Raw genomic sequence first — 72,089 nt, 5'->3', positions numbered from 1 at the left:
AGTCCATTTAAGCTCACGCCTACTGCTTCAGTGACTCCATCCAGCCACCTCATTCTCTGTCGTCCCCTTCTTCTATTGCCCTCGATCTTTCCCAGCATCAGGCTCTTCTCCAGTGAGTCCTTCCTTCTCATTAGGTGGCCAAAGTATTTGAGTTTTAGCTTCAGGATCTGGCCTTCTAAAGAGCAGTCAGGGTTGATCTCCTCTAGGACTGACTGGTTTGATCGCCTTGCAGTCCAAGGGACTCGCAGGAGTCTTCTCCAGCACCATAGTTCAAAGGCCTCAATTCTTTGGCGCTCAGCCTTTCTTATGGTCCAACTTTCACTGCCATACATTGCAACTGGGAAGACCATAGCCTTGACTATACGCACTTTTGTTGATAGGGTGATGTCTCTGCTTTTTAGTGTGCTGTCTAGATTTGCCATGGCTTTTCTCCCCAGGAGCAAGCGTCTTTTAATTTCTTGGCTACAGTCCCCATCTTCAGTGATCTTGGAGCCCAGGAAAATAAAATCTGTCACTACCTCCATTTCTTCCCCATCTATTTGCCAGGAATTGAGAGGGCCAGATGCCATGATCTTGGTTTTCTTAATGTTAAGTTTCAACCCAAGTTTTGCACTCTCCTTCTTCACCCGCAACAAGAGGCTCTTTAGTTCTTCTTCACTTTCTGCCATTAGAGTGGTATCATCTGCATATCTTAGGTTGTTGATATTTCTTCCGGCAATCTTAATTCCAACTTTTGATTCATCTAGCCCTGCCTTTCTCATGATGTGCTCTGCATATAAGTTAAATAGGCAGGGCGACAGTATACAGCCTTGCCGGACTCCTTTCCCAATTTTGAACCAATCAGTGGTTCCGTATCCAGTTCTCACTGTTGCTTCTTGGCGCGCATATAGGTTTCTCAAGAGACAAATAAGATGGTCTGGTACTCCCATCTCTTTAAGAACTTGCCACAGTTTGTTATGATCCACACAATCAAAGGCTTTAGCATAGTCAATGAAGCAGAAGTAGATGTTTTTCTGGAACTCCCTAGCTTTCTCCATGATCCAGCGTATGTTGGCAATTTGATCTCTAGTTCCTCTGCCTCTTCAAAATCCTGCCTGTACTTCTGGTAGTTCTCGATCCACATACTGCTGAAGTCTAGCTTGTAGGATTTTAAGCATGACTTTACTAGCATGAGAAATGAGTGCAATGGTGCGATAGTTTGAACATTCTTTGGCACTGCCTTTCTTTGGAATTGGAATGTAAACTGATCTTTTCCAATCCTGTGGCCACTGTTGAGTTTTCCAAATTTGCTGGCAAATTGAGTGTAGCACTTTTACTGCACTGTCTTTTAAGATTTTGAATAGCTCAGCTGGAATACTGTCACCTCCACTAGCTTTGTTGTTGCTCAGCTTTTCTAAGGCCCATTTCACTTCACATTCTAGGATGTCTGGCTCGAGGTCAGTGACCACCTCATTGTGATTATCAGGGACGTTAAGCTCATTCTTGTATAGTTCTTCTGTGTAATTTTGCCACCTCTTCTTAATCTCTTCTGCCTCTGTTAGGTCCCTGCCATTTTGGTCCTTTATCATGCCCATTTTTGCATTAAACGTTCCCTTCATCTCTCCAATTTTCTTGAAAAGATCTCTGGTCCTCCCTATTCTATTGTTTTCTTCTATTTCTTTGCATTGTTCATTTAAGAAGGCATTCTTATCTCTTCTAGCTATTCTCTGGAATTCTGCATTCAGTTGGGCGTATCTTTCTTTTTCTCCCTTGCCTTTCGCTTCCCTCCTTTCCTCAGCTATTTGCAAAGCTTCCTCAGACAGCCATTTTGCTTTCTTGCATTTCTTTTTCTTTGGGATGGTTTTGGTTGCTACCTGTTGTACAATGTCACAAACCTCTGTCCATAGTTCTTCAGGCACTCTGTCTATCAGATCTAATTCCTTAAATCTATTTGTCACCTCTACTGTATATTCAACAGGGATATGATTTAATTCATACCTGAGTGGCCTAGTGCTTTTCCCTACTTTCTTCAGTTTAAGCCTAAACTTTGCAAGGAGAAGCTCATGGTCTGAGCCACAGTCAGCTCCTGGTCTTGTTTTTACTGATTGTATAGAGCTTCTCCATCTTTGGCTGCAGAGCATATAGTCAATCTGATTTCTGTGTTGACCATCTGGTGATGTCCATGTGTAGAGCCGTCTCTTGGGTTGTTGGAAAAGAGTGTTTGCTATGACCATCGTATTCTCTTGACAGAATTCTATCAGCCTGTGCCCTGCTTCATTTTGCACTCCAAGGCCAAACTTGCCTGTTATTCCGGTTATCTTTTGGCTTCCTACTTTAGAATTCCAATCCCCCATGATGATAAGAACATCATTTTTTGGTGTTAGTTCTATAAGGTGCTGTAGGGCTTCATAGAACCGGTCAATTTCATCCTCTTCAGCACTGGTGGTTGGGGCATAGACTTGGACTACTGTGATATTGAATGGTTTGTCTTGGATTCGAACTGAGATCATTCTTTCATTTTGAGGATTGTATCCCAGTATTGCTTTTCCTACTCTTTTATTGACTATGAAGGCTACTCCATTTCTTCTGAGAGATTCTTGCCCGCAGTAGTATACCTGATGGTCATCTGAATTAAATTCACCCATTCTTGTCCATTTTAGTTCACTGATTCCTAAGATGTCGATGTTCAGTCTTGTCATCTCTTGTTTGACCACGTCCAGCTTTCCTTGATTCATGGATCTTACATTCCAGGTTCCTATGGAGAAAAAATCTTTACAGCATCGGACTTTCCTTTCACCACCAGACACATCCACAGCTGAGCGTCCTTTCGGCTTTGGCCCAGTCGCTTCATTCTTTCTGGCGCTACTAGTACTAGCCCTCTGCTCTTCCCCAGTAGCATATTGGACGCCTTCCGACCTGAGGGGCTCATCTTCCAGTGTCATATTGTTTTGCCTTTTGGTACTGTCCATAGGGTTTTCATGGCAAAGATACTGGAGTGGGTTGCCATTTCCTTCTCCAGTGGATCACGTTTTGTCAGAACTCTCGGCTATGACCTGTCCGTCTTGGGTGGCCTGCACGGCATAGCTCATAGCTTCATTGAATTACGCAAGCCCCTTCGCCACGACAAAGCCAAGGCTTTTCACTTGTTTCAAATGGTTTTTAATCTATATCCTCAAAGTCTCCTGATGTGGACCATATTTTGGGAGGTCTGTGATGACTGACATGATCCTGCACCTGATTTAACCAATTATCAACCATTGATATGTTATAGTCCTGCAACAAATCTTTTTGATCACAAAAGTGGGAAATGGGAAATCAATTACAGCACACCTTCCTCTTTAATTGTGAAATAATTTTAGGAAGTCCATTTATTTATAAATGTTAAATCCTTTCCTTCCTTCCTTCCTTCCTTCCTTCCTTCCTTCCTTCCTTCCTTCCTTCCTTCCTTCCTTCCTTCCTCATCTCCTCATCTCCTCCTCACTGTAGAATTGAAATGCAGAACCCAAAGCAAATAATCAAGGATCATTGCAGGATTTATTATTAACAGTGTGCACTGGAGAAATTCCATCCAGAAATTAGTGGAGGGAATTGCTGCAGAGAAACGATATTTATACAGTATATTTCAAAAAGGAGAGCAAAATGATGCATGCATACCTATTCAAAAGTAATTGCATAATAGATCTCAAGTTACTTCCATCCCTTCTGTTATTTATAGAGATCAATGATCTTAGTTAGAAGAAACATTTGCATCATAAGATGCAAGGGTTGCTAGGGGAGTGTTCTTATAGAACTATCACAAACCACTGTAAGCTACAAGGACAAATTCCTTATGTTTCTGTTTATTTACCCTACACACTACCCTTGTCTTCCTTCTAAAACTCCCCTTGAATTAACATTTGATACTGTATTCTTCTCAGCATTGTTGCATGCCATGTTTATCGTGAATTATTAAGGCAAACACTATCCCTTTTTGAAGTTCTGACATATCACTTAAGAATTAGTTCAGCTTCAGAATATTCTTAATAGCTATACATAGTGCTTTTTTTGGTAAAAAAAAAAAAGGTGCCGGAACTCACACACGTCATACAACCCGTCTTGCCTACCCTACAAGGTTCCATTCAAAAAAGGTGATGAATTGAACATTTGTTTTCCTGGCCCTTATATAAAGGGATATTTACATTCATTTCAATTTACCTGCCTTGACTGTTGACTTAGAATCCTGAGTTGTAGTTTGTAATTGTAGTTTGGAATGAACCTTCCCTTTGTAGAGAGAAGCTCTATAGAAGCCACATAAATCCATCTTGCCAGGACATTGCTATTGGAGATATGGATACCCAGGGTCATATTAGGCAAGATCCTACAATTTTCATTGATTTATTTGACTGCAAATTCCAAAGCCAAGATGTACTGGAAGTTATGCATATACAACCTGAAATGAGTATTAGAGCATCTGTTCCCCAATTTAGCAATTGGCTGCATCCTAATTTATGTCTTCTGTTCACAAGTATATTATGCAGACCACAAGCACTGAAAGGAGGGGATACATTAGCATGGAACTACTGCTGTCTCAGACAGCTAGTCTCAAGACAAAGGACAAAGTTAAATAACAATAGATATAAAAGTCTCCCTGAAATACCTGGGCTGTAACACTCCACTTCTTTTCACCCATTTGAGATAGCCCTAAATAGTGGGATACATTTAGAAGGCTGAATTGCAAAATGGAATAATTGTTAATAGTTAAAGAATGTTTCTTTAATTTAAGGATCCAATTTCATTACTATCTCCTACCCTAATATTCTACTACTCCTCCTGCTCCTCTTTCTCTTCCTGGTTCTTCAATGAGACACCAGTGCTGACATTTATTTATTTATTTATTTATTTATTTATTTATTTATTTATTTATTTATTTATTTATTACTTGCTTACGGTACTTACTTACTTACTTACTTACCTAGCTGTATCGCCATATGAAAAATGAATGAACTGAAATTAAATTATTATCTACCCAAATGATAACAAGGATGCTGTTGTAAGCAGTCACAATAAAAATGCATTGGAAAATATTTTTGTAATAAAAATCAGACAATAATTGAGTATAATATGATTATTAAGGAGAGAGAAATAATCATGCAGCAAAGGCAATCCAGAATTTATCCCTCACTCTAATTAAATCATGCTACAAATTTTAACTATTTTTGAATTGCATTGCTTAAAACTAAGAATTACATACATGAAATCATCAACTAGTTCATTTGATGGATTTCTTGTGAATGTTACTTTTCCAGACAACATGTAAATTAGACAGGAAATGCCAGCAATGACCAAATTTTCTGAATTATATTGCTTGTGCTTAATAAGAGGGTGGTTCATCTTCTACACACAAGTACAATATTGCTACAGATGAAAAGAATAATGTCACCTTGCAGACCAGTTTATCTCTTAGTCATCCAGCCACTCCATTAGGGATATGAAGTAGGACAACGTAATGTACATTATTATATGAGGCTACTTTAAAGTCAGATGGTAAATGTTTTAAAAATCCAGAATCAAAGGTCTTTAGCCTCCAGCTGTACCCTTGGGGAAAAAAGAATGTTACATTTTTATTACATTACTTTTAATATTTTCTGTAACTTCAAGATTGCAAATAATAGTGTATAATTGATAATAATTGTACAGATCTAGACATGCTCAGATGTATAATCCAATTGGTGACAAACAGGGAATTGTATTGTATGGAATTCAGGACAAAATAACAATGACAGAAGGACAAAAAGAACTAAATGATAAAAATAAAAAGTGTTCTTCTCCAGTATCTGTAGTTGGTTTTCCAAGTGAGAAAACAGTTGAATTTAAATTTCAGTCATGATTAATTAAACAACAAATCAAATTAAATTGTTTCAAATGAAATTTAGATCTCACTTTTAAGGAGTATCTTTTTCTTCAGATATTCTACAATAAAATAATCAATGTATTGGTATTGTCTACATTTTGTATGATATACCTATTGATCACCAATGTGCTTATTTGGGGCACACCCAAAGGCATTTTTCCAAATGGCAACTGGAATGGAAACTTTCTTGTTTCTTTCTTTGAAAATATTTCACTTCTCATCCAAGAAGCTTCTTCAGTTCAGAAGTCTTGGTAGTTCCATGATTGGTCTTGGTGGTTCCTTAATTAGTCTGTTAGCTTGTTGGTCTGCATTAGTAATTTCTTGATGGGTGTATTGTTTAATACAAGGGTATCAAACTGCCAACCCATGGACCGGATGCATCATAGCAAAACTGTGCCCACCCCATGGCCGGCAATGGTAGAAAAGTTGTGATACATCATGACACATCACACAATGTTGCAAGTTTGACACCCCTGGTTTAATTGATTGTTGGTCTAGTGTTAATCCTGCGGTTAAGTTTTCCTCATCTGGATGTTGTTTGCTGGTGATGAGGTGTTTTGGTATTTTTGTTTCTTTTTTTACTTTTTGATTATCTCTTTTAAATGGCTTGATCTCTGATGCTGATAGTTTCTCAACTGAAACTATGATTAAATCTCTCCATGTATTACAAAATCAAAGAATTTTCATTATATCTTCGGCTAGTTGGTGTTTGGCGGGTCGAATCCCGAGTGCCACGTAATAGAGTGAGTGCCTGTTACTCGTCCCAGCTTCTGCCAACCTAGCAGTTCGAAAGCACGTAAAAATGCAAGTAGAAAAATAGGGACCACTCCAGTGGGAAGGTAACAGCGTTCTGTGTGCCTTTGGCGTCTAGTCATGCCGGCCACATGACCACGGAGACATCCTCGGACAAGCGCTGGCTCTTCGGCTTTAAAACGGAGATGAGCACTGGCCCCTAGAGTCGGAAATGACTAGCATGCATGTGCGGGGAACCTTTACCTTTACCTTATAGTTGATGTTCATAGATGCGTTCTGCTAATCTTCTCCCTGTTTGTTCAAAATAGTGGTTGTTACAGTCCTTAAATCCTATGTTGTGGATGATTTCTGTTTCTTCTTCTAGGGCTATTGGATTGTTTATTTAATCAGGCTGTTTTTAAGGGCTTTAGTTGGTTTAATGCTATGGTTTGTGCTTTGTTGTTTGTTATTTAATATAGGTTAATCAGTAGCATTACTTATTCATTTTATAAAATTTGCATTGACAAGGAGATTTTTTTGTATATATTTTATTGGTTTTTTAACAGAACATAAATCATTCAGTAATTTGTAAACAGTATGTTGTCTGGGTAACATTTATAAGACAGTCTTTAACAATTGATTTCTATAATCTATATTCCATATGTTAATTTCAGTTGATTTTCCCTCTCCCCAAAGTATCCTTCTTTGCAAACATTAGATTAAAACAATTCTCATTATTTTGATGAACAACAATTAAGTGTATAGTTTTTTCCAATATTCCTATTTGTCATTTTAATTGCTTATTGTAAATCCTGTTATTGTGCTTATTTCAGTTTATTTCTCCCCCCAAATTCTAAATATTCTTGCTAGTGACAGTTTTCTCAACAATTAATTACATTTACATTGGTGAATTTAATTCTATTTTTTCCATATAAGCACTCTCATACTTTTATATTTCTTAAGCAATAGATAAAAAATTAAAAAGAGAAAAGAAAAGAGGAGAGAGTCGAAAAAGAGGAGAAAAGAAGAAATAGAAAAAAGACAAAAGCACTGAGATACAAAAGATAATATACTACTTAAAATATGTATCCCTCCTAATTTAATATATATTTATTCCCTCAATTTCTTATTCTTTTAACCATAGCTGAGAATATATTTAATCTATTTAAACTTTAAGCATTCCATTCAATAGGTCTAATCATCTAATCCTTTAACTCTAATTCAAAACACATTTTTATGCTTTTCTTATCATCACATTTAAATAACTAAAATGTTTGCTTTGTTTAAATCATTTCAACTTTTTTTATACAGAAAGGAAAAAGGAAAAAGAAACATATTGTATTAGTTAAAAAAATCATCCCTCTAAGAGTAGTATATTCCAAAGTTTTTCCATTTCTTTAGCCATATTCAAACAAATGTTTCTTTTTTAAATATTCTCTCTGATAAGTCCCATCATCTATTTTCTTGATTTCCATTTTTATCTTTTTTCTCTGGCCATTGTCTTACTTAATCAGTGTATTTTGATGAATCATTTGTTTCTCTGTAAAGTATTTTTTCTCATTCTTTTTCTTATCTTCAAAGTTGCTTGGATGCATTAAAATATCTCCTACTTGAATTAAATCATGATTTTTTATTTTATACGGTTCCATCTTTAAGTTCCTATCCTCAAAATTATGTTCAATCATCTCTATTGTATTTTCCTGGAAAGGTTTTTGGAGTGAAATTAGATTGGAGATAAGTTTATTTATTTATTTATTTATTTATTTATTTATTTATTTAGATTTATATACCGCCCTTTCCCGAAGGACACAGGGCGGTTTACAGGATATTTAAAAGAAAATCAATACAAAAGCTAAAAACAATTTAAAAAGATTACATCATTCCCTGAGAAAAAATAAAAACCCCAGTTAAAGTTAAAAAATTCTCAGCCTGGGCCAGAGAGCTCGAAGAGCCAGGTCTTCAGGTCCCGGCGGAATGAACAGAGGTCAGGGGCAGTCCTAAGCTCCGCGAGCAGCTGGTTCCAAAGGGCAGGCGCGCCCACTGAGAAGGCCCTACCCCTGGGTGTTACCCGTCGGCAATCTTTAACCGCCGGCATCCTGAGAAGACCCTCCCTGTGGGAGCGCACTGGACGAAGGGAGCTTGATGCTGGCAGCAAGTGTTCCCTCAGATATCCTGGACCCTCACCATTTAGGGCTTTATAGGTCATCACCAGCACCTTGAATCTCACCCAAAGGGCAACCGGAAGCCAATGCAGCTCGCACAGTAGAGGTGTTACATGATTTGATTCATACTCTCAAAGTAGTTCGGCATTTCTTTGTAATTTAAAATCATTGTCTTTTGAAATGGTTGCCGCTTATCATATGTTTCCTTTTGTGAACTATTCATTGTTTCAAATTTATTAGTCTCACTTTATTCACACAGCTGTACTTATTAAGAACTTTGAAGGTCAGAGACAAAAATCCTCACCCACCAGTAGGTGTCAGCATTTGCTCATTTTTCAGATCTTTCTAGTCTTTTTTTTTCCCCTCTCTCTAAAGGGTAAGTTTTGCCGCTTCCGGTAGCCAAAAGGAGGGAGTAGAAACCCCCTCCTCTTTTTCCCCCTCAGAGATCTCTTATTTGGGGGACTTTCTTCTTCAGGAAAATAGGTAGGATAGAGTAAATCAATATTCTTACCGAGATTGAAGCATACTGTTTAAAATCCGCTTAATATAAAGCTTGTGACTTCTGTTGTTTTCAGCTATGGCTAGACAATGGACTTAGCTAGCCTTTTCTTCTGTTGGTTTCTGGAAGGCTTCTCCTGGACCGTTCGGGGAGACCACCGTCTCTCCTAAGTCCCTGGGATTTTCTTCCTTCATTCCACCAATTCAGGGTGGGCTCTGGCCCCTTTAGGGTCCCCCACAGAAAGAAATTTCAGCCAAAGGGTTTGGCATTCCAAATCTTCCGACTGCTCCACTGAAAGCAGGAACAGGAAGTCAGAGATATTATGTACATTTCAAAACTGCAATAGGTTTTCACTACAATTCCTAACCCTAATCCTAGCTATACTTACATATGTAGCCTCATTTTGTTCCTCTCAGTTTTCTTTCAGAATTTTACCTATTGCGAAAAGTGTTTCTATCATTTATCTGAATTATTTCTCAACTTTCCTGTCTTTCTTTTATTTTTGGGCTATTTAATTTTTCAAAAGTAGAACAAAATGGCAGAAAGTAGGTACAATTTTTATTTCTCATTCCTCATTTGCTTTATATTTTCATTAGCTTCTCACTCCTGGTTTTCCTATGCCCTCTATTTTCTGTGATAGCCTTCAATAACTCTTATAGCAACTGCAATACATTTCTTTATTTCTTGCAAAAAAGCCCCCAATCTTATATGTAAAGAAACCATTGTATAAAAACTATATTCCATATTTTATGCCTGTACATTTTTGGTGTAAAAAAAATAAAAAAAAACACTAGTCAGCAGTCATTTAATGAGACAAAATAGGTTTCTATCAAAATTTGGAAACTTTATAGCATAATGGATTTAAAGGGTCAGTTTTGTTTCTTTACCAGCTGTTCCTTTCTGTTCAAATCAGGCCTCAGAACAATAATGTAACATTTTGGGGCAAAGATGCAGCACAGTAAACCAGCTGCAGAAGCTAAAATGGAGAAGATCTCCACAGCCACCATGTACTTTCCCTTGGTGCTTAGATAGGTGGGAAAAAATGATATCCAGACACTACAAAAGACCAACATGCTGAAGGTGATAAATTTGGCTTCATTGAAACTATCAGGTAGCTTCCTAGCAAAGAAAGCTACAGTGAAACTGATAGCAGTTAAGAAACCCATAAAACCAAAGACAGTATAAAACATGATGCCTGAACCTTCAATACATTCTAGGACAATTTCTTCAGCTATAGAGTGCTTGTCTGAATGTGGGAATGGGGGAGAAATTGCAAGCCACACACTACTAAAGGTGGCTTGCACTAGGGAGCAAGAAAGAACAATAATATTGGCCAACCTTTTCCCCACCCATTTCCTCATTTTGGAGCCTGGTTTGGTGGCCATGAAAGCAAGAACCACTATGATTGTTTTGCCTAAAATACAAGAAAGGGCTACAGAGAAGATGATGCTAAAAGTAGTTTGTCTCATGAGGCACTTTACTTGGTCGGGTTGCCCAATGAAAAGCAAAATGCAAAGGAAGGAGAGGAAGAGGGACATAAGAAGAATATACGTGAGGTTCCTATTGTTGGCTTTGACAATTGGAGTGTCCTGGTGTCTAATGAAAATATGCAGGACCAAAGCTGTGATGAAAGAAAAGAAGAAAGCCATAGCTGAGAAGCTAATTCCCAGAGATTCTTTATAAGACAAAAATATGATGCACTTTGGAATGCAAAGAGTGTGAGCTTTGTTTGGATATTCATCTTCTGAACATGGGAAACAGTCATCTGCATCTGGAAAAAAATGTTTTCATATTTATAAATTGTATTTGATTGTATGGGAGGAAAGATAGCTAATGTGACTGTTTAAGCTAAATATTTTCAGTTTGTCCTGTAATGATTTAGGCATGTTAGATATCTGGTTGCTCAGATTCTGGTCAAGGAGACTAAACATATCTAACACTGATCAACATTGTTATGATGATCTTTTATTTCTAATAGCTCTACTGCATAAAGCAAAAGGAAATAATAATTGGATTTATGGAACATGTTTATCATCCTGAATACTTTTGGGTAGTTCTGGGACTGCAAAGAAGGACCCAAAGATTCCTGTCCCATATTTAAGGCAGATTTACCATTAAGACACAGCTCTTGACTTTTCTTTATTACTACCCATTCTGTTACCTATTCCAAGAAACCACACAGTACCACTTAAAACCAGGTAGAAAGTTTGTTAAATCTATAATATACTACAATTTAAGATTTTTTTTCTGTCCACATTATTTATTTGTTGATTTGGCTTATTATTTTTCTATTATTAAGGAACCATTACAGTTATAGATTACTTTTAAAATTACTCAAGTTCACCTGAGATACATTGAAGCTTATTTTTTTTTATTCTTCCAAGAATATATTATCATTTTTTTTCCAAGATTAGGGTTAATTAACTGGGACTGAACATTTAGCATTTCTTTCAATCACCTTCTAAACTGGAATTCTCCAAAATGATATAAGGTTCATCCCAGCTAGCATTGATATCTCTTTACTTTCATAGAAGCCATCAGTGAGTAAGTAAAGTAAAAATATGGCTTGAGATTTCAATAGACTGAGTAATCAACATCTCTCCTGAATTATGTACATTTTTTAAAAGAGATGGTAAACTAATTTTTAAGAAATATTGTACAAAATACAAAGCACTGAAATTTGTCCTTTAGTTATCTTACCTGTATTGGCTGAAATTTTCCCTTCTGGACATTTAAGACAATCATAGCAGCAAAAGGGCTTTCCTTCTATTATTATTTTGCTAGACCCTGATAAGCATTGAGGATTGCACTTAGAAAAGGGCTGTGCCTATTGGACATTAAGAAGAAAAAATGAGACATTATCCTTTAACATTCAGAAATGCTTGCATTTGAAGAATTGGGATTTTGATAATAATTTAGGTATATAATATATTTGCATTTATATATGGCATGAGTATTTTTTTTCAACTGAACATGTAACTTATTTAAATTCCTCTAATTATCCATTTAACATCTTTTGGAATAAAAATTATCTACTGTTACACTAAAATAGGCATCCCTTTGTAGTCTTGGACAATTCTGGATACTCTTGCGAATATTTAGAGCTCAGATTGAAGGCCCTTGTGCTATCATGCCAGTACAGGAAATATGACCCTGGAATTGTTGAAGAAACTATCTGACTCTTAATCCAGTAAGTGAAAATAAAAGAAATAATATATCTATTGAGATTCTCAGTCATCCAGGTCATAGTTATCCCAGAGATGCTTTTTCCATGAGGCAACTGAACTTTCTGTTTTTTCTTTGAAGATATTTTGCTTCTCATCTGACTCTTAAACCAGTAAGTGAAAATAAAAGAAATAATATATCCAGGGCTTTTTTCTCATAGAACGCTCAGATTGGAGTTCCAGCACCTTTTTTGGATGGAACCTTGTAGGGTAGGCAAGGCGGGTTGTATGACATGTGTGAGTTCCGGGACCTTTTTCTTTTACAAAAAAACAACAACACTGAATATATCTATTGAGATTCTCAGTCATCCAGGTCATAGTTATTCCAGAGATACTTTTTCCATGAGGCAACTGAACTTTCTTGTTTTTCTTTGAAGATATTTTGCTTCTCATCCAAGAAGCTTCTTCAGCTCTGACTGTCATCCAAAAGCTTTTTGGATGTGAAGTAAAACATTTTCAAAGAAAAACAAGAAAGTACAGTTGCCTTGTGGAAAAGCATATTTGGGAAAAGAAATAATAGAAATTATATCCTATTGAGAAATATTGGAGCCAAAGGTACCTGGTTAAACATGGTGGGCCAGATTATTTCTTCTGCAGAAATAGTAATAAAATTTTTGGAAGGAGCCACTGGAGCTATATTTCCAACTTTGATTCGATGAAATGTTTGGTTGGAGAACGTGACCCAGTTGATAACATCAAATCCTGTTGCTAGCTCTCCTCTTTCATCAAAATAAATCATTTCTCCAACACTGTTGTTAAATGAAATAGTCCTCAGATACCAATGGAACTAAATGGGAAAAAATGAGATAAAGTTTTAACAATTGGAAATAATGAGCAAGTATGAAAGAAGGCACTTTTTAAGCTATATGTGATCCTGTTGAGGTAGACCAATCAGCAAACATAGTACAAAGAAACTATTTTATTGCTATAGGGTACAACAACAGAAACCTGAAAGCCCAATAAACTTTCCCTCTAAACAGAAGTGTCAAATTCCCTTTTTCCAAGAATAAATCATCATTTCATTTTTATTAACATTCCTGCTGACTTTTGAATTCTGTCTCAATGGCATTCCCGAACTCCTCTACATTATTTTTAGAATTCCTTTCACATTCTCATCATGCATAAGGGAATATTATCATGTATCCCATCACATAACCCTTTGTGAAATCTGGGTTCCAGTCTATTGTTCTGGAATTACGCTGTACTAAAAATGCTATTTATGTCCTGCCTATGAGAAACAGACAAACAATAATATTGCTCCTTCTGATCTGCTAATGAATCAGTGCTCAGTGCCCTCCTTTCTTTTTCTTTCTTTCTTTCTTTCTTTCTTTCTTTCTTTCTTTCTTTCTTTCTTTCTTTCTTTCTTTCTTTCTTTCTTTCTTTCTTTCTTCTTTCTTTCTTTCTTTCTTTCTTTCTTTCTTTCTTTCTTTCTTTCTTTCTTTCTTTCTCTCTCTCTCTCTCTCTCTCTCTCTCTCTCTCTCTCTCTTTCTTTCTTTCTTTCTTTCTTTCTTTCTTTCTTTCTTTCTTTCTTTCTTTCTTTCTGCATCGCACACTCTTCTCCTCACTGTGGAATCAAAATACAGAACCCAAAGCACATATTGTATCTTCTATTATGTATACAGTCATGTGAAAAAGTAAATACACCCATTTTGAGTTCTATGGTTTTATGCATCATGATATATTAGAAATTATCTGGTCCTTAACAGTTCTTAAAATTAGGTAAATACAACCCCAGATGAATACCAGCACATGACATATTACAACACAACATAATTTATTTTACAAAAAGAAAGCCAAAATGGAGAAGCCATGTGTGAAGAAGTACACCTTATGATTCAATCACTTGTAGAAGCAACATTAGCAGCAATAACTTGAAGAAATCATTTTCTGTATGACTTTATCAATCTTTGACTTGGTTGTCAAGGAATTTTGAGTTACTCTGGTATGAGATGTTTGTGCTGATATGCTGTGTTTGGTGTTCACCAAATGTGGCATTGGGCATTATGGCCAAACATCTCCCCTTTTATCTTGTCTATCCAAAGGACAGTGTTCCAGAAGCATTGTGTTTTGTTCAGATGCAACTTTGCAAATAGTTCTTATCAGAGAGCAGAGGCTTTCTCCCGGCAACCAAATAATTGCTCAGTGTTTTTTGAATTGTACCATCATGAATTTCAACTGTCATGGTTCCGATAGATGAGACCAGTAGAAATAAGAACTCTGAGGCTATTGTTTTCTTCAAAAAACAATCTTCAATGGCTACATAATATCAGTACAAACATAGGTGAAACCAAGACTGGAAGTCCCCCCCCCCCAAAAAAAAGATTACAAAGTAAAATTTAAACTCCTCACCACCTAAATATGTAATAAATCAAATTCTGCAATTAACACCTTTGGCAGGCTTTCTAACAGTAATTCTAGCCTGCCAAACACTTGATCAATTTATTATTATTATTATTATTATTATTATTATTATTATTATTATTATTATTATTATTATTATTATTATTATTTATTATTATTATTATTATTATTATTATTATTATTATTATTATTATTATTATTATTATTATTATTATTAATATACCGCCCTTCTCCCGAAGGACTCAGGGCAGTGAACAGGGCAAATGTATAAAATACAAAAAATACAAAAGTTAAAAGGGATTAAACATAATGCCCAGGGTAAAAAAACAATAAATACAAATATTAAGAACAATAAAAAATCCAACCCACCCCCCCCCCAATCAGGCCAAGCCAGCTTGTTCAAACAAATGCGTTTTCAGATCGCGTCAGAAGGAGCGAAGGTCGGGCGCCATCCAGAGCTCAACCGGCAACCGATTCCATAGCTCCGGGGCGCCCACAGAGAAGGTCCTCCCCCTGGGGGCCACCAATCAACATTCTCTGATCGGTGGCACCCTGAGGAGGCCCTCTCTGTGGGAATGCACAGGGCGGAGGGAAGTTGATACCGGCAGCAGGTGCTCCCTAAGGTACTCTGGACCCATGCCATGTAGGGCCTTAAACACCATTACCAGTACCTTGAATCTCACTCGGAAGACAACTGGGAGACTCCCAACACGACTCTCGTGGCTGCATTCTGTACCAGTTGGAGCCTCCGAGTGGTCCTCAAGGGCAGCCCCATGTAGAGAGCATTGCAGTAGTCCAAACAAGAGGTCACGAGCGCATGAGTGACCATACATAGGGCATCCCGGTCTAGATAGGGCCACAACTGGCGCACCAGGCGAACCTGGGCGAAGGCCCCCCTAGTCACGGCCACCATGTGATCTTCCAAAGTAAGCCGTGAATCTAGGAGGACTCCCAAGTTGCGAGCCCTATCTACGGGGGGGGGGTAATAGTTCACCCCCCATGGAAAGAGATGGAATGTTCTGAATATCCCGGGATGCCGGTATGCACAGCCACTCAGTCTTGTCGGGGTTGAGTTGAAGTCTGTTCCTCCCCATCCAGACCCGAACCGCCTCCAGGCAACGGGATATCACATCGAGGGCATTCTTGGGGTGGTTTGGGGTCGAAATGAAAAGCTGGGTATCATCGGTGTACTGATGATACCCAACTCCAAAACCACGAATGATCTCACCCAGCGGTTTCATGTAGATGTTGAACAGGAGAGGCGAGAGGACCGACCCCTGAGGAACTCCACAAACGAGAGGCCTCGGGGGTCGACCTCTGCCCCTCTGCCAACACCGACTGCGAATGTCCCAGGAGATAGGAGGAGAACCCCTGGAAAACTGTGCCTCCCACTCCCAATCCCCTGAGACGCCGCAGCAGAATACCATGGTCGATGGTATCGAACGCCGCTTAGAGGTCTAATAGGACTAGGAAAGAGGAATTTCCCCTGTCCCCAGCCCTCCAGAGATCATTCACCAGAGCGACCAATGCCGTCTCTGTGCTGTACCCGGGCCTGAAACCCGATTGGTACGGGTCTAGATAATCCGCTTCATCCAGGACCTGAGGGAGCTGATGTGCCACCACACTCTCAACAACCTTCGCAAGAAAGCGAAGGTTGGAGACCGGACGAATGTTATTTAACACAGCTGGGTCCAAGGCAGGCTTCTTGAGGAGAGGTCTCACCACCGCCTCCTTCAAGACGGCGGGGAAGCTACCCTCACTCAAAGAAGCAGATATGACCGCCTGGAACCAGCCTCGTGTCCCCTCCCGAGCCGCATAAAACAGCCAGGAGGGGCACGGGTCCAATAAACATGTGGTGGAGCTCAGCCTCCCCATAATCCTGTCCACTTCCTCTGGAGTCACAGAATCAAACTCCTCCCAGGTGATATCGACAAGACCGCCCATGTCCTGATCGTCCGACTCTGATCAGTCGGAGTCCAGACCGGTCCGAATCCGAGCGATTTTGTCCGACAGGTGTTGACTAAACTCCTCGGCACAACCCTGCAAAGGTTCCTCCCTCACCTCCTGGTTAAGGAGGGAGCGGGTCACCCTAAACAAGGTGGCCGGGCGGTTATCTGCGGACGCGATAAGGGTAGCAAAGTGATTAGACCTTGCCGCCCTTATCGCTGCAAGATAAGACCTCATATAGGTTCTTAGTCACAATCGGTCAGATTCGGATCGGCTGGACCTCCAACAGCTCTCTAGGCCCCGTCTCCGACGCTTCATCTCCCGAAGCTCCGTGGAAAACCATGAAGCTCACTGGGATCTGCACCGGGTCAGGGGCCGCAAGGGTACAACTCGGTTAAGAGCCTCCGTGGCTGCCCTTTCCCAGGCTTCCACTAAGGCATCTGCCGAGTTGTGAGCAATGGAGGCAGGAGGGGGCCCCAGCGCTGCCTGGAACCTATCAGGGTCCATTAAGCCCCTGGGGCGGTACCATCTAATAGGCTCCACACACCCACGGCGGGGAGTGGCAAAACGGAAGACCATCCGCAGGAGATGATGATCGGTCCATGACAGGGGCATAACAATTGGGGAGCCCCCACCAAGATCATCTAACCACTGACCAGATAAAAAAACCAAGTCAAGGGTGTGGCCTCCCACATGAGTTGGTCCATAAATTACTTGCATCAGGTCCATGGCCGTCATGGAAGCCATGAACTCCCGAGCAAACTCAGATGATCCTCCCAGGGATGGTAGATTGAAGTCACCCAAAACTATAAGTTTGGGGAACTCAATCACCAACCCCGAGAGGATGTCGAGAAGCTCAGGCAGGGCTGCTGCTGCGTGACTAGGTGAAAGGTACACCAGCAGCAAGCCCAACTGTGCCCCAGGATCAAATCTCAGGAAGAGAGACTCACAACGGACAATCTGAGGAATGGTGGCCTCCCGCGGACACAAGGTCTCCCTCAAAACAACCGCCACTCCCCCGCCCCTACCCTGAGCCCGAGGCTGGTGTAGCACCCGGAAACCTGGTGGGCAAAGGTCAACCAGAGGAATGCCGCCCTCTGGGCCCAGCCAGGTCTCCGTGATGCAGGCCAGGTCCGCATGCTCACCCTCGACCAGATCCCGGACAAGAGGAGCCTTATTAACAACGGACCTGGCATTCAAGTACACTAACCGGAGCTCAGGTGGCTGCACATCCTCGCTCCCGGGACCTCAGGGTAGAAGCAGAGGGTCGGAGCGCCTCACCGCTTGTAAACAGTGGAGAGGCCCTCCCAGATATTGATACGGCCCTCTGTTCGTACACCTGCTGCCATTCCCTAACGTCGTGGGAATAGGTAATCCCACGACCCGCTCTGGAGCTCCAGGGGCATCCGACCCCTGTTCCCCCTCCACGCGATCAATCCTGGACCTGGATTGAACAATGGTTGCTGGACTACCCCCCATTGCCAAACAACCATAAGAAATTCCCATCCCCCTCCCTAACCCCACAAAAAATTTAACTAAGAAACTAACCAGGGGCCTCTTATTGAATTTATATCGGAGGCCCCTACTGCTGCCCGGCCATCTCTCATGGTCCCAACAATCGGGCCCTTCATCTAGATTATAGTTGGCTAGAAAGGCGGGTCACACCCAGGAAGGGGGGGGAACCCCTGAGGGCGAACAAGTCTGTGCTAGTATAGCAAAGATGAGGCATAAGGAGCAAATCCAGGGGAAGGCAGTCCCATATTAATTAGTTGATTAGGAGGGTCTAAGCAGAGGTAAGTGGGTGTCCAGACCATCAGCCCAGCTTCACTGCCACTCAAGCTAGGTGAACCCTGAGAACAGGTCAACCACCATCCTCTCACGAAGGTCGCGACTCTGTTCCCAGGGGTGGTCTGGAACACACATGCTGGGTAGGGCATACCCCATAGAGCTCTCACCTCTAGGGGCAGCAGGTGTAAGTTTAAGCCACCCTCTCACCATGGCTTATACCCAGGTCCCTCTGAGTCCTTTGGGGATGATATGCAGGAGAATTAGGCAAATGTTCATGCAAGGGAGATGTGTAATAGGGCATAGTAGTCCTGTCTGCTAATGGCCGGCTGCTCAAGACGCCACCACAGTTCCTCCACTACTCCACCATTCCAGACGTTAGTCCTAGCCGCAACTCCATGGGCCCCCAACTATCCACTAGTTGGGGCCTTCCAGAGCGCGGCCGTCTAAGATGTAACTCAGATCTTCCGGGCTCCTCCAGTCTGACCAAACTCGGCCGGGCTCCACCGGGCTTCATCGGACTTAACCGGCTAACCCGAGCCCCTTCGAAAGCCGCCAAGGTCGCTAAGGACGCCAGGCCATCCGGAACAAATGGGGCAGCCGAGGGACCATAGCGAATCGAGGGCCAAGCTGCCGTCGGAACCGCTGCTGCCACCGGGAAAATGCCGACGCCATCACCACCGCCGCCATCACCGAAAACGCTGCCGCCGCAAATGGCCCAAAAACGGCCCAAAGACGCCGTGGACACCGCCAGAAACGGCCGAAAGTGGCCCAGGAACGCCGCCGCCACCATCGCTGCCACCGCCGAAAACGCCACCGCCGAAAACGGGCCAAAAGCGCCGCCGCCGTCGTCAGAAACGGACCGAGACAGCCATCCATCAAGAACGGCCCAAAACGGCCCAAAAAATGCCGCCGCCGCCAACACCAACGGTCCGAAAGCGGCTGAAAGATGAGAAGGTCGCCGCCGCCGAAGAACGGCCCGAGAGCGGCTCGGAGGCACCGCCGAGAACAGCGAGAATGGCGAGAACGGCGAACCAGGCAACAAGCAGGATGGTAAATCAGCAGCCAACAGCCTCGTTGCCTGATTTGTTGCCAACTGCTACCCCCCAACACAGAGGCACAAATGCACCCCTGAGGGGCTCCTGGGGACGCCTAACTGCTGGAGCTTGCAGAGCTCAGCCCAGCACGTCCGCCATCTTGGGCATGCTCAAGATTGAGTTGACCTTGGTTCCCACAAGAAAGTTATTGTTATGATTGAACTAGAATAATTTATTTTCCCTCCTCCCATAGCTGTAGCAAGCCAAAAAATGAAGAAAGATGGCTCTAACCAAAGTAGTTTTATAGGTTTGACATCAACATTTAACATGCTAACTGAGGCCTGAAAAGTCTGAGATGTAATTCTTGAATTTTTTGCCATTTCTCTGAGAATTGCATGGTCTGGTCATGGGGTGAGTTTGCTGGCTCGGATGACTAGGAAGATGGAAAATTGTTTTGAATGTTATCTGCTTATGAATAATTTTTCTCACTGTAGAATGATAGACTCTAAATTGTTTGGAAATGACCTTATAACACTTCCCAGATTGATGGGCAGTGACAATTACTTCTCAAAGATCATTGCTGATATCTTTCCTCTTTGGCATTGTGACATATCTCAATGCTGCAGACCAATAGATCCTAGATAGATCGTAAATATACTGTCACTATAGAGAAAGTGACACTTGCTGATAATCAATTGATCAAGGGCACCTGATTAGCAGCATTTAGGCTTTTCATACCTATAGAAGTACTTACTTTTTCATAGCTGGCTTCTCCATTTTGGCTTTTTTCTTTTGTAAAATAAATGATGACATGGTGTAATATGGAACATTCTGATAAAGCTACTACAAGCTTATATCCCTATGTATCAATTTGTCTACTAAAGATCCTATCCGTGTGGAAACTGATTTTCCTACATCACTGTCCTCTGCCATCCATCTTGTCTTTCTCCTAAAAATCATTTTACTCTTAAATTAACATTTGTTAATGCCCATTCTCAGCATTGTTGTACACCCTGTTTACTTTAATTTTAATTTAATTTAATAATTTAATAATTTAATTTGTATACCGCCCTTCTCCCGAGGGACTCAGGGCGGTGAACAGGGCAATACATAGTAAAAAACCGAATACAAAAATTAAAAGCGATTAAACCATTATGCCCATAATAATTAATACATCTTAAAATTAGAGCTATTTATAAAAACCCAACCCCATCCCATCAGACCAGGCCAGCTTGTTCAAAAAAGAAGGTTTTAAGATTGCGCCGGAAGGAGCGAAGGTCGGGGGCCATCCGGAGCTCAACCGGTAAGCGGTTCCAAAGGTCTGGCGCGCCCACAGAGAATGCTCTCCCCCTGGGGGCCACCAATTGGCATTCTTTGATCGGCGGCACCCTAAGGAGGCCCTCTCTGTGGGAGCACACTGGACAGAGGGAAGTTGACGCCAGCCACAGGTGTTGCCGTAGGTAATCCGGACCCATGCCATGAAGGGCTTTGTAAGTCATCACTAAGACCTTGAACCTCACCCGGAGAGCAACCGGTAGCCAATGCAGCTCGCGGAGCAAAGGTGTAACATGGGAGTATCGGGAAACCCCCAAGACAACTCGCGCGGCTGCATTCTGCACCAGCTGAAGTCTCCGGGTGGACCTCAAGGGCAGCCCCATGTAGAGAGCCTGAATTATTAAGGCAAAATCTACCCCTCTTTGAAAGTCTGATATATCATTTTGTTTTTATTAGCTATACATTCCAAAATACTAGCTGAACACATTTATATGGTTGTCATTTGGATAAAGGGATATTTACATTCATTTAGTTTTTACCTGCCATGACTGTTGACTTAGACTCCTGAGTTCCCAAGGAGTTCCTCTCTTTCTGCATTTAGATGAAAGCATGGCTTGCAGAGCATGGGCTATTGCATAGACAGCATGGTAAATGCTATAACTTTGTCCACTTATACTAGTTTCAAACAGACATTTGGGAAGGGTCTCCAGTGACTCCTCACCAGTACATTTATTGCCACGGTCCTCATCTAACCCAGCATTTGGGAAAGTACATTCAAACGCATGCTCCCAAAACACTCTTGTCAAGCTGTCTTCTTCTTCAGAAGAAGGCTTTTTCATCTGAATAAATTTCTTAAACCCTAATATTTCCTTTGAGGAAACTGCCAAAGTTAGTGCACCGTGAATGAAGTCCATGCCTCTGGTTCTTTGAAAGGGGATTGATGTGAATTCCATCTGTGCTGGCATTATCCAAACTTTATCTTTTCTCTTCATGGGCATGTCCACATATTCTGAAATATATGGCAGCATTCTAAAGAAAGGCATGTCCTCATTTTCACAATATATGATCACAACAGTGGCAGTAGTTCTCATAATAATCGTGTATATCATAGAATAGCCATTCAGCTGATCCTCAATGTCATTGGTATCAGGATCTTTTGGCATTTCTTTTATGAAGTCAAAACAGATGCCTTTCTGAGAAAACATATCAAGCCTATTCTGTATAAAACTCTTTCCTCTTTCAGGGTTTTGAGTAATGAGCCCAATCCATTTCCAGTCGAATTGAAGCAACAATTGGATGATCCCCATAATTTGAAGATCTTCATTTGGAAATAATTGATGGAAGAAGGCAGCTTGCATGTTCTCATCCATCTCTGCTGCTGCACCATATATGAGCTAAGAAAAATGAAGAAACTGGAGGATATATTTCCAATTCCAAATAATTCTATCTATTTTAACAAAGTGTACTGATGCAAATATTAATATTGTTCTCCAAAGAACAGCAGAGTTTGCACATTCTGATATAATTTTTATGTAAATTGTTTATTTTTCTTTTAATATGGTGCTGTTTAAAACTTTCAGGAATATAGGAACTTAAGGATGCATATGTACCACTGCATTATGCTACATTTAAAACTTATGATTCAATCTGGGTCATTCACCAGGGCCAGAGGTCTAATCTTCCAGGTTTTCAGATTCATGCTGGAGCCCGTCTTCAGGGAACCTCTCTCTATCAGAATATGTGCTTTGGGCTATTCTATGCATAGTATATAAAACACATTCTTTAATGAAGATAGGATAGGAATATTCAGCTTTCTATCATTTCAAATAATTCCACCCTTCCCATCCCTTGGTGATAGAAGATAAAATTGTACTCTGCAAATAAAAATCTGAATCTGTTTTATATTTTTCTGAATAAATATTTTCCTTCATGAAGTTAAATTTAAGTAGAATGAGAAATTCAAGATTGTCTAGGGTATGCTCCATTTTATAACCAATGTGTTCTCACATTAAAAAAATGAAATAGCTGTAGATTGTATTTGGGGTAAATCTACTGTACATTTTATTATATATAGAGTGAGTTCCCAGATGAATTTATGCATAGTCTTATTTTTTGTTTCATTTATCACTATGCACAAACCACAAATGATCACATTAATATGTGAATACGTTGTTCAGTTTCACTTCTTTCTTTTTGAAATAATTCTTACCTGTGGAACCTTGTAAATGCTCAGAACATTTGACATGAATCGACCAACGTAAGCATTATGTCCTGCAATCACAGATATTATATTATCCTTGAGGTCACACTTGTAGTTCGGGATGAACTTTCCTTTAGTAGACAGAAGCTCCATGGAAGCCAGATAGATCCATCTTGCCAGGACATAGCTATTGGAGATATGGATACCGAGGGTCATATTAGGCAGGATCTTGGAATTCTCATTGATTTCTTTGACTGCAAATTCCAAAGCCAAATTGTGCTGGTAGTTTTGCATATACAACCTGAAATGATATAAGAGCATCTCTAGCCAAATTCAGAATTTGGTGTATTCTAATCTATGTTTTCTAATTTTGTAGCACACAAGATTACATAGCCCATGAGCATTGAAAGGAGAAGGTACATTAACATTCAAGCAAGGCATCTTTTTGATTGTGTAAGACAGTTTCAAGACAGCGATTAAAGTTATATAACAATAGATTTAAAAATCTTCCTTGGATATTGGTATTGTAACACTCCGCTTGTTTTTGTCCATTGGAGATGGTCCTAATTAGTTGGATACATTCAGAAGGATGAATTGCAAAATGGAATAATCATAAATAATTACAGGGATCCTGGTTTAATTCTACCTCCTACCCAAATATTCTACTTCACCATTTCCAGCTTCTGTTCCTTGCTCTTAATCCCTACAAACATGCTCCTTGGATTATTGAAAAAGGAAATTCAATTATCATTATGTTGCACTTTAAAACAATGTAAATTTATGAGAGTTTTTGATACATTATCTGCATGTAGGACTAACTGCAATCATGCACATCTACAGATGATCACTGTTATGAAGCAATGAGATATTTTTGCAAACATTTATTTCTTTTATACTTCACCTGGTTATTGCCACATGAAAAAGAAATGTACTAAAATTAAACTAATATTCACCCCAAAGTTATCTAGGAGGGTATTGAAAGCTATTGAAATAGAAATAAATCAGAATATGAGTTTGAGGAATTACATAACTGATGTAATGATATTATTAAAAGAGAGAAAAATAGTAGAGCTTAGGCAATCTAGAATTCATCTCACTCTAATTCAATCATGCCCCAAATTTTAACTATTTCTGGTTTTGACTTGCTTAAAACTAAAAATTACATACACGAAATCATCAACTAGTTCATTTGATGGATTTCTTGTGAATGTTACTTTTTCAGACATCATGTAAATTAGAAGAGAAATGCCAGCAATGACCAAATCTTCTGAATGGTATTGTTTATGTTTAATAAGAGGCTGGTTTCCTACAGAACATTTAGCCAGAGCTGTATCAGCTTCTACAAACAAGGATAATATTGCTACTGATGCAAAGAATAATATCATCTTGCAGACCAATTTATCTCTCAGTCATCTGTTCACTCTATGATAATTAGGAATTTAAAATAGAACAACCTGATATACAGTATTCCATGAGTCTGCTTTAAAGCAGAGGTGTCATTTTTTAAAAAATCAGACTGAAAAGACTTTGTCTTCTAGAGAAAAAAGAATATTATATTTTATTTCTATTGAAATATATTAGTTTTAATATGTTCTGTAACTACTTAGAGAGTGAAAATAATAATGCATAATTGATAATGATTGTACAGATCTAGACATGCTCAAGTGTGTAAACCAACTTGTGATACATGGGGAACTGTAACTTAGAATTAAGGACAAAATAATGGTATCCAGGGAATAGAAACAACAAAATGAGTAAAGTTAAAAATAAAAAAAATCTTCAGTATCTGAAGTTGGTTTTCCAAACGAGAAAACAATTGAATTCAAATGGAAATTTCAATCAGGATTAATTACACAGTAAAGGAAATCAAATTAAATTGTATTAAATAAAATTTAATCTCACTGTTCATTATGTTTTTCTCTTCAGATATTCTAAAATAAATTAATCAATCAAAGTACTGCTATTGCTTGAATTTTATTTATTATTTTTATTTATTTTTATTTTAATTCCGTTTATATCCCTCCCTTCTCCGAAGACTCAGGGCGGCTTACAAGCTTAGCAGTAGCCTTCATTCTATGTATATGCCTGCTTATTAGGGCTTTCACACACCCCAAGCGGCATTATTACAAAGTCAGCTTAATTGCCCCCAACAATCTGGGTCCTCATTTTGTTTGATGTGCCTATTTATTTTTATTTAAGAAAACTTACATTTATGTATTTATTTATTTTATTACATTTATATACCGCCCTTTCCCGGAGGACTCAGGGAGGTTTACAGGGAATTAAAAACCAAAAATACAAAAGTTAAAACCAGTTTTAAAAAGATTAAATTTATCCCTGTACAAATAAAACCCCAATTAAAATAAATTAATCCTCAGCCTGGGCCAGAGAGCTCGAAGAGCCAGGTTTTCAGGCCCCGGCAGAATGAACGGAGGTCGGGGGCAGTCCTCAGCTCTACTGGCAGCTGGTTCCAGAGGGCAGGCGCCCCCACTGAGAAGGCCCTATCCCTGGGTGTTACCCGCCGGCAATCTCTTACCGGTGGGACCCTGAGCAGACCCTCCCTGTGGGAGCGCACTGGATGAAGGGCACTTGATGCTGGTAGTAGGTGTTCCCTCAAATACCCCAGACCCAAGCCATGTAGGGCTTTATAGGTAATGACCAGCACCTTGAATTTCACCCAGAGGGCAACCGGAAGCCAATGCAGCTCGCGGAGTAGAGGTGTTACATGGGAGTATCGGGAGACCCCCATTACAACTCGCGCGGCCGCATTCTGCACCAGTTGAAGCCTCCGAGTGGTCTTCAAGGGCAGCCCCATGTAGAGAGCGTTGCAGTAGTCCAAACGGGAGGTCACGAGCGCATGAGTAACTGTGCGTAGGGCATCTCGGTCCAGATAGGGATGCAACTGGTGCACCAGGCGAACCTGGGCAAAAGCCCCCCTGGTCACGGCTCCTATGTGGTCTTCAAAATTGAGTCGTGAATCCAGGAGGACGCCCAAGTTGCGAGCCCTATCAATGGGGAGTAACACCTCACCCCCCCATCGTTAGAGATGGAATAGTCTGGTTGACCCGAGATGCCGATATGCACAGCCACTCAGTCTTGGCGGGATTGAGACGAAGCCTGTTTCTCCCCATCCAGACCTGGACCGCCTCCAGGCACCGGGACATCATGGCAAGGGCATCACTGGGTTGGTTCGGGGTGGAAAGAAAAAGTTGGGTATCATCAGCGTACTGATGATACCCCACCCCGAAACCACGAATGATCTCGCTCAGCGGCTTCATACAGATGTTGAACAGGAGGGGCGAGAGAACCGACCCCTGAGGAACTCCACAAATGAGAGGCCTCGGGGCGGATCTCTGCCCTCCCGTCAACACCGACTGCGAGCGGCCCAGGAGATAGGAGGAGAACCACCGTAAAACGGTGCCTCCCACTCCCAACCCCCTGAGACGCCGCAGCAGGATACCATGTTCGATGGTATCGAAAGCCACTGAGAGATCTAATAGGACTAGGACAGAGGAGCAACCCCTGTCCCTAGCCCTCCAGAGATCATCCACCAGCCCGACCAATGCCGTCTCCATGCTGTGTCCGGGTCTGAAACCCGATTGGTACGGGTCCAGATAATCAGTTTCCTCCAGGAACAGAGGAAGCTGATGCGCCACCACACTCTCAACAACCTTCGCCAAAAAGCGAAGGTTGGAGACTGGACGATAGTTATTTAAAACAGCCGGGTCCAAAGCAGGCTTCTTGAGGAGGGGTCTCACCACCGCCTCCTTCAAGGTGTCAGGGAAGACACCCTCCTTCAAAGAAGCAGTTATTACTGCATGGAACCAGACTCGTGTCCCCTCCCGGGCCGCATAAGCTAGCCAGGAGGGGCACGGATCCAACAAACAGGTGGTGGTGCTCAGCCTCCCCATGATCCTGTCCACATCATCAGGGGAAACAGGGTCGAACTCAGTCCAGATAACATGCTCAAGACCACCCGATTCCTCCACATCAGACTCTGCCCAGTCAGAGTCCAGACCGGTCCGGATCTGAGCGATTTTGTCTGCCAGATGATGACTAAACTCCTTGGCTCGTACCCGCAAGGGATCCTCCCTCACCTCCTGGTTAAGAAGGGAGCGAGTTACCCTAAACAGGGCGGCCGGTCGATTATCTGCGGACGCGATAAGGGCATCAAAGTAGTTAGACTTCGCCGTCCTTATCGCCGCAAGATAAGACCTTATAAAGGTTCTTAACTGCAATCGGTCAGATTCGGATCGGCTGGACCTCCAACCGCTCTCTAGACCTCTTTTCCGATGCTTCATCTCCCGGAGCTCCACAGAGAACCATGGGGCCCAATGGGATCTGTGCCGGGTCAGAGGTCGCAAGGGTACAATGCAGTCAAGTGCCCCGGCAGCCGCCGTTTCCCAGGCATCCACCAGAGCATCGACTGGGCTGTGGGTAAGGGTGATGGGTATAGGCCCAAGCGCCCTCTGGAACCGTTCCGGGTCCATTAGGTGCCTGGGGCGGAACCACCTGGTCGGTTCCGCCGCCCAGCGGCGGGGGGTGGCATAACGGAAAACCAGCCGCAGGAGGTAATGATCTGACCATGACAGGGGGGTGATGGTTGGTGAACCCCCTCCCAGTTCATCCAACCATTGTCCAGATAGGAACACCAGGTCAAGAGTATGATCCCCCACATGAGTCGGGCCCTCAATAACTTGGGTCAGGCCCATGGCCGTCATGGAGGCCATGAACTCCCGAGCTAACTCAGACGACCCTCCCAGTGACGGCAGGTTGAAGTCACCCAGGACTATAAGCCTGGGGAACTCCACCGCCAACCCTGAGAGGGTGTCGAGCAGCTCGGGCAGGGCTGTTGCCACACAGCCGGGTGCCAGGTATGTGAGCAACAAGCCCAACTGAGCCCGAGGACCACATCTCAAGAGGAGGGATTCACTCCCGGCCATCTGGGCAATGGTGGCCTCCCGCGGACACAGAGTCTCCCGAACAACCACTGCCACCCCACCACCCCTGCCCTGAGCCCGTGGCTGGTGTAGCACCCGGAAACCTGGAGTGTCACAACGTCCTCTGCCAGGAAACAAAAGCACTCCAAAAGGAACGGGTGACCAGGTTTATTTCTTCTCCAAAGCAAACCGCGGTAAAGTCAGCTTTGAGGCATCTAGCCTCAACGCTCTTTTATCAGGTTACCACGCCCTGACCCCACCCCTTCAAAGCAAACCGGCATCCGCCCGCCTCCCCATAAATGCCCCACCCATCACCTTGCATAGCCACCACCCACCGTGTGCACCGCTGCGGCCCGCCAAGCCCCCTCCCCGGTAAGCCTCCCTCATGCGCCCCAGTCCGTGCCGGCATTGTGGCTGCGAGCTCCCCCCCCAGTCCTTCTAGGTGCCCAGGGAGTGAGGGTGGCAACACGGGCATAGCCACACACCCCTCCACGTTTTGCTGGGGCGGCCCTGTCTGTCCGTTCAGTCCCGCGATGCCTCCAGTCTGTTCCTGCCCGGACACCGCCTGCAGCCCAGAGTCCTGCCGCCGAGGTGAGACAGATGCGCCGATCAGCTGGGTGCCGGCCAGCTGTGCGGTGGGGCTGCGACGCGTCCTGCAGGATTCGGGCGAGGCCACGCCCATCGACCGAACACCCGGGGTCCAACGGAGCTGACGGTCCGGAGGGGGTGCACCGATCAACCGGGTGCCGGCCAGCTGTTCGGCGGAGCTGCGGCGTGCTCCGTGGTGTTCAGGCGACGTCACGCCCATCCTACCGGCGTCCAGCTGGTCGGCGGAGCCTTGGCGTGCCTCACGGCGTTCGCGCGACGCCACGCCCATCTCGGTAGGTCCCGGGGCTTGACGGGGAGACTGTCGGTGATCCGGAAGGAGCGCGCCGGTCAGCTGGGCGCCGGCCAGCTGATCGGCGGAGCTGCGGCGCACTCCACGGTGTTTGGGTGAAGCCACGCCCACCACAGCTGGTTCCGGGGCTTGCCGGTGGCAGTGTCGAGGCCCGAGCGGGCGGCGGACCGGCGGGGCTTGACACCTGGAGGGCATAACTTGGTCAGAGGCACCCCTCCCTCCGAACCCAACCAAGTTTCCGTAATGCACACTAGATCCGCACATTCCTCCTCAATCAGATCTTTACATCCCATTCTAAGCAGTTTACAGAGGTCAGCATATTGCCCCCAATAATCTGGGTTCTCCTTTTTACCGACTCCAGAAGGATGGAAAGCTGAGTCAATCTTGAGCTGTTAAAATGCCAGGTTTTTGAGATGTAAAAAAAACAACACACCAAATAAATAATTTCAGAATTCTTTCCACCTTTAATATAATATATAAGCTGTATAATTCTATTGAAAAAACCAAAATTGAAATACAAATCAAAGTTCAAGGCTAGTCTGATTGAAACATTCATTCATTCAAATTCACACACTGCAGATCATTTAATTGCTAGAAACCAAATCAAAATTTTATTACAGTCATTCATCAGAAATACAATACATTAAAAAAGTAATACAAAAAAGCCAATTTGAGCTTATTTGGTATAGCGGTAAGACACTAGACTAGAAACCAGGAGCCAGTGAATTCCACCTTAAGCAGAAAGCCAGTTGGATGACTTTAGGCCAGTCACTTTTCCCAGCCCAAAGAAAAAGGCAATGGCAAGCCACTTCTGGAAAACCTCACCATATACATAACACACACACACACACACACACAAACACAAACACACACACACAAACACACACACACACACACTTATACAAACACAATAATGGCACAATAATTTTGAGATATAAGCAGGGATACTGCAGTATGTAATCATTCTCTCCCATGGTGATGGCTTTCCAGTAATGCTTAAACAAATGTGAACCATTTTGAATTTTCAATATTCCTGTGTAAATATGATCTAAAACATGATCTCTTTTCAACGCAAGTCCTAAAAGTAAGTAAAGAGAACCTAATTAAACACGAGTCAGAAATGTTATACTTTTTTAATTGATTTAAGAAAATGCAAACAGGGTTTAAAGAAAGGATTTAAGGAAAGATAAAGTATTTAAGTAAAGACAAATACAGCTAAAAGATCAACATGCTGTAAACAGCATACAGTGTTTAACTTCGTTCAAAATGCTTAGTAAATATTTTAATTAATGTTACTTCTGTAGTAGTCGTTCCTTTTTATTAAAGTCAGGCCTCATAATAATGATGTAACATTTTGGGAAAAAGATGCAGGCCAGTAATCCAGCTGCTGAAGCCAAAATGGAGAAAATCTCCACTGCCACCATGTACTTCCCCTTAGTGCTCAGATAGGTAGGAACAAATGATATCCAGACACTACAAAAAACTATCATGCTGAAAGTGATAAATTTGGCTTCATTAAAGCTATCAGGTAAATTTCTAGCAAGAAAAGCCACTGTGAAACTAGTAGCCATCAATAACCCCATAAAACCAAGGACAATATAAAACATAGTGGTCAAACCTTCATTACATTCCAGAATAATGTCTTCAACCACTGAATGCATATCAGAATCTGGGAATGGGGGAGAAATTGCCAACCATACTACACAAATGGTAAATTGTGCCAGGGAGCAAGAAAGGACAATCATGTTAGCTAGCCCTTTCCCCACCCATTTTCTCATTTTGGAGCCTGGCTTTGTGGCCATGAAAGCAAGAACCACTATGGTTGTTTTCCCCAATATACATGAAAGAGCTACAGAGAAGATGATGCCAAAAGCAGTTTGTCGCATGAGACATTTCACTTGTCCAGGTTGCCCAATGAAGAGAAAAGTGCAAAGGAAAGAGAGAAGGAGAGCAATGAGAAGGGTATAAGTGAGATTCCTGTTGTTGGCTTTGACAATGGGAGTATCCCACTGTTTAATGAAGATCCCCAGGACTGAAGCTGAAATGAATGACAAGGAGACTGCAATAATCACCAAAGATATTCCCAAAGGCTCTTGATAATTTAAGTATTGCATGCTTTTTTGAAGGCAACTATCCAGGTTTTTGCTTGGATATTGGTCCTCTGGACATGAGAAACAATCATCTGAGTCTAAAAATAAAGCAAAGTTTGTTCATAGAAACATTATTAATTTTAAGAATAAAATGTAACTATAGAGTTAATCCATTAAAATCCTGGAACTCATTTCATCTATAAATCTGGACAAATAAAATAAATCCCTTCTCCTTTTGCCTTCAATCTTGTTCTGTACCAGCCTGCTACCGGCCCTGCAGAAAAGGCAGGGACAACCCCTTTACAAACGGCAAGAGGCTGGAATTACGCCTGGCAAATTTATAGCTACAAAAACAAACAAGACACAAACCAAGAAACAGGAGCTTTAAGAAACATGAACCATCCGAGCGGTTGCCTTCAGCAAACCAGCCCTCCCCACACATTCCCCTTATATAGAGTTCAGGGCGTGGCTTCTCTCTGCCTCCTTCCGAGAAGCCCCATTGCCTTCCTCTGTTTACTCCTAATTGACTGCCTCCTGCGTCGGGCGTCCTTGAACAGGGCCAGCTGTGGGTCATCTTCATCCACACTGTCAGGCTCACACAGCTGGGTCTCCGTGGTGACCAAGTGGGAGGGGCCTGGGTGAGGGCTATCATCAGCAAGATCTTCAACCCCCTCAGCAAGGTCTTCAACACCCCCCTCCTCCTCTGAGTCGTCCGACCCAACTGCTGAACCCACAGGCTGACCCTGAATCACAACACATCTTTCCTAATATCAGGGTCTTTCACAATGTGTTTCCTCTTCTCATTTGGTGGTCAAAGTATTTGAGTTTCAGCTTCGGTATTTGTACTTCCATAGAACAGTCAGGATTGATTTCCTTTAGGATTGACTGATTTGATCTCCTTTCCATCCAAGGGAATTTCAAAAGTCTTCTCCAACACTACTATTTGAAAGCATCAATTCTTTCTTATGATCCAACTCTAACTGACATACATTACTACTGGGAAAGCCATTGCCTTTACAGTTTAAGAAACTGAGATGTTTGCCATGTTCCCATTGCCTTTGTGAGCTCAACTACCACTTATCTGACCATTGCACAGTCTGTGATTATTTGGTCTATCTTCAGAGTTCTTCTCAAATACAATTTCTTTCAACTCTTCTTCTAAAGATTATTTTAGAAGAAAATACAATTTATAATATGTTGCCTTCTTAATTTCAAAAAGCCCTGAGTTATATAGAAACTGCAAAGAAATGGTACGGATTAAAATAACTAGGAATCAAGTTTGATGTAAAACTGTACCTCTGAAAAGAAGATACAAAAAAGCATTCTGAATATTCCACTAACAAATATTGCTTTCCTACAACACTTTATTTCCTAGGAAAACATAAGAAAGAACAATCTGAATCTAATGATCCTTCAGAAAGGTAACATTCTTTAGGGTGAACGTATTGACTTTGTCAACTACTGTTTCTAGCACTTAACTAGGAACAATATGATCTTTTTTAAGTAATACTGAACTATATAGCATGATGCAAAATTTAAGATTGCAATTACTACAATATTTATTAAATAATCCATATTTTTCTTCTCTTACCCATTTGGTCAGCAATTTTCCCTTCTGGACACTGCACACAGTCATAGCAGCAAGATAATTTCCCTTCTATTTTTGCTTTGTAATAGCCTAAGTGACATTTGTCATTACATATGGAAAGAGGCAATGCCTGTTAATAAAAAAACCCTATTTATAATTCTTTCACATAAATATTTGAGAATTGTTCTTTTCTTTACCTATATAAATAAAACATTTTGCATGCAAATCAAACACTGAAAACACATTTTCCAGTTTTCTTTCTTTTTAAAGATTTGCTACAGAATCCTTTAACTGTTATCTCACAGATGTAAATACTAAGATGTTTCATCCATGAATAGGACACAGCCAGATTTAATTTGATTTCCATACAAGGAATATCAAGTATAGGTTGGTAATATATTTAAAATAAACTTGTCACTGGGTTTTACTCTTACTAATACTCCTTCTAGATATGGTGCATTGTAATGAAGTTCACACAGAATCAGTAAATGTGCTGCTTAGGAGGTTCAATGTTTTGTGCAGTTTAGGTCATCCTGGTTAGGTTTATCATCTGTGAGTATGTCCTACATGGGGCCTGCTATAAAAAGATAAAGGTTTCTCCTCTCCAGTAGGGTATGACTCTAGGGGGCAGTGCTGATCTCCATTTCCTAGCCAAAACAACCAAGACATTTCAGTAGTCATGTGGCCAGTGGTAACTATATGCCAAGGTGCATGGATGAGGTATGCTATACTTAAAACAAATCTGGACAGCCCTTTATCCGAAATGGTATAGGGTTTCCTGCCTGAGCAGGGGGTTGGACTAGATGACCTCCAAGGTCCCTTCCATCATCATCATCATCATCATCATCATCATCATTATTACTATTATTATTATTATTATTATTATTATTATTATTATTATTATTATTATAAAACTTTTATTCATAAAACATGAAACTCAGTCAACTGAACACTCAAACTGACTGGCACTAATGGTTGACAGGGGTTGCTGCCAGCATCCTAGGTATCAACCAGGTATCTCCTTAAAATATAAGATGTTCCCAGTAGTGCAGTTTTTTGTAGCTTTGCAGGAGTTATTGCAGGAAGCTGCAATTATTATTATTGTTGTTGTTATTATTATTATTATTATTAATAATAATAATAATAATAATAATAATAATAATAATAATCTGAAGCTATACTCTGTACTCTCCTCAATATCATATGCACTTAGTGTGAGTGTGAACATAGCACCTCTTTGCTATTTAGTAAAGGAACCTGACCTTTTTCTTTTTCCAAGATCCATTTGCTTTACTTAATAATCAAAATAACTATAGTGAATGGATTCCCAAAGACAAATATACCAGAATACCTGATCTTTGGTCCAGTCTAACATCTGTATTGGTTTTCATGCATTTAAAAATGCCCAATGCCACATACTATTTTGAGAAGTAATTTTCCTCAGGTAATTTTATCCTACTCTCTTGCCACTTTAATAATAACTTGTGTGAAATGCTGGCTCTATGTGTCCATATAAACATTTAAATATATTAATTTTAGAGCTCTAAAGTGCTGTTTTCTGCATATTTTTTATTTTTAAAAATAGTTGTATACAATAGCAGTTATCAAATATAGTAACATGAAATCACCAAATTAAATACAGATTAAATAACAAGAAAAATGCTTAAGGTGAAATTTATCTTCATTAAAATATATATTTATTAATAATATATGACTCTGGTATGATTATTAAGCTGAAATAAATGTATAAATAAAATTAGAGAGTTCTCCCTTACAAACATAGGGAAAGTTCAAAAAACATATCATCTTGCCATAATCTTTCCCACAATTATAGGTTTATGTTATTTTTTTAAAAGTCTGCTTCATAGTTTTAACAGTTTTTATTGATAATATGTTGTCATGTTAAGAATAGTATTTATTTTTAAAAAACTACACCACTTGGATCACTTAAATGAGAGAGAGATTATAAAAATAAACATTTTCTAATGATACTTTCCTTTTTAAAAACATATTTCTATACATCCAAATGTACATATTCTGTTTCAATAGAAGGGTTGTTTAATGTAGAAATATCTTAAAATATTATAAATGTTGAGACTATTCTTTTACTGCTAGAAACACAACCCACAGATTGGCAGAGCTTTTCAGTGGACTTAAAAACAGTTGGTTCTGTTTCTATCTCATTCCAAAGAAAGATTAGTCTGAGATTGTTGAACAACTAATCTAACTCCTTTTTTAATCTCATTTACAACATCAAAGTTTTAAAGATTTCACGAAAAGTAAACTATGTAACAGACCTGATTATATATGTGGGGCCAAATAATCTCCTTCCCAGAAATGTTGAGGAACTTGTCTGGGGGAGCCATGGGGTCAATTTTTCCAACCTGGACTCTCAGAAATGACTTATTTGGGAAAGTGACCCAATTGAGAATATCAAATCCAGTTAGTAATTCTCCATTAGGACCAAAAGAAACCTGTTCTCCTGCACTGTTGTTGAAGGAGACTTGTCGCAAAAAATGGTGAAGCTGAATGAAGAAGAAATTTGTCCTTGAATGATACAGATAAATCTCAAAGTGTTTTTTCTCAGTTTGGTCTATGCTCACTGAAAAATAACCAGTTGAATCTACACTACTTAAATCTGAATGCAAGATATGTTCCCTATCCCTTGCAATTTCTATTGTAACCAATGCATTTCACTTGACAATTTTTCTATTGAGAATTCTGTCATAAAAAGGAGTAATCCTACAGAACAGATTGCTAGCTCAATAGAGCGATCCAGGAATTGTGAACTGAAATACAGTCCAAATTTCTTCACAATTGACAATGCTCCTCCCTTCACAGCAGGGGACTGACTGTAACAAACACTAAAAATACCATTTGAAAATATAGAAAATTTCACCTTGCCAGTTTATTAGCAAACGTGTTCCTTTCTTGAATGAATCCTATTCAGATATTCACAAAATTGTTTTGTCATTTAAAACTTACTGTATCCAATGTTGAAAATTAGGAGATACATATATTAAATGATGATGATGATGATGATGATGATGATGATGATGGAGGAGGAGGAGGAGAAGAAAGAAGAAGAAGAAGAAGAAGAAGAAGAAGAAGAAGAAGAAGAAGAAGAAGAAGAAGAAGAAGAAGAAGAAGAAGAAGAAGTTGGAAGGGACCATCTAGTTCAACCCCTTGCTCAGGCAGCAAACCCTATACCATTTCAGACAAATGTCTGTCCAGTCTCTTCTTAAAAACTTCCAGTGTTGGAGCATTAACAGTTTCTGGAGACAAATTGTTCCACTGATTAATTGTTGTAATTGTCAGGAAGTTTCTCCTTAGTTCTAGGTTGCTTCTCTCCTTGACTAGTTTCCATCCATTGCTTCTTGTCCTGCCTTCAGCCGCTTTGGAGAATAGCTTGACTCCCTCTTCCTTATGGCAGCCCCTGAGATATTGGAACATTGCTATCATGTCCCCCCTCATCCTTCTCTTCATTAAACTAGACATACCCAATTCCAGCAGCTATTCCTTATATGTTTTAGTCTCCACTCCCCTAATCATCTTTGTTGCTCTTCTCTGTACTCTTTCTAGAGTCTCGACATCTTTTTTACATCGTGGTGACCAGAACTGGATGCAGTATTCCAAGTGTGGCCTTACCAAGGCATTGTAAAGTGGTATTAATCCAATAGTTTTAATGATATTATTTTTACATTTCTTCTGAGATGAGGAATAATTTAGCAGCTAAAATTTTGTATAATGACTCAGGAAGGCCCTAGACTGAATCCTAATATTGAATTTATTTTCTTTTTCTTTTTTTAAAAAAGCATATTCCCATCAATGGGTGCTTTAAGACAATTATTTTGAGTTGAGATGCTAACAAATAATGATGCTGTTGAGTTACAAGGTTATTCCAAATGTTTTAAAAATGGCCAAATGAAATATTACATATTTAATATGCATGCTATTTCTATCTCATATATTCAAATATTTCCTTATGCCCAACTTTTATGTATTTTTGACTTTTTAAAAGTAATTCTTTTTCAACTTCTGTCCAACTTCTATCTAATAGTATAGGGATAACCTGAACATGTGAAACACCATTGGAACAGTGTAACAGGGATGTATGTGCATATATGTGTATAGTTCATGTAATATTACCAAGTAGCACTCAAAATTATGTGCAAATTACATTTCATATTATATGCAAAAATATAACTCTTTTTAAAGATTGACTATGATTTAACTGGCTTAAGGTTGCAGCCTTTTCTCCCTGATTTATACTCTGTTACAGAGAACAAGACATTAACTCTTTCCTGAATTTTGCATTAGCGAACATTACCTGCCATGGTGATTGAAGGAAAAGCTTCCATCTTCTCTCATCAATTATTCGACCCTCTATGAGTTTGGAGGAGTGCATGGCCTTCAAAGCATGTGCCACAGTATAGACTGCATTGTAGATGCTGTAACTATGTCCATTCATGGTGGTCTCAAAGACAGAATTAGGAAGAGTCTCCAGCTTCTCTTCTCCAGTGCAGATCCTTTCAGCATTCCTATCTGTAACATCATTGGAGAATGAGCATTCAAATGCATCTTTCCAGAAATCCCTAATAAACCCATCTTCTTTTTCAAAATTTGGGTTTCTGTTCTGAATAAATTGTTGGAATCCTGTCAATTCCTTTGAGTGAATTGCAAAGGAAAAAGCACCATGGAGAAAATCAATGGGCAACTGTCTTTGCATCAGAATAGAGGTGAATTCCATCTGGGCTGTCATGATCCAAATTTTGTTTTTTCTCTTTTTGGGAATATCCTCAGAATCTAATAAATTGATCATTATTCTCAAAGTCATTATGGTCCAGATTTCACCATTCAAGACCACTGTTCTGGCAGTACTCCTCATTATCACTTGATATAATTTATCTGTCTCTTCAATCATTTCAGCAGCTTCATTACCATGCATCATTTTATTGAAGGATTCTATAAAGTCAAAGCAGATTCCTCTCTCAGAAAACATGGAAAGACTATTTTGAATGAACTTCTGCTTATTGTCTTCATCCATAGAAACTATTCCTACCCATGTCCAATCAAAATTTAACAATAAGTATAGTATTCCTTTAAACTGATAGATCTCATTTGGGAACATCCAATTGAAGAAAACTGTATCTGCTTTGTTATTCATTGAAGGGACTGCTCCATATGTGATCTAAATAAAAAAAATAAATCAGGCAAACAGGGATTCATCAAAGAAATAATTTGAATATCTGCATGCTTGTTAGGACTGTGGCTTAATATGTGGAATTTCTATATAACCCAATTTTCTCATTTCAATGGGATTGGTACCAAACTGCTCCTTACCAGCTTTACAATGGAGATCTGGAAGGACTGGATGTGGAGTATTAAAATGGTAGGGTATTTCCTGACCATCTATAAATTGATCAGCTTCCTACCTACAGGAGTTCATGCATTTGGGATACTTCTGGGGGGAAAAAGATACCATGAGGACCATTGGTAGTTGTAAATGAGCAGAATGGTGTGGGAAGAGAGAATGTTGGAAGAAGAATGTGAAAAAGGCAGAAAAGAACCAAACACTGAAAACCTAATGAAAGATGTAGGAGGCATATTCTGTCTCAAAAGGAATGTATTATATTAATGAAACATTCCAAGAATCTTCAGAAGAACAAAGAAATTGCAGTACTTCATTTCTACCATGCTACTTTCTGAAATGACATCTGAAATAATTGTATGAAATGATACATGAAATGAAAGGGTCAACTTGTTTCCCAAAGCACCAAAAGGCAGGAAAAGAAGCAATGGATGGCAACAAATTACAAAGAGAAGCAACCTAGAACTAAGGAGAAATTTTCTGACAGTGAGAAAAATTAACCAGTGGAATGAAATACTCCAGACATTGTGGGTGCTCCATTGCTGGAGATCTTTAAGATTAGGCAACCATTTGTCCAGAATGGTATAGGGTCTCCTGCTTTTGTAGGGGGCTGGACCTCTACAAGACCTCCAAGGTCTTTCCAACTCTGTTTTTAAGTTATTCTGTTATTACATCAAGAATAAATTAAAGACTAAGTAGCGTCTCCAGATTTTATTTTCCTGGGCTCCAAGATCACTGCAGATGGGGACTGTAGCCAAGAAATTAAAAGACGCTTGCTCCTGGGGAGGAAAGCCATGACAAATCTAGACAGCACACTAAAAAGCAGAGACATCACCCTGTCAACAAAAGTGCATATAGTCAAGGCTTGGGTCTTCCAGTTGCAATGTATGGCAGTGAAAGTTGGACCATAAAAAAGGCTGAGCGTCAAAGAATTGAGGCCTTTGAACTCTGGTGCTGAAGAAGACTCCTGTGAGTCCCTTGGACTGCAAGGCAATCAAACCGGTCAGTCCTAGAGGAGATCAACCCTCACTGCTCTTTAGAAGGCCAGATCCTGAAGCTAAAACTTAAATACTTTGGCCACCTAATGAGAAGGAAGGACTCACTGGAGAAGAGCCTAATGCTGGGAAAGATTGAGGGCAATAGAAGCAGCGGACGACAGAGAATGAGGTGGCTCAATGGAGTCACTGAAGCAGTAGGTGTGAGCTGAAATGGACTCCAGAAGATGGTAGAGGACAGGAAGGCCTGGCGGAACGTTGTCCATAGGGTTGCGATGGGTCGGACATGACTTCTCAACTAACAACAACAAAGGGTCTCCTGTTTTGTTCCATATTTTTTTTCTCACCTGTGGAAATTTATAGTTGTATAGCATAATTGCCATGTTGAGACATGTCTTTCTCTGTGGTCCTCCTATCACAGCTATTGCACTGTTCTGGATATCACATTTATAGTTAGGGATAAATCTGCCTTTTGTAGAGAGAAGTTCCATTGCTAGAAGATACGTTGAGCTTTCCTCAAAGTTGTCAGTAGCGATGTGGAAACCCAGGGTAACATTGGGTAAAATTCTAGTATGTTCATTGATTTCTTTTATAGCAAATGCCAGAGCCAATGTGTGTTGATAATTATGAGTCAGGAACCTTCAGCGAGAATAATAAAACATTATATGCTTTCTTTAGAATCCAATAGCAGTTCCATTTTCTTGTTTTGCATAGCTGCACCAACATGTCAATGGAGATTCTCAATCATACAGATCATAATTGTCCCAATGGTGTTTTTCAAAGGCAACTGAACTTTCTTGGTTTTTTTTCCTTGAAAACATTTCACTTCTCATCCAAGAAGCTCCATTTTACCTGAAAACACTGGAAGAGTCTGCAATTCAGAAGCATCTAAGTAGGCAATTGCTAATAGCAGTAGCACAACGTATTGAACACAAAATGTGACTAAAGAATATTACCTAGAACAGGGGTGTCAAAGTGCCGGCCTGTGAGATCGAAGCATCACAGTGAAACCGTGCCCACCCCATTGCTGGCAATGGCAAAAAAAAGTTGTGATACATTGCGACACATTACATGACGTTGTGAGTGTGACACCCCTGACCTAGAAAATAATGACAATGAAAATGATGAAGGAGGTGATGATGAAAATACTTACAGATACTGATCGAGCAATTCATGAGCAGGAAGACTTTGAAAAGTGTTCTTAGGTGAAAGGAAAAAGAGCTGATAAATAATGGCAGCAATGATGAAATCGCCAGACTGATAATACTTGTGAACAATTGGAAGAGGACCACTGATATTGCAAATGGGAAAAGTAAAAATGCACATCACCTTAGGAAGAAACACTAAAACTACTGCAATGAATATCAACATCTCAATATAAAATATAATGTTATATTTAAGGCACCCAATATTATTTCCTATCCTAAACAGTTTTTGAGCAATAAAGTCTGAAATAAAGCAACCCATAAATACAACATAAAATAAAGATGAGTTCATGTAGCTAAACCCATCTTTTTGTCTTTACCTCCATCTCTATTTCTGAGCAAGTATCTATGTAAAATTTAATGTAGCTATTGAATTCCCTTGAATGATGAAGAATGATTATACTTAATTTAGTAATTATAGGGGTGATAATGACATACTTAAAGTCATGTCTTATTTATAGAATATCAAAAGAAAACATGTTTAACCACTCTCAGAACATACACTTGAATATCAGAACTTTGGAAGTATAATTCAGAACTGTCCAATAGCAAGAGCATGTTGGGAAACAGAAGTTTCCATCCTTCACAAAATCCCTCAAGATTGTTCAGGGAGGAAGCCAATTCCCCACTTAAAAAGGGGTTTGAATTGATCAGCATTCAGTTGTATGGATTAGGGTTATCCAGTGCTTTTTTTGTAAAAGAAAAAGGTGCTGGAACTCACACATGTCATACAACCCACCTTGCCTATCCTACAAGGTTCCATCCAAAAAAGGTGCTGGAACTCCGTTCTGGGCGTTCTATGAGAAAAAAAGCCCTGGGGTTATCACTGATTACACTCACTGCAATTCAAATAGCCAAATATTATTTTTAAAGAGGTCTATACCTATTTTCAGAAAGGCATTAGTCATGCTGCATTATAGACTTCCAAAATTGGTTTATTCTCTGTTTAAGATTTCTCTTCTAGAAATCTATCAAATTCACAATCAGATGTCTCTTCCAAAATTAATTTGGATATTTGCAATACAATTCCAATTCACTGTGAAAGGAAGAGTGAGGATTTATATATTTTTCAGTCTTACGGACATAATATTCTATAATCAACTTGTTATTTGGGCTTTGTATTTTGTAAAACTGATCAGCCAGTTCCATTGTCCCAGTACAAACTGCTTCATTCTGTAGTTAGATGCAAGGGAAGAAAATTTAGAAAGTAGTAGGATACACATACACTATTTTCATGACAAATCCACAGCCTAGATTAGTTATGATTTTGATTGTAATTCCATGAAGCGTGGAATTACAGAAAAAATCCTGATGAAAAATAATGCTATGATTAAAAAGAATACGTAATACGTTCCTGAGTGGAACTGCAGGGGAGGCTAAGTTTCTCTGAATTACAGAAATTATACATGGTTAAAGTCTACTGTAATCAGCAATATGGTAATTTATTTATTTATTTTTATTTAATTGGATTTATATACCGCCCTTTCCCACAGGACTCAGGGCGGTTTACAGGGTATTTAAAACAAGAAATACAAAAGTTAAAAACAATTAAAAATAATTAAAAATCATTTTGCATTTGAGAGAAGAAAGAAAGAAAGAAAGAAAGAAAGAAAGAAAGAAAGAAAGAAAGAAAGAAAGAAAGGAAGGAAGGAAGGAAGGAAGGAAGGAAGGAAGGAAGGAAGGAAGGAAGGAAGAAAGAAAGAAAGAAAGAAAGAAAGAAAGAAAGAAAGAAAGAAAGAAAGAAAGAAAGAAAGAAAGAAAGAAAGAAAGAAAGAAAACATTTAGGTGGTGATAGGGATGAGTTTGAGAATGCAAATACTGGTCATGAGTAGGAACACTTTGAAAAGTGATCTCATTTGAAAGACAGAAAACCTGATAAATAATGGCTGCAATGATTAAGTCTCCAAAGTGATAACACTTGTGAACAATTGGAACAGAACCTCTGAGTTTGCAGTTGTGAATAGGAGAAATGCACATTATTTTAGGAAAAAAGTATAAACCAGTGTTCTGAATAGAAGCAGGTCATTGTCAAATATCTGCATTGTATACATCAAAATATAGCTCCAATGTTACATGTCAGTCAATCAGCTGAGCTGGAATTAACCAGCTTCTCAAAAAAGTAAAGACAATGAAGTATCATAGAGAAAACACACAACTTTCTTGTTTTCCTCAAATGCAATTTTATATTTCTGAGTTTATATTAATGTAATGTAACATTTCAACCTGAGGTCATAATTTTGTCTTTCATTTCCTCTTTACAAATCTTTCTTCCATTCTCTCTTCAAAAGCTGTCATATTAGAATTAGCTGATTCAAATAATTTCTTGCTGAAGTCCTCCACCATTTTCTGCAGCATCTCTGATATAATTCCTCTTTCTGTAGCCTGCTCTAATGAGCCTATTCTTCTTTCTCCTGTTTTTGATGCTTTTCTGGTGCCATTCTAATATTTTAATTGGTTTTCACATAAAAGTTTCTTTTTGAATCATTACTGTGATTAAGGCTCAAAATATTACCTAACATTTGAAATAAAAGATGAGTAGCAGTTGCTAGTACCGAAATGACTGTGGAAGAGATTGTCAAAGCTACCGCCTTGTATGTCACCTTGATGTGCCAAAATGACTGAAGAATGCACAATCCCAAACTTTCCACCCAAAAAATTAAGTCTTAAAAACAAAATCTCTTGGCCTCTTTTAGAAACAGCTGGCAAAAACATTGGTTTCTTTAAATAAACTTTTCTGAAATTGTTTATGTTCATTAATGGGCAGAAATGATAAGAATATTTTAGTAATTTCTTTATTTCACAAACAGCATGTAATTAGTTTGTATTTCCTTACTTATGAACACTTTAGACCATGTGTATTCCAATCTGAAACAGGCATACCGAGCTTTCCCTCTCCCGCACCTGGGTACATTTGACCATCTTTCACTCCTGTTGTGCCCAAAGTATGTCCCACTCAGGAAAAGAACTCAGGCAGTCACAAAAAGGGTCAAAACCTGGCCAGTGGGTGCTCTCAGCCAGTTGCAGGACTGCTTTGAAACCACTGACTGGAGTGTATTCGAAGAACAAGATCTAAATGCATATACAGATGCCGTACTCTCTTATATTAGAACATGCACTGATAGTGTAACAACAGATAAGTGCATTAGAGTTTACGGGAACTGTAAACCCTGGATGACTGCAGAGGTACGAACACTCCTGAGAGCCCGGGATTCTGCCTTTAAGGCAGGGGACAGAGACACATACAGAGAGGACAGGGCAAATCTCAGAAGAGGCATTAGGATGGCGAAACAACAATATAAACACAAGGTTGAGAACCATTTAGCAGACAACGATCCAAGACAAGTAGGGCAGGGACTGCAGAACTTAACCAACTACAAGGGGAGTATGAGGAGCATGGTTAACACCAACGCCTCGTTGGCTGAGGAGCTGAATATCTTCTTCGCTCGCTACGAGGTAAAAAGACCAGATCCCGTAGCCTCTGCTGGCCGGTCTTCTGATTCTCAGCCACTTACCCTGTGTGAACACCAAGTGAGAGCTGTATTGAAGGCTGTGAATCCCAGCAAAGCCACAGGCCCAGATGGAGTGCTGAGGATAGTGGTTAGGAATTGTGCTGACCAATTAGCAGGGGTCCTGACAAGGATTTTTAACATCTCCTTGCAAACGGCATGTGCTTGAAAGCAGCTACCATTGTCCCGGTCCCCAAGAAAACCGCAGTTGAGTGCCTGAATGACTACAGACCTATTGCATTAACGTCTGTAGTCATGAAATGCTTTGAAAGATTGGTTCTCCAACATCTCAGGACATGCCTCCCACTGGATTTTGATAAACATCAATTTGCCTATAGGGGAAATAGGTCGACAGATGATGCCATAGCTACTGCTTTACACTCTGTAGCAAGTCATCTTGAGAAACCTGGAAATTATGTCAGGATGCTTTTTGTTGACTATAGCTCGGCTTTTAACACCATTTTGCCAAGCATTCTCATTGAGAAGCTGTCTGACTTGAAATTCTCCCCCGCCATCTACGATTGGATTCAAGACTTTCTCAGGGATTGGTTACAAACAGTGAGGGTTGGGTCTGCTTTGTCCACCCCCCTGAAGCTTTGCACTGGCTCGCCACAGGGCTGTGTGCTTAGCCCCTACCTGTACTCTTTATACACATATGACTGTGTATCATCTGACCCATGCACTGCGATAATTAAGTTCACAGATGATACAACTGTGGTGGGTCTCATTATAGGTGGGGATGAGACAGCAAACAGGGTGGAGGTACAAAAACTATTCATATGGTGTAGTAACAACAACTTGCACCTGAACATTGGCAAGACAAAAGAGATGGTGCTAGACTTCTGGACAAAAAAGGAGCAACCTGCCCCACTTTACATCGGGGAGGACTGTGTGGAGAGAGTTTCCTCCTTTAAATTTCTGGGAGTCTACCTCTGTGAAGATCTGACCTGGAAAGTTAATACAACCCAGGTGGCTAGAAAGGCCCAACAGAGGCTTCACTTTCTCAGGGTCTTGCAGAAGAACAGGATAGAACAATGGCTAATGACCCTCTTTTACTGGTCTACTATAGAGAGCATCCTCTCGTATGGTATTGTGGTTTGGTATGCTGGTCTGACAGCCATGGATAGGAAAGTATTACAGAGGGTGGTGAGTACAGCACAAGACATTGTGGGCTGTCCCCTGACACCACTGGATGACATCGCCAGGGCTCGTTGCCTTGGAAGAGTGAGGAAAATTCTCAGGGATGACTCACACCCTGGATGGTATTTCTTTACTCTCCTACCATCGGGTAGGAGATATAGGAGTATAGCCAGCCGCACCAACAGGCTGAAAAACAGCTTCTGTCCGTGGGTTGTTAGGCTTTTGAATGAGAAATAACTTTTGTGAACTTTTGTGAATTTTATGCAGAATTGACTTGGGAGGCCGGTGTGTGGCATAGTTGGTTCACATGGTGTAGTAAGATGGAGGGTTTGTTGTCACTGTGTGTTGGGGGGGGTGGGAGCACAAAGGGAGGCTCAGCTAATCTCAATGTACACATAGTTGTACTTTGACAATAAAGGTTCATTTCATTTCATGTCATTAAAATATAAATTCCTGTACATAGTCCTTTCCCAGCTATATGGAAGGACCCACCTTTAATGTATCCTATTAAATGCATTAAGAGAATTGGTGTCTGCCTCTCTGTCCACACCAGACCTGACCTGGAGACTACACACAACAATATAGCATTTGAATGCCTTTCTGCCTGTCTGCAGTTGATTTTGCAAATTGCAGACAAAAATACTGACTTCACCTCCTCATAGAGCTATGGAGCTCATGTGCTGGAATATACCAGTGACATAATTTTCACATCACAACACATTTTAACACTACAGAGAAATTATACATTTCCCCTTTGATTTTCTTGTATTCATATTACTGTTCATTACTGGTCAGCAATGTTATTTAATCTTTAAAAGAAAAGATTCAGAGAAGCTCTCTAGGTTCAGGACATGACCCAGAAGACATTTCATATTTACCAATATGCATATTAACTTGGTGTTCCAATATGATACAATATAAGAGACCCAAACACTGCCAAAATATGAAAGGATGGAAGTCACAAACCAGAACTCATTCACATTGTTAGCTAAAAATTCAATTTTATTTCTTTGTTAGTTGCTCTTTTGTATTCAAATCAGGCCTCAGAATAATGATATAGCATTTTGGGGAAAAGATGCAGACCAGTAATCCAGCTGCTGAAGCCAAAATGGAGAAGATCTCCACAGCCACCATATATTTCCCCTTGGTGCTCAGATAGGTAGGAACAAATAATATCCAGACACTGCAAAAAACCAACATGCTAAAGGTAATAAATTTGGCTTCATTGAAGCTGTCAGGTAAATTCCTGGCTAGGAAGGCCACCGTAAAGCTGACAGCAGTCAAGAATCCCATAAAGCCGAGAACAGTATAAAATGTAGTGGTTGAACCTTCATTACATTGCAGGACAATTTCTTCAGCCATTGAGTGCATGTCTGAATCTGGAAATGGGGGAAAAGTTGCCAACCACACTACACAAATGGAAAATTGTGTCAGGGAGCAAGATAGGACAATAGAGAAAGCCAGTCCTTTCCCCACCCATTTCCTCATTTTGGAGGCTGGCTTGGTGGCCATGAAAGCAAGAACAACAATGGTAGTTTTTCCCAATATACAAGAAAGAGCTATAGAGAAGATGAGGCCAAAAGCTGTTTGCCTCATGGGACATTTCACTTGGTCAGGTTGCCCAATGAAGAGCAATGTGCAAAGGAAGGAGAGGATGAGAGCAATGAGAAGAATGTAGGTGAGGTTTCTATTGTTGGCTTTGACAATGGGAGTTTCCTGATTTTTAATGAAGATCCCGAGCACCAAAGCTGCCATCACAGAAAAGAAGATTGCAATAATTACCAAAGAACTGCCCATAGGCTCTTGGTAGGACAAATAAATTACAATTTTTTGAAGGCAACTATCCTGAGCTTGGTTTGGATATTGATCTTCTGGACATGCCAAACAATCAACTAAGTCTAAGAAAAAAGAAAGAAACATAAATCAGGTCATAACCATGTCTATGGAGATTCTCAGTCATCCAGGTCATAGTTATCCCAAAAATGCTTTTTCACGAGGCAACTGGACTTTTTTGCTTTTCTTTGAAGATGTTTCACTTCTTGGATGAGAAGAGAAATGTCTTCAAAGAAAGAGAAGAAATTCTGGTTGCCCCATGAAAAAGCATCTTTGGGAAAGGTCATAAAAACATTGTTTTTAAGCATGAATATCACACATGAGATACATCAAGGTATAATGACTTACATGGGGATTTCGATATTTTTTCTTAAAGTAATTTATAATACAATCTATAACCTGCTGCAGTGCTCATTTTCAATAAGCTCTGAGGTTTACAGATTCCTCTGCTCTTATTCACTTCATGTAATGGACAGAAAGATTAATCTCAAGGGGCAGAAGGAAGAGCCACTACCATATCAAAGAAAGTTGAATCTAGGATCATGGTATAAGCATCTTAGATAAGGCCCTCCCTAGTTCTCATGAAAATAAACGGAAGGAGGAGAGAAGCACATTTAGATTTGCAGGATTCCATTACTATAACCTTATTCTGAAAGTAGTATGGCCTGCATGAGTTTGGTTTCCTAATATGGTCTATCTTGAAAGACTGACCAAAATCTAGCACTCTATCTTGGACACAGCATTCTTTTATCTGATCATTGCCTTGGCAGACCTCTTCCCTCTCTCTCTCAAGATTTACCCAACTTCTCATCATACCTCCTAATTGAATTGTTGAAATGAGACTGCCCTTAAAGACTATCTGGAATATGCAACTAATCCAGAATGCAGCTGCAAAGCACTTCGGGGTACTGTATCATTCACCTCAGTTACCTTACTGCTGTGTGAGCTGCTGTGGCCCCAGATGCTTTCTGGGTACACTTTAAGGTGACAATTGTCACTTTAAAGTCTTGCATTGAAGCCAAGGTACTTATGGAACTTGGCTCTTCTCCAACCATTGGTATCTATAGGATGAAGATTGGTCTGGTGCCTAATAGGGAGGATGCTATTTTTATTCTGATTTTATTGGTAGATGTCATTCATCTAAAATCATTATATGAAAATGGCAATGGTATAAGTTCTATAAGTTTGTCGATCAAATAAAGCATTATATATCTGGATTGAATAGGATGTAAAACCAACTAGATACTTGTGGAAAAAGAATTATCACTGTCAATTTACCTTTACTATCAAAAGAAGATACAAAGGAAGAATCCTGGATAGTCTATCAACAAGTATTTCTTTCTTCAATACTGTTCATAATTTTTTCAAGGAGACTTAGGAAGGCACAATTGAAATTTGAGAAACTTATTGATGCTTAAGAAAGATTATGCTATTTATGCTTATTATGCTGATTTTGTTATCAATATTTCACTGAACCATGAACAATTAATTCCGATTTTCCTTTTTTATATTAATTTAGTTAACAATTATTATTGCAACCATAGAAACCAATACAGTGGGTTTGGTGGAGCAGTGGGCTAATGCCTCCTTAAGTAACACCAGCTGCCTGCAATTAGTGCAGGTTCGCATCCCACCAGGCTCAAGGTTGACTCAGCCTTCCATCCTTCCGACGTAGGTAAAATGAGGACCCAGATTGTTGGGGGCAATTAAGCTGACTTTGTAATAATACCACTTGGGGGGGGGGCGAAAGCCCTAATAAGCAGGCATATACATAGAATGAAGGCTATTGCTAAGCACATTTGATTTGTGCTTAGATTGTAAGCCGCCCTGAGTCTTCGGAGAAAGGCGGGATATAAATGGGATTAAAATAAAAAATAAATAAATAAAATTAATAGAACATAAATGAATAAAAGTAAAAGTAAAAAGTGCTGTTGTATGTCCAGTGTGCCATCATTTTCCATCTCATTCTTGTAGCCTGTCACTTTTGAATGCACTTTCAACTCAATCTGTGTTGTTTGAAATAGAAGTTGGCCTTCTTCCATAAAATCTTTTAGATGTAATCTATATAGAGAGGCAGATGCTATTAAAATTAGCATCAGGGTCCACCATTCAAAAATATCCTTTAACTTACTCAACGCTATAAAACCTGTCAATCTAAAAAAAATTATAATAGCTCAAAAAGCAGTTAACAAGTAATTTCCAAAAATGATTAGAAAGGAATTTTGCAAATTTGGTGTCCCTTCTAAAGTGCCAACCAGTATCTGAGCAAGAGTTTTCTCTTGTCTACCAGAGCACTAAACCTTTTGGAGACCAGTGTTTGGTGGTCTCCTCACAAGGAGAAGCTGTCTGGAGACCGTCTGTGGGAGATCTCAAGTCCTCTCCTTGTCTGAAGAGGAGTTATTGAAGAGCCAGTCTGTTTGCTGGCTTTCATTCTACCACAGTTATTTCTCTTTTCATGGAGCCATCTTCAGTTCACAATTACTTCCCTGGAAGCCCCAACAATAAGTTTAAAATTTTCATCTCTAAACTATGCAACCAGTGGTGGGATTCAGCCAGTTCGCACCACTTCAGCAGAACCGGTAACTAATTGTTTGTTGCCCAGGCCCAGAATGGACTTCCAGAAGTGGCATCCATATAAAGAACCAGTTGTTCACATATTTGAATCCCACCACGTATACAACCTGAGGTAAAGTACAAGATTTCCAGGCACTACAATATTATTACAAATCAATTCCCATTTACACTTACTGTACCTATTTGGTTAGCTATCTTCCCTTCTGGACACAGTTTACAGTCATAGCAGCAAGATAATTTCCCTTCCACTTTTATCTTGCTATGGCCAAGGGGACATTTCTCATTACAGATGGAAAGAGGTAATGTCTGTTGATAAATAAAATCAAAATTATTTCACATGAAGAAGTTATGTTTCATGATTTATAACTTTTTGTTATATATCACAACTTTTGATCAGTTACAAATGCCCAAAACATCAAATCTGAAAATTGCTGTTCCACTTTTGAGATTTATTTCCGGTTTAAATTCCCCACCAAATCCCTCAACTTCTCTTTATCTCTCATCTATTTCTAATGGTGTGATTGTGGCAAACATTGTATTGTAAAAATCTGTTCTGAGAAAACCAGTACCAGAAGCTGCTCAGGGCAGTTTTTTTTTAAATTCTGGAGCCCTTAAAAGACACTTTCCTTAAGATTCCAATCTTGTTTTCTGTTCCTACTCATCATAGAGCAATTTGTGTACTTGGTACAATGAGGTGAAGTTCATATAGTATCTATAATAAGTAAGATCACTTTATACAGTTAGTGGAGCTTATTATCATTCAGCATAGCCTATCAGTATATGGCTAATATGGAGCATGCTACACTTAATGCCAATCTGGAAATATCAGAGGCTAAGGACTGTGCTCTATTTAGTATAATATGCAGTTATTGTGAGTATTGCTACACCATCTTTTGGCTACATTCTGATTTATTTCACTAAAATGCAGTTTCCTTAATATTATATTCATTATTTTATATCGATCTGTGACAACATACAAATGAAAAATGTATTCTTGATATGCTTTCAATGTCTGCATAGATTCCCCTGCATCACTATGACATGCATTTTGAGAAGTAATCTGTCTCAGATAAATTAACATAAGATTATTAATTCTGTCATTCTAAAATTAAAAACATGCCTGAAATGTAGGCTTCAATCAGTCACATAAGCGTTGAAGCTGATTAGTTTTAAAAAATTTGAAGCCCTAGTATTAAAATTCTTTTTTATTCCACAGAATTTAATTTATTTTATTAATATATATATATAAACTGAATCAATTAAAAATCATTTTAAAACAGTATAACAATTTATTAGCAATTTATTATATGATTAGAATATTAAATAATTGTGAGTAATCTTAGCTTTACTAATAAATTATATGGTTACTGTATACCAGTTATGTCATATTCTTTAATATGCTGAATGTGTTAACTTTTTCATGGGATATATTTTAGTTTAACAACTGTGGCATATGATGGCAGGAATCAGAATTCAAAACTGAGTTACTTTCAGTCTGGCTGATATTACCAGCTATGTGAAGGTTGCATTTTTGTTCAAAGCTTGGATTTTTTTTAATGGATTTTTTTTTCTTCTCTAAAAATGCCTTGCATATAATATTGATCATAGCCTCATTCTCCTTTTCAAAACATTTTTACTTTGGATACATCCACCAATGATTTTTTTAAAAGTTCCCTTTTGTTCACATCATCATTAATTTGGGGGATATGATTCTCTGATTAAGATAAATAAGCATATGATGTCATTTATAAATCAAATTCAGCATTCTCTCTAACAAATGTAGGAAAAAAATCACAGACCAATTAGTTTCCATCATATTCCTTCTCTAATTGATTAGTGTATGTTATTATTTTTTAAAAATACCCTCTCCTTTTTCAAAATGACTTTTATCAATAGTATGCAATCCTACTAGCATACTTGAATTAGAATGGCTGGCTGGCTGGAATTTATTTTTAACATATAATTTCTGCTGGCTGTTTGATCAGTTTTAAGGGAGGTAATTCAAAATTTAATTTTAATGAGATGAAATCATAAACAATGTATGGCCCAATTTTTAAAATATTCTCTTTCAATAAGTGGTTCATACTCAATCTCTGAACCTATATAGATTTCTAGATTTCTAGAATTTCTAGATTTCCATTCTTTTACTAGTATACATCTTGTATACTGGGATAGAATTGCCTTGGAACTCCACTTGTAATTCAGGTTCCACAAACTGTTCAACCAACAGTCTCAATAAATTTTATGATAACTTAGTTCATAGACCTTTATATTCCTTTATATATCATGGGTCCAGAAACCCAATGAGATTAAGCCTTTACACTTGTTCCAATGGAAAGAACTGCTTCAAATTCTTTTGGTCAATGAATTTTGGCTGGTGAGATTCAGGAGAAGAATCTTTTCTGCTGTGGACTTGCCCTATGGAATATTCTCCCATCAGAGGTGAAGTCTGCCCCACATTCCTGACCTTCTGGAAGAGCCTAAAAATTTAGGTCTGCTACTTGACCTGGGCCCCTAACAGGAGACTGCTACATTGGAGGGTGGCTGATAATAGAAAAAAACCTCTCACTCCTAGGAAAATACTCACTCCATCATATTGGTTCTTAAATTTTAATATTTTTACTCTATTTATTTTTTAGTATTTTCTAACATTTTATTATATTGTAGGGTGTCTAGAGTCAGTGTATTAGTGAGATGGGTGATACAGAAAATCAATACATTGACACATATCACACCCAAAAGGGGAAAAAATAATCTGATATATGCATACACTTATACATACATATGTCAGTAGCTGATTGATTTCATAATAATGAAAATTGAGACACACCTGATTAAACCTGTGGGGCCAAATAATGTCATTGGTAGAAATGGTGAGAAGATTGCCTGGGGTACCCATAGGCTCAATTTTTCCAACTTTAACTCTTAGAAATGACTTATTTGGGAATATCAACCAATTGGAAACATCAAATCCAGTTACTAATTCTCCATTGGAGCCAAAAGAAATATGTTCCCCTGCAGTGTTATTAAAGGAGACCTGTTGCAAAAAATGGTGGAGCTAAAGAAAAGAAAGAAAAGAAAGAAAAGAGAGAGAGAGGGAGGAAGGAAGGAAGGAAGGAAGGAAGGAAGGAAGGAAGGAAGGAAGGAAGGAAAAGAAAGAAAGAAAGAAAGAAAGAAAGAAGAAAGAAAGAAAGAAGAAAGAAAGAAAGAAAGAAAGAAAGAAAGAAAGAAAGAAAGAAAGAAAGAAAGAAAGAAAAGAAAAGAAAATTAACAGAATTATTTGAAGAGAATAAACAAATGTCAGTTTCTTTCAGTTACAATGAAATCTTCATGGAAAGGAAGGGAGGGAGGGAGGGAGGGAGGGATTATTCTTTGAAGGGGATAGCCAATTTCTTCCTTTCAGTTTGGTCTCGGCTTAGTGGAAAATTGAATTATGATCACTCTACACCACCTCTAAAACTAGAAGAGAAATGTGTTCTCCATTGCATACTTTTTCTATCTTATTCTCTAATGTTATTTTCATTATAAAAAAATCAGATGAGCATTCCATCAAGAAAGAGGAATTTGATAGATCATTTAATTGAATAATCCAGGAATAATGAATTCACACTGGTTTTTTTTTATAAAATGTACATAAGATAATCTCTACCATAGAAAATTCTAAGACTTTTCTTCCAAATAAAGATGCCCCTTAAAAAATTCAAAAAGATTATTAAAAAAAAACTTTATACAGTTCATTGGCAAATGCACTATTACCATAATTAATATTATTCTCATTTCCACAAAATATGTCCTTCCTCTCTTTTCATCTTGCCTTAGGATGAGAATTTTATGATGAGAGAATGGAAGTAGGAAATAGTATTAAAATTTACATGGAGACCTGGGAAATCATACTAGCTAAGAGATGGTACTGTACCAAAATTCAGGAAAACTGTCCAATGGATCCAGACATGTAATTTACATTTTTCTAGGAATAAAAATGTATGTGCCCATCAATAATTGCTTATAAAAGTTTTTTTTCCTTTAAATCTTAATCTCACCAAAATTAAGACAAGTGAAATGCTATTGCTACTCAAGTAGCTGCCAAGGTTTAACACATCAATATGTCAAATGTGCATTAAATACACACACACACACACACAAACAAACACACACACACACATATATATGTGTGTGTGTGTGTAATTTTTTTTTTGCTTGCTAACAAAGAATAAAGGGAGACAGATATGATCATTTCAAACTTATTTGTTCTCATCAGTCAGCCAACTTCTCCCTGATTGGTCTTCTGGTATTAAAAAAACAACAACCCAAAAACATGTAACCTTCCTGAATTTTTCATTAGCCAAAATTACCTGCCATAGTGACTGAAGAAAGAGCTTCCGTCTCCTGTCATCAACCCCTTGACCATCTTTGAATTTGGAGGAATACAATTGCCTTAGAGCATGTGCCACAGCATAGACTGCATTATAGATGCTGTAGCTGTGGCCAGTCATGCTCATTTCAAATATAGATTGAGAAAGAGTCTCCAGCTTCTCCTCCCCAGTGCAGGTCCTGTCACTGTTCCTACCAGTAATATCACCGGAGAATGAACATTCAAATGCATCTTTCCAAAAATCTCTAATAAAGCCATCTTCATTTTCTGTGTTTGGGTTTCTCTTCTTCATAAACTGTCGGAACCCTGTCATTTCCTTTGACTGAATTGCAAATGAAAGAGCACCATGGAGAAAATCAATGGGCAATTCTCTTTGCACAAGAAGGGAGGTGAATTCCATCTGGGCTGTCATGATCCAGACTTTGGTACTTCTTTCCTCTGGAATATTGTCAGAATCTAAAACATAGATCATTAGTCTCAAAGCCACCAGCCCTGCAATTTCAGCATTCAAGATCACTGCAATGACTGTACTCCTCATGATGACTTTGTATAATTTATCTGCCTCCTCCACCATCTCACCTACTTCATTACCATACATTATTTGAGGGATACTTTCTATAAAGTCAAAGCAGATTCCTCTCTCTGTAAACATGGAAAGACTATTCTGAATGAACCTCTCTTTATCTTCCTCAACAAAGCAAACCTTCCCAACCCAGGTCCATCCAAAATGCAACAGTAAGTGTAGTATTCCATTAAACTGGTGCATGTCAACTGGAAACATCCATTTGACAAACAACGCTGCTATTTCATCATTCATCAATGGAGCTGATCCATATGTAATCTAAATGGGAATAAGAAAATAAAAGCAGAGATGCATTATTCTAAAGAACAATGTGCAGTGCACATGTGTTTCTTTAATCAAAATTTCTGTGCTTGAGTGCACTACAGGAAAAAAAAACTTTAATGCTCCATTTTTGCAGCTTAACATCTGGAAGTATAGGGCAATTCATTGAGCAAAATAGTGTAGCAATTTTGGTGATTTCCTTTTCATAAATTTGACCCCCTCTTACCTCAAATGTTTCAGGCTTCTGGGATACTTGTAAAGAGTATCTGAAGATCTGATACTTGAAGTCACTAAAGAGGAAGTTAACTTACCATCTTGCTCCATATTTATATCTCACCTGGGGAAATTTGTAGTTGCACAGAGTTGTTGCCATGTTGAGACAGGTCTTAGAACGGGGTCCTCCAATGACAGCTACTGTGTTGGTCTGGTCATTACATTTGTAGTTGGGAATAAATTTATCCTTTGTAGATAGAAATTCCATTGCTAAAAGATAAGTTGTAATTTCCTCATGATTGTCAGTCGCAATTTGGAAGCCAAGGGTAATGTTGGGTAAAATTCCAGTATGTTCATTGATCTCTTTTACAGCAAATGCCAGAGCCAAAGTGTGTTGGTAATTATGAGTCAGGTACCTTTAGTAAGATTAATAAATTATGTCAATATATTTTTATTCAAATTCAGGCAGAGGCTACATTTGAATAGTTTTATATATTCATAATCATCTAAAATGCTTATTGTTGCCACAACATATAGAATATGGTCTTTAGCAAACTGTAGCCCTGGTTTTTGTGGATTGGGATGCATTGATGTGAGGAGGAGTATCTAATATTGAGCTGAGACATTTGTAGACCAATCCCTTCTCTTCTTAAGTGTCTTCTTAAAAATTTGTCAAAATTATTCTGCAGTATTATTGGAAGCTAGGTTTCTCTGAGCTCTAGAACAAGGGTCCCCAACCCCTGGTCTGTGAACCGACACAGGTCCATGGCTTGCCAGCAACCAGTCCATGAAAACAAGTGAAGCCACATCCGTAGGATGCAGGCAGCATGCAAAATCATGCTCCCTCCAGTCTGCAGAAAAACCTATTTCCATGGAACAGATCCCTGATGCCCAAAAGGTTGGAGGCTGCTGCTCTAGAATATATACATTTATGAAGATTAGTGCAATATGGTAACCATTTTACATTTGAGTAGAAAAGTGAAAAAAATAAAGAAAAGAAGTAAAACAAAGTATTTAAGTGATGATGAGTCTGAGGGTGAGGGAAACATACTACTCATATATTTCTTGCATACCTACAGGTACTGATCAAGTACATCATGAGAAGGAACACTTTGAAAAGTGATCTCATTTGAAAGAAAGAAGACCTGATATATGATAGCAGCAATGATTAAGTCTCCAGACTGATAATACTTGTGAACAATTGGAAGAGGACCTCTGAGGTTGCAGCTGTGAATAGGAGAATTCCACATTGTCTTAGGAAACAAGAATAAAACCAGTATTCTAAACAGAAACAACTCAATATAAAATACAGTCATTATAAATATCAAAGTGTTGCTCCAATTTTACAATTCAGTGGCTGGGCTGTGTCATAATCCACCACCCTCTTAGGAACTTTATCTAAAATGAATTATCACAAATTAATTGTGCATCTTTATTATTCTCCCTACTAGTAATTCTGTATTTCTGAGCTGATATTAATACAATGCATTTTTTTAACCTGTACTCATAGTTTTTTTCATGTTTACTGGGATTCCCTTGAGACACAATGATAACAATATTTAGTTTGGCAATTACTTAGAACATAATAACTTGCAATAGTACTTTCTTTGAAAAAGTCAAAAGGAAATATGTGATTTTATATTTGCAGGACTGTTGTAATATTTTGAACTTTTAAAACTTAATCATGAAGCAGAAAAAGGGGGTAGCATCATATACACTAAAGAAAAAAACTTTTGAGACATTTTTTTAAAGATGCTACCATGTTGGGCAGATACATATCTATAACCAGATTCCAAACTTCCTTGATTTAAAACATAGTTTATTTATTTATTTATTAAATTTTTATACCGCCCTTCTCCCGAAGGACTCAGGGTGGTATACAGGGCAATAAATATCAGAATATAAATACAAAAGTTAAAAGAAGTTAAAAGAATTAAATAATCATGCCCAATATAATACAATGATTAAAACTATGTTAAAATTAGATCCAACCCTTAACCCATCAAACCAGGCCAGATTGTTCAAATAAATAAGTTTTTAAATCGCGCCGGAAGGAGCGAAGGTCAGGGGCCATCCGGAGCTCAGCCGGCAAGCAGTTCCATAGGTCTGGCGCGCCCACAGAGAATGCCCTCCCCCTGGGGGCCACCAATCGACATTCTCTGATCGGAGGCACCCTGAGGAGGCCCACTCTGTGGGAGCACACTGGACGGAGGGAGGTTGATGCCGGCAGCAGGTGCTGCCGTAGGTAATCCGAACCCATGCCATGTAGGGCTTTATAGGTCATTACCAGCACCTTGAATCTCACCCAGAGGGTGAGTTCAAGAAGAACAGGAATTTTGCAGTCATTTTATCACTTCTTTGCTTAATGCAGTTTCTGCTCTGAAGAATGGCCAAATAATATGAGTGTTGAGATCATAAATGGTTTGAAAGTGGGAAATAGTGGTGAAGTCATTGTATGACTCAATGTGTTAAGATGTGCATACCACAAAAATAGCTTTCTCACCATGGTAAAGAAGATCTATCTTCTTGAGCATGCTACATGTAGTTACCAGAAAGACAGGGCATGTAGTATGTCTTTCTTGTAGGGTCTGATGGGACATAGAATAGAATAGAATAGAATAGAATAGAATAGAATAGAATAGAATAGAATAGAATAGAATAGAATAGAATAGAATAGAATAGAATAGAATAGAATAGGATAGGATAGGATAGGATAGGATAGGATAGGATAGGATAGGATAGGATAGGATAGGATAGGACAGGACAGGACAGGACAGGACAGGCAGGACAGAACAGAACAGAACAGAACAGAACAGAACAGAACAGAACAGAACAGAACAGAACAGAATAGAATAGAATAGAATAGAATAGAATAGTCAGCATCCTTACCAACCACTGGATTGGTAAGCAAGTGGTAGACGACAAGGTGGCTGGCAAAACAGGAATGGTCTGACCAGCATTCATTCATGGCAAACAAAGTTAGGGCTGGGAGTGATTTTCTCCCAGTGCCTTACATATAATCCTTTTCCCCCAGCTTCACCCCCACATCCAGCTAGCTAGCATCTGATTCTCAGCTTGAAAAGCAGCAATGCAAGCCCCAGGCTCTCCTCCCCTCTCAGTTCTTGCTGCCAGCTGTCATTTCTGCGCTGATCAGCTGTTTGTCAGAGGCGTAGCTGCTCAGCTGATTGGCGGCTTCGTGGAGCAGGTAGGATGATCCCCAGCGTCTCCCCGGTTGTCATCCTTTCCACTTGGCCATTCAGCAACTTAGGAGCATCCCCAGCTACTTCCCGGGCAACATCCCAGCTGTTGGCCTCCATCGGTGTTTCCTGCACTGAAGACTGACTGGGGCTGAGCCGGGGAATCCCTCAGCTGTTCGGCAACATTGCTGGCCTCCTCCTGTGTATTGATGTCCCCCTCTCCCCTCCCTTTATTGCCAAGCCCATGGGGCTTGACAGGCAGCCCCCTCTATCAGGGCTCCACCTGGAAGGCAAGGAGAAACATGTGATCAATCACACACTGTGGCAGACATTCAGCTGACCCCCCCTCCTGGCTTACTGGGATACTGCCAGTAGAACCTCCTCAACAATCGGGGAGCTTGGATGTCCACTTCCCCCACCCAGGACACCTCCATAACAGGGTATCCCTTCATCATACCAGGTACTGTAGCCAACCCCGTCGGACTCAGGAGTCCAGGATCTCCTGAATCTCATAATAGTTGCCTGTGACAGGGCTCAGTACCCTTTTCATGGACCTAAAGGAGGTCCCCTCCACTGGTTTCAGTAGGCTACAATGGAAGACTGGGTGTACCTTCCCCAGGAGCTGGGGTAGCTGTAGTCATATGGCTACTGGATTGATAATCTGCGTGATCCAGAACAGGCCAAGATATTTTGGTCTTAGCTTTTTGCAGGACACCTGCAGGCGTAAGTACTTAGTTGACAAGTATACCATGTCCCCCACCCGAAAAGGCTTTTGGGGCTCTCTTTTCTTGTCTGCCTATGCCTTTGAAGCCTCCTCTGCTCTTACTAAGGCTTTTTTCATGTTTCCTCAACCCCCCCCATGTGAGCTATCTAATCATGAGGTTGACAGGGGGAGGGGCCCCCTGAGAACACTTGGGGATTGGGACAAAATCTAGGCCATGTACCACCAAGAGGGGGCTGAAACTGATGCTGCCGTGCACCACATTGTTATATGCTACTTCTGCGAGCAGTAGTAGTTCAACCCACTCTGTCTGTTGGTAAGAGACATAGCACCACAGATATCACTCCACCATTGCATTGGCCCATTCTGCCACCCCGTTGGTACTGGGATGATAAGCTGAGCTGAGTCCTTGGGACGACCCGATGGAATGGACGAACTCACGCCAGAAGTGGGCCATGAACTGCATCCCCGAGATGATCTGTTGGGGCACCCCGTGCAGGCAGTACTCCTTCATGATGAATAGTTTGGCCAGCTTATGAACAGACAGCAACCCCTTGCATGGAATAAAATGGGCCTGCTTGGAAAAGAGGTTGATTATTGTCCAGATCACTGTATATCCACGGCTCTCTGGCAGCTCCACGATGAAGTCCATCACTATATCCTCCCATGGCCGGGTTGGGTCTGCCACTTTTTGCAGCAGCCCTGATGGTTTTCTGGTAGGGGACTTTGTGGTGGCACACACAGGACAGCCCTGCATGTAGGCCTCTATATCTGCCTTCATCCGTGGCAACCAGATCATCTTGGGTTGCTTTATGCAGCTCCTGCACCAGGCCAATCGCCGGTTTGCATGGAACCACCTGCGCTGCCACTTGCCTGAAGGGAAGCATAATGGCTTGTATTTTTTTTTTTTTTTTTTGCCGGCTCCGAAGATGGCGGACGCGCTGGGGAGAGCTCCGTAGCCCCCAACAGTAAGGCGTCCCCCCAGGAGCCCCCCAGGGACGTCAATGGACCCCTGGGGTGGGGCAAGAATTTCGGGCAAAACAGCTGGGTAACTATGCCGCCCGCTGCCTCCCGGAACAACTGCAGGGGTGCCAGGACACCCCTGCCCCGCCGCCTGGGCCGCTGGCGACCGTTATAACGGAGCCAGCACCCTCCGCCCTGCCTCTGCCGCTGTCAACTGCTGAGCAAGGGCGGCGCCTCCGCCGATCAGCTGTGCGGCGGAGGCCCCGGCGGGAAGGATGGCAGCGGCTGCGGCAGCGTTTTTTTTTCAAGCCCCCAGGCTGGTCGTGGATCCAGGGAGGCTGGCAACGGCGATGGCGGTGGCGGCGGGGCGCCTCCAGGCCCCCCCTGGCCATCGAGGAGGGGCCGGAGGCTCTGCTCTGCCCCGGCCCCCCCACAGGCTCCCGGGCGACGGCGGCGTCTCCAGGTTATCAGCGGAGACGCCGCGGACCAGCTGGACCAGCTGGGTGGCGGAGGCGAAGGCATCGGCGGCGCCGGAGGTGAGAGACCCGCCCCTGGACCACGGCAGCCGTCGCAGCCATCCAGGAGGAGCCGGAGGCTCTGCTCTGCCCCGGCCCCCCCCCACCGGCTCCCGGGCGACGGCGGCGTCTCCAGGTTATCAGCGGAGACGCCGCGGACCAGCTGGACCAGCTGGGTGGCGGAGGCGAAGGCATCGGCGGCGCCGGAGGTGAGAGACCCGCCCCTGGACCACGGCAGCCGTCGCAGCCATCCAGGAGGGGCCGGAGGCTCTGCTCTGCCCCGGCCCCCCCCCACCGGCTCCCGGGCGACGGCGGCGTCTCCAGGTTATCAGCGGAGACGCCGCGGACCAGCTGGACCAGCTGGGTGGCGGAGGCGGAGGCAACGGCGGCGCCGGAGGTGAGAGACCCGCCCCTGGACCACAACAACCCTGGACCACGGCAGCCCTCGCAGCCATACAGGAGGGGCCGAAGGCTCTGCTCTGCCCCTGACCGGCTCCCGGGTGGCGGCGGCATCTTCGGCGGTAAGAGCAGCGGTGCGGCGTCTCGACCACCGTGGGCTGCCCCTGGACGGCGGTGCCTCCGAAAGATGCGCACCAAAGGAGACGCTGGACAATGGAGGCGACGGCCCGACCCACCTCCTCGAAACATCTTGATCGGAGACGGCAACACCAGGGGCATGACACCAGGGACTCCCGTACCTCTGAGATGCCACGCTCTGGACGGTCCCCAACCAATAGGGGCCATGGAACTGCGGCCGGGAACAACGCCCAGAGGATCAGGGAGGGAACTGTTTGGGGCGGCTGAACCACCGGAGCTGACGCCAATTAATGGATCCCTCCATCCTGCCTTCTGCCCATTCTCACCCATCTTTGCCCATTCTCTCCCCACAGGACATAACGGGCCTGGGTGCTAGCCACGGTGGCAGAGTGGCTGGGCCATACACCTGCTACCCCATAGTGGTGAGAGCTCTATGGGGTATGCCTCACCCAGAGTACGTTCTGGACCACCTCCGGAAGCAGAGACACAACCCATCGTGAGAGGATGAGGAGTGGCCTGCTTCTGGGGGTTCGCCCGGCCAAGTGGCAGTGGCAGGGCGACGATCCAGATACGCACCTACCCGGCTCGACCCTCCTGCAAATTCACCATCCAGGGGACAGCCTTCCCGGAACCACCTGTGACTATGCCCGTTCAATACTCTAGCATAGCACTGCACGCCCTCAGGGGTTCCCCACTCTCCTGGGTGCGACCCGCCTGCATCACGTCCAATCTTGATGACGGGCCCAACCACTGGGCCTCTGAGAGATGGCCGGGCAGGGTCAGGGGCCTCCAGCACATTCCCATCAAGAGGCCCCTGATTAAGTTCTTAGCTAAGTTTTTTGTGGGGTTAGGGAGGGGGGAGGGAGGAGACTATGGTTGCGCGGGAAAGGCACACCTTCCAGCCACCAGAACGCATGCCAGGCCCACGGCCGTTCGCGACGGCGTACAACGAGGGCCAGTCGCCGATAACACCCAGTGGCGTACTGACGAACGTCCCATCCCTAGGATGGTGGGGAATGGCAGAAGGTGCACAGACAGAGGGCCGTATCGTCACCGGGAGTGTCATCTCCGCTCTGTAAAGGCGGTGAGACGCTCCGACCCTCTGTTCTCCCCCGGAGGACCCGGGAGCAAAGGTGCGCACCCTCCCATGCTGAGGCTGGTCTACCTGAATGCAAGGTCCGCAGCCAACAAAGCTCACCTCATTCGTGACCTATTGGAGAGTGAGCATGCGGACCTGGCCTGCATCACGGAAACCTGGCTGGGCCCAGAGGGGGGTGTTCCTCTGGTTGACCTCTGCCCGCCAGGTTTCCAGGTACTGCACCAGCCCCGGGCTCATGGGAGGGGCGGGGGAGTGGCAGTTATCATCAGGGAATCCCTTAGCCCGCGAGAGACCACCGTCCCTCAGATGGTCGGGTGTGAGTCTCTCCTACTGAGATTCGGCCCAGGGGCGCAGCTGGGTCTGCTGCTGGCGTACCTACCACCTAATCGTGCAGCGGCGGCCCTACCCGAGCTACTCGATGTCCTCTCAGGGTTGGTGGTTGAATTCCCAAGACTCATGGTCTTGGGCGACTTTAATCTACCGTCCCTGGGAGGATCGTCCGAACTGGCTCGGGAGTTCATGGCTTCCATGACGGCCATGGACCTGTTGCAAATAATTTCTGGGCCGACTCATGAGAGAGGCCACAACCCAGACTTGGTGTTCTTGTCTGGACGGTGGCGTGATGATGTCGGTGGGGGTGCCACAACTGTTACGCCCCTGTCATGGACCGATCACCACCTCCTGCGGCTAGACTTCCCCCTTGCCACCCCCCACCGTGGGTGCACGGTGCCAGTCAGATGGTACCGCCCTAGGCGCCTAATGGACCCTGATAAGTTCCAGGCAGCGCTTAGGGACTCGCATGCACCCCCTGCTCACAGCTCGGCGGAAGCCTTAGTGGAAGCCTGGGAAAAGGCAGCCACGGAGGCTCTGGACCGAGTTGTACCCTTGCGGCCTCTGACCCGGCGCAGATCCCAGCGAGCCCCATGGTTCACCGAGGAGCTCCGGGAGATGAAGCGTCGGAGACGGGGCCTAGAGAGCCGTTGGAGGTCCAGTCGATCCGAATCCGACCGATTGCGACTAAGAATCCTCACCAGGTCTTATCTCGCTGCGATAAGGGTGGCAAAATCCAACTACTTTTCCACCCTCATCGCGTCCGCAGATAATCGCCCAGCTGCCTTGTTCAGGGTGACTCGCTCCCTATTAAACCAAGAGGTGAGGGAGGAACCCTTGCAGGGTCGAGCCGAGGAATTTGGTCAATATCTGCTGGATAAAATCGCTCGGATTCGAACTGGTCTGGACTCCAACTGGGCTGAGATGGAAGAACAAGACATGGACAGTCTTGTCAACGTCATCTGGGAAGAATTTGATCCTGTAACTCCTAAGGAAGTGGACAGGATTATGAGAAGGTTAAGCTCCTCCACATGCTTACTGGACCCGTGCCCTTCCTGGCTGGCCTATGCAGCTCGAGAGGCGACACGAGGCTGGTTCCTAGCGGTCATCTCTGCTTCTCTGAGTGAGGGTCACTTCCCCACTGCCTTGAAGGAGGCGGTGGTGAGACCTCTCCTCAAGAAGCCCACCTTGGACCCATCCTCTTTGAATAACTTTCGTCCAGTCTCCAATCTTCGCTTCCTTGCGAAGGTTGTTGAGAGCGTGGTGGCGCACCAACTTCCTCAGATCCTGGATGAAGCGGTTTATCTAGACCCGTACCAATCGGGTTTCAGGCCGGGCTACAGCACGGAGACGGCATTGGTCGCTCTGATGAATGATCTCTGGAGAGCCCGGGACAGGGGCCATTCCTCTGTCCTAGTCTTATTAGACCTCTCGGCGGCTTTCGATACCATCGACCATGGTATCTTGCTGCGACGCCTCAGGGGACTGGGAGTGGGAGGCACGGTTCTGCGTTGGTTCTCCTCCTTTCTCCAGGGTCGCTCGCAGTCGGTGCTGACAGGGGGACAGAGGTCGACCCCGAGGCCTCTCGCTTGCGGAGTCCCTCAGGGGTCGGTCCTCTCGCCTCTCCTGTTCAACATCTACATGAAACCGCTGGGTGAGATCATTCGCAGTTTTGGAGTAGGGTACCATCAGTATGCTGATGACACCCAGCTTTTTATCTCAACTCCAAACAATATCAGTGATGCCCTAGACGTGATGTCCCGCTGCCTGAAAGCGGTCCGGGAATGGATGGGGAGAAACAGGCTTCAACTGAACCCGGACAAGACTGAATGGCTGTACGTACCGGGAAGCCAGGAGATTCAGAACGTCCCACTGCTTAACATTGGGGACAAGTTACTTCCCCCTGTTGATAGGGCCCGCAACCTGGGTGTCCTCCTAGACTCGCAGCTCTCCCTGGAAGACCACATTGGAGCTGTGACCAAGGGGGCCTTCTCCCGGGTTCGACTAATTCGCCAACTACGGCCTTATCTGGACCTGGATTCCTTACGTACAGTCACCCATGCCCTTGTGACATCTCGCCTAGACTATTGTAACGCTCTCTACATGGGGCTGCCCTTGAGATCCACTCGGAAGCTTCAACTGGTGCAAAGTGCGGCGGCACGGACACTCTTGGGAGCCTCCCGATACTCCCATATCACACCTCTCCTCCGTGCGCTGCACTGGCTTCCGGCTGCCTTCCGTGTGAAGTTCAAGGTGCTAACGATGACTTACAAAGCCCTACATGGCATGGGTCCGGACTACCTTCGGGAGCACCTTCTGCCGATGTCAGCACCCCACCGTCCTGTGCGCTCCCACAGAGAGGGCCTCCTCAGGGTGCCACCGCTCAAGGAATGTCGGCTGGTGGCCCCCAGGGGGAGGGCATTCTCAGTGGGTGCGCCAGCCCTCTGGAACACCTTACCAACAGAAATCCGGATGGCCCCTGACCTCCGTACCTTCCGTCGCGACTTAAAAACTTTCCTGTTTCAGCAGGCTGGCCTGGCATGATAGCGTTAATTGGGGTCCCAGTTTGTGTTCATTAGTGTTTCTTATTATTTTTATTGTTCGATCTGTATACCTTCCTTCCTCTGTACACCGCCCCGAGTCCCTCGGGAGAAGGGCGGTTTATAAAAACTAATAAATAAATAAATAAATAAATAAATTACCTTCTCCCACTTGCTGTTATATTGGGGCATTTGTGATAGCACATCTGCCAAAAAGTTCTTACCCCCTAGCACATATTTCAACTAAAAATGAAAGCATTGAAATTACTGTGCCCATCGTACATGTTTTGGGGACAGGTGCTGTGGTGTCTGCAAAGCCTCAAGATTCTTATGGTCCATCCAAACCTTGAACAGCTCTTTTGCTCCCTCCAGGAATGTCACCAAGTTAACAATACCCACCACACTGCAAATGACTCCTTCACCCATATTACCCATGCTCATTCTGGGTCTGTCAGCTTATGGGAGGTGTAACCACAGGGCTGTAATGTCCCTTGCCCATTCCTCTGGTGCAAAACGTCCCCCACAGTGATGTTGCTGGCATCAGCTTGTACGACAAATGGCAGGCCAGGGTTAGGATGTAGTAAAATCGGCTACCTTGGGAAAACGGCCTTCGTGTCCTCAAAAGCCTTCTGACAGGCCAAAGTCCATGCTAGTGGTTGCCTGGACCATGGCTTGACCACTGTCTGTTGTGTTCAGAGCAGGTCCATTAGGGGTAGGGCCACCATAGCAAATGAAGGGATGAACTGCTGGTAGAAATTGGCAAATCCCAGTAAATTCTGCAACTGATGGCAGGTTTGTTGTGCCTGCCACTCCAGCACAGCCTTGATCTTAGCAGGGTCCATCTCCACCCCTTCCCCCAATATCCAGTACCCTAAATAGTCCAACCAGGTTTTGTGGAACTCACACTTAGATAGTTTCACATATAGATGTTCTCTTGATAATTTCTCTGGTACCTGCCTTACCAGTCGGATGTGTTCCATCATGTTGTAAGTATAGATCAATATATCACCAAATACATGAGCACCCCATGGTAGAGGTGTTCATGCAACACCTCATTGATGAGCTGCATGAACACTGCAGGGTTCCCTGCAAACCGAATGGCATCACCGAGAACTGGTAACTTCTGAGTGGGCAGTTGAATGCCGTCTTCCACTCATCCCCCTGTTTGATTCAGACCTTGTAATACACTTCCCGGAGGTCAGGTTTAGTGAATACCTTACCCGTTGCCAGATGGGCCAAAATATCTGTCATTAGTGTAGGGGGTACATATTCTCAATGAAGTTGAATAAATGTCAGAAAGTATTGCGGACCCAGTTGACAAAAGTAAGCTCAGGATTGTATTGGTTAGATATATATGGAAGAGGTCTTCATTGGATAGACAATAGTTAAAATGATGATGATGATACACCTACACATATAAATACACATACACACATATACACATATATGTACACACACACACACACACACACACACACTTAAGATGTTTTTATATGTAGTCCAGCAGGAGAGGCATGTCACTGGTCCCATTGCATAGGGGATTTTGTCACAGGAACCTAAGACCTGGGTTGGGGTTTCCAGAAACTCGTTAAAAAGTGGTTTTGACAATAGGCCTGGTAATCATATGGTAGTGTGAGGCCTACTAGATAGTTATATCATAGTTAAGCGGAATGCACTCTCTTGTATCCTTTTTCGCCATTTTCTCTCTTTTTTAACCTTTTTAGCTGTTAAATTTGGTTGCAATTTTTTTAAAATATATATATATATATGGACTTCTCCTTTTATGTACAGCTGTCCAAAATAATTACATGAGGTGGGGAGGGATACAAAAATTTGATAAATGATGGCTCACCAAAGCAAACAAGCTAACAAAGTAGGGCAGTTTTCATCATGAATAAGATAATTTATATCAGGGTAGCTGAGAAGCAATTTGCCAATACCATCTTTTTCCAACATCTCTCCCCAGCCCCACAACAAAAAAGGTAGAACACCAAAGTACAAAAAAATGGTAACAGTGATTGATTCTTCTTCATACAAAGCTTCAGGCATGAAAAATAGTTTATGTCTTTTTTACTTGCTTTTTCTTATTAAGATCTGGTTTCAATATAATGATATAGCATTTTGGAGAAAAGATGCAACCCAGTAATCCAGCAGCTGAAGCCAAAATGGAGAAGATCTCCACAGCCACCATGTATTTCCCCTTGGTGCTCAGATAAGTTGGAACAAATGATACCCAGACGCTGCAAAAGACCAACATGCTGAAAGTGATGAATTTGGCTTCATTGAAGGTGTCAGGTAAATTCCTAGCTAGGAAGGCTACCGTGAAACTGACAGCAGTCAGGAACCCCATGAAGCCAAGGACAATATAAAACATTGTGGTTGAACCTTCATTACATTGCAGGACAATTTCTTTAGCCATAGAGTGTGTGTCTGAATCTGGATATGGGGGAAAAATTACCAGCCACCCTATACAAATGGTGAATTGTACCAGGGAGCAAGGTAGGACAATGGAAAGACCCATTCTTTTCCCCATCCATTTCCTCATTTTGGAGCCTGGCTTAGTAGCCATGAAAGCGAGAATAACAATGGTTGTTTTCCCCAATATACAAGAGAGAGCCACAGAAAAAATTATGCCAAAAGCAGTTTGTTGCATGAGACATTTCACTTGGTTAGGTTTTCCGATGAAGAGAAAAGTGCAAAGGAAGGAGAGGAGAAGAGCAATGAGAAGAGTATAAGTGAGGTTCTGGTTGTTGGCTTTGACAATGGGAGTGTCCTGATGTTTAATGAAGATCCCCAGTACTAAAACTGAGATGAAAGACAAGGAGACTGCTATGGCTACCAAAAAAATCCCCAAAGGTTCTTGATAAGTTAAGTAAGTCATGTTTTTTTGAAGACAACAATCCTGAATTTTGTTTGGATATTGATCTTCTGGACATGGGAAACAATAATCTAAGTCTGGGGGGAAAAAGAAACAAAAAAAGCATTCATGAAAACACTGCAGTCTTTTTCACATCATTTATTTATTACACACTAGATCCAGTAAGATTCTGGGACTTATATAGAGGTTTTGCTTGTTTTTTTCTTAAAATAATTCATAATAGAATTTACAATGTGCTGCAATGGAAACAGCCAACACGCAGATAAGCATGGATTTAAAAAGACAAATAATCAGGCAGAAAAATATGCTAATCAAGAAACCACCAAGGAGAAAATCATATACCCACTAAAAGTGGCAGGGAAACCACTGTATATGGACAGGGAGAAATTCATTCTGAGTTTCTAATAGATACTGCTATCAATTCAGTAGTGAAACATCTGCAAACAAAACAATCAGGCTAAGATTTCAGCAAGGACTCCACAGATGAAATCTGAGATACCTCTTCTATTTTTTTACAGCACTTCAAATTCACCACACCTTGATGTTTCAGCATTCTCTAGCTTTTTTAAAAAATTCCATTTATATCCTGCCCTTCTCCGAAGACTCAGGGTGGCTTACAAGCTTAACAGTAGCCTTCATTCTATGTATATGCCTGCTTATTAGGGCTTTCACACACACACACCAAGTGGCATTATTACAAAGTCAGCTTAATTGTCCCCAACAATCTGGGTCCTCATTTTACCTACCTCGGAAGGATGGAAGGCTGAGTCAACCTTGAGCCTGGTGGGATGCGAACCTGCACTAATTGCAGGCAGCTGGTGTTACTTAAGGAGGCATTAGCCCACTGCTCCACCAAGGCTCTTTTGAAACATCCCATTTCAATTGCTAAAATCTCCTCTACCTGAAAGCCATCTGGAAACAGCAACTGGCCCACAAAGTAGTGGCACTTGCAGGTCTGATTGCCAATGTTTCATGGCACACCTGAGCTACACTACTGCTGCATGAAGTGTACTGACTCCTAGTTGCTTTCCAAGTGCAATTCAACTTTCTGGTTCTCCCCTTTAAAGGCCTTCATGTTACTGAGACAAGTTATGGGTGGATTATCTGCCATCAGAGAAGTGGGCACCCCCAGATTGCCTCTGTTAAATGCTATTATCTAATGAGTTTGGAGGAACACTTTCTGTGTAGGTGCCCCAGTTTTTTGCACCACTCTCTCATTTGAGTTTTGAGGAATCCCTGCACTTTTACTCTTGCAGTAAGCTAGGGAGATGGCTTCTCCCCAAAGTGTTGATCTAGGATGAAAGTTGAGTCAAGAGGCTGATTTGTCTGGCACTCGTGGCAAGGATGGTTTTGTTTTTATAAATTTCTTATGGTTTGTTTCAAGCCATCTAGGCAGCCATATGTACTGTATTGCATAAGAAAATCAATGGCAAAATTTGTACGATTGGTTAGAGATAAGGAGGATCGCTGAGATGACTATTGTTTGATTAGTTGATAATGTAAGGCAGGGGTCTTCAAACTCGGCCCTTTTATGACTCATGGACTTCAACTCCCAGAATTCCTCAGCCAGTGTGCCTGGCTAAGGAATTCTGGGAGTTGAAGTCCATGAGTCATAAAAGGGCCGAGTTTGAAGACCCTTGATGTAAGGACTTCTTATTAGCACCTGTACCAGGACACAACTGAAAGATATGTAAATATAACGTTGACGACTGAAAGACAGTTTACCAAAAAATTTACAGATGTTATGTGTACAGTTTGTTATACTTTGTCCTGTTATAGAATGTATTTTAAGTTTCTGTTTTTTTTCTTTCTGTAACATAAGGACCCAGATTGTTGGGGGCAATAAGCTGACTTTGTAAAAATGCTGCTGGGTGTGTGTGAAAGCCCTAATAAGCAGACATATACATAGAATGAAGGCTATTGCTAAGCACATTGGTTTGTGCTTCTTAGATTGTAAGCCACCCTGAGTCTTCGGAGAAAGGCGGGATATAAATGGGATTTTTTTTTTTAAAAAAAGGTAATATTAATAGTAGTGCTGTAGCCAGGGAAGTTGAATTATGTTCACTTTTGTTTTTAAATGTACATTTGATAAAAAAATTATTAAAAAAAGAAAATCAATGAATGAATATATCTGCATGGACTAGGAAATAAAAATAAAAATAAACCTAGAGAAAGACATTACTGTTGCATTAAAGGCAAATGCTATTTTCAGCATTTCAGATAGTCTACCAATAAACTTTGGCATCCTGAAAATATTTAGAATATATTCAAGGAACCTGAAGAAGGGACAATTCAAATCTAGGAAATCCATTGATCCAGCTTGTTAGAATGCACTGATTAGTTATCATCAAATATCTTGTTGAACTATGAAAATTCAGTTCAATTACTTCATTTCTGAATCATACAATAATAATGTGAAGCTGAAGGTTTTCAGTACTATAATATTAAAAATTTAGATCCCATTTATATTTATAAAGTCACTGATATATTCAATACATTCCTTTGCTTACCCATTTGGTCAGCTATCTTGTCTTCTGGACACCGTTGACAGTCATAGCAGCAAGATAACTTCCCTTCCACTTTTATCTTGCTATGGCCAAGAGGACACTTCTCATTGCAGATGGAAAGAGGCAGTGTCTGTTCATTAATAAAATGATATGTCTTTCAACTAAAGAATTTATATTTCAGGATTGCCCTTTTCATCAGTTAAACATACCCAAAATCTTCATAGCAAATTCAAAACTTTTCTTTCTTTTTTTAACCTTCAGTTGCACATTCTTTCACAGCTATTGCACTAATAAACTGATCATTCCCAGGAATAGTATTCTGAACATATCTTCTGAGGAAACCAGAATCAAAAGCTGGTGTGGGAGAGTTTTCAAATTTGAACCTCTTGGAAAACACGTTCATTGAGGTCCAGTTTTAAACTCAGGGTCCTACATTTGCTATATCCCTTTCAAAACTTGGTTCACTTTTTCATTGATGCTATGGACCATCTTTTATTGAAACTGTTGTGAATTTATTTTATTTTTTAATTTTAATCCCATTTATATCCCACCCTTCTCCGTAGTAGGGACGTGGTGGCTCAGTGGGTTAGGATGCTGAGCTTGTTGATCAAATGGTCGGCAGTTTGGTGGGTCGAATCCCGAGTGCTGCATAACAGAGTGAGCACCTGTTACTCGTTCCAGCCTCTGCCAACCTAGCAGTTCGAAAGCACGTAAAAATGCAAGTAGAAAAATAGGGACCACTACGGTGGGAAGGTAACAGCGTTCCGTGCGCCTTTGGCGTCTAGTCATGCCGGCCACATGACCACGGAGATGTCCTTGGACAAGCGCTGGCTCTTCGGCTTTGAAACGGAGATGAGCACTGGCCCCTAGAGTCAGAAGCGACTAGCACGCATGTGCGGGGGAACCTTTACCTTTACCTTTACTTCTCTGAAGACTCAGGGTGGCTTACAATCTAAGCACAAATCAAATGTGCTTAGCAATAGCCTTCATTCTATGTATATGCCTGCTTGTTAGGGCTTTCACCACCCCCCAAGCGGCATTATTACAAAGTCAGCTTATTGCCCCCAACAATCTGGGTCCTCATTTTACCTACCTCGGAAGGATGGAAGGCTGAGTCAACCTTGAGCCTGGTGGGATGCGAATCTGCAATAATTGCAGGCAGCTGGTGTTACTTAAGGAGGCATTAGCCCACTGCTCCACCAAGGCTCATGTTTCATAGAATAAAAATGTGATTTTCAAAATTGAGCTATAGACAATTTTGCAGAATAATGTAGTTTTGAGAAGCCTTCTTGATTTATTTGTCTGAAAATTGGAGCAATTTGAAACAAATGGAACTTGATCTTCTATTTAAGGATTTGCCAATAATCCTAACCATTTGCTCACACTAATTTCCAAGATATTTACTTTGAGATATACCAACTAAAGTTTAAAATGGTTCTCTTTATTCTAGAAATTAAACTATTAAACTAATTAAGCTAATTCTCTGAAATTATTAGACTGAACTGATCTATCATATTTCTAAATCAGCTTTAGAATTTTTTTTACAAACATAGAAAGAGGTAAGAAAAATGTTTATTGTGTCATATTCCTTCACTCATAGATGTTTATGTTACACTTTTAGAAAAAGAAGGCCTTCCTTCATCACTTTAATGAATCTTAAAGACACTGTGTAATTGTGTTTTGAATGGATGGAGATAAAATCTCCAGCATAAATTCTTCATTTTTGAATCATAGGTTTCAATACAATGAATTTTGATATTGTCAAGATGAAACTTTGTTAGTTATGTGCCTCTGAATTTCAACTTGCCTGTAGATTAAGGGGAGGAGGTGTTACTTTCAAATGGGTATATAGAGAAATGAAACTTATTTGATTCAGCTGAAGACTGTGAGAGTTTGAAGCTTTGTCAAGGAGACCAGAACAGGTATGGATTTGAAGCAGATGGTTCCCATAACAAAGTGAACTTGGGGAGCCAAACTTGGGGGTTTGGCTGAGAAAATTATTGTTTAAGTCTATGAATTGGTATTAGAACCTCAGAGTTAGTTTTGCTTTGATATAACCAAACAATGTATTCAATAAACAATAAGATTTTCAGAAACAAAATGAACCTGGAGTTTTATTTGGATTCTCAAGTTGGATGTTGA

The 72,089-nt window shown here is 41.4% G+C and overlaps 2 protein-coding genes across 2 annotated transcripts; both read right to left on the bottom strand.

Moving 5' to 3' along the window:
• Positions 1–30,221: 30,221 nt before the first annotated feature.
• Positions 30,222–43,097, bottom strand: LOC310649098 (vomeronasal type-2 receptor 26-like; the record flags this gene model as incomplete). Its single annotated transcript, XM_083377370.1, has 7 exons — positions 30,222–31,117; positions 32,611–32,737; positions 34,905–35,132; positions 36,938–37,798; positions 39,321–39,612; positions 41,203–41,351; positions 43,059–43,097. 7 exons carry the CDS (start codon positions 43,095–43,097, stop codon positions 30,222–30,224), a joined length of 2,592 nt encoding a protein of 863 aa, XP_083233496.1.
• A 2,729-nt stretch (positions 43,098–45,826) lies between these two features.
• LOC310649096 (vomeronasal type-2 receptor 26-like) lies at positions 45,827–55,910 on the bottom strand (the record flags this gene model as incomplete). The annotated part of the gene is made up of 6 exons (XM_083377367.1): positions 45,827–46,722; positions 49,411–49,537; positions 52,062–52,268; positions 53,584–54,444; positions 54,785–55,076; positions 55,738–55,910. The coding sequence occupies 6 exons, from the start codon at positions 55,908–55,910 to the stop codon at positions 45,827–45,829; spliced, it is 2,556 nt and encodes an 851-aa protein (XP_083233493.1).
• Positions 55,911–72,089: the final 16,179 nt, after the last annotated feature.

The sequence above is a fragment of the Vipera ursinii genome, assembly GCF_947247035.1.
Source record: "Vipera ursinii genome assembly, chromosome: Z".
In the NCBI taxonomy this organism is placed as follows: domain Eukaryota; kingdom Metazoa; phylum Chordata; class Lepidosauria; order Squamata; family Viperidae; genus Vipera; species Vipera ursinii.
This window is presented reverse-complemented; position numbering and strand designations above follow the sequence as displayed.